This window comes from Ambystoma mexicanum, chromosome 10, assembly GCF_040938575.1.
Source record: "Ambystoma mexicanum isolate Mex_15411 chromosome 10, UKY_AmexF1_1, whole genome shotgun sequence".
NCBI lineage: Eukaryota > Metazoa > Chordata > Amphibia > Caudata > Ambystomatidae > Ambystoma > Ambystoma mexicanum.
The window spans coordinates 964,773,151-964,845,239 of record NC_090932.1 but is presented as its reverse complement, the minus strand read 5'-3'; the positions used below and the strand labels follow the sequence as shown (position 1 = coordinate 964,845,239).

The window sequence follows — 72,089 nt, the reverse complement described above, 5'->3', positions numbered from 1 at the left end:
AGGAAAAGGAGACAGACACGGGGCATGAGCGGGGGGTGGGGGGCAACAAGAGAGACACGGGGCATGAGAGGGTGGGGGGAACAGGAGACAGACACGGGGCATGAGTGGGTGGGGGGAACAGGAGACAGACACGGGGCATGAGCGGGGGGTGGGGGAAAGAGGAGGCAGATACGGGGCATGAGCGGGGGAACAGAAGACAGACATGAGCGGGGGAAACAGAAGACAGACATGGGGCATGAGCGGGGGGGTGGGGAGCAACAGGAGACAGACACGGGGCATGAGCGGGGATGGGGGGAGACAGACACGGAGCATGAGCAGGGGGTGGGGGGGAGGGAGAGAGACACACAGGGCTTGAGTGGGGGGTGGGGGGAGGGAGAGAGACACACGGGGCATGAGCGGGTGGGGGGAACAGGAGACATACACGGGGCACGAGCGGGGGGGCAACAGGAGAGAGACACGGGGCATGAGCGGGTGGTGGGAACAGGAGACAGACACGGGGCATGAGCGGGGGGTCGGTGGTACAGGAGACAGACACGGGGGAATGAGCGGGGGTGGGGGGCAACAGGAGAGAGACGCGGGGGGTGGGGGAACAGGAGACAGACACGGGGCATGAGCGGGAGGGTGGGGGGAACAACAGAGACAGACACGGGGCATGAGCGGGGGGTGGGGGGCAACAGGAGACAGACACGGGGCATGAGCGGGGGTGGGGGGCAACAGGAGACAGACACGGGGCATGAGCGGGTGGTGGGGGGAACAGGAGACAGACACGGGGCATTAGCAGGGTGTGGGGGAACAGGAGATAGACACGGGGCATGAGCGGGGCGTGGGGGGAACAACAGACACGGGGCATGAGCGGGGGGTGGGGAGAACAGGAGACAGACACAAGCCATGAGCGGGGGGTGGGGGGCAACTGGAGGCAGACACAGGGCATGAGCGGGGGGAGGAACAGGAGACAGACACGGGGCATAAGCAGGGGGTGGGGGGCAACAAGAGAGACACGGGCATGAGCGGGTGGGGGGAACAGGAGACAGACACGGGGCATGAGCGGGTGGGGGGAACAGGAGACAGATACGGGGCATGAGCGGGGGTGGGGGGAAGAGGAGACAGATACGGGGCATGAGCGGGGGGAACAGAAGACAGACACGGGGCATGAGCGGGGGCGTGGGGAGCAACAGGAGACAGACACGGGGCATGAGCGGGGAGGGGGAGACAGACACGGAGCATGAGCAGGGGGTGGGGAGGAGGGAGAGAGACACAAGGGGCATAAGCGGGGGTGGGGTGTAGGGAGAGAGACACATGGGGCATGAGCAGGGGATGGGGGGAGGGAGAGAGACACACAGGGCATGAGCGGGGGGTGGGGGGAGGGAGAGAGACACACGGGGCATGAGCGGGGGGTGGGGGGAGGGAGAGAGACACGCGGAGCAAGAGCGGGAATGCGGGGAGGGAGACACACGGGGCATAAGCGGGGGGTGGGGGTGTGGGCGGGAGAGACACACAGGGCATGAGCGGGGGTGGGGGGAGGGAGAGAGACACACGGGGCATGAGCGGGGGGTGGGGGGAGGGAGAGAGACACGCGGAGCAAGAGCGGGGGTGCGGGGAGGGAGACACACGGGGCATGAGCGGGGGGTGGGGGTGTGGGCGGGAGAGACACACAGGGCATGAGCGGGGGTGGGGGGAGGGAGAGAGACACACACGGCATGAGCGGGGGTTGGGGGAGAGACACACGGGGCATAAGCGGGGGTGGGGGGGAGGGGAGAGACACAGGGCATGAGCGGGTCGTGGGGGGGAGGGTAGAGACACGGGGAATGAGCGGGGGGGTGGAGGGGAAGGCAGAGACAGGGGGCATGAGCGGGCGGTGGGGGTGAGGGAGAGAGACACACGGGGCATGAGCGGGGGATGGCGGGAGGGAAAGAGACACATGGGGCATGAGCGGGGGTGGGGGTGAACAGGGGAGACACGGGGCATGAGCGGGGGTAGGGCAAGGTGGGGCCCACACCCCCGCTCATGCCCCTTGTCTCCGCTGCTCCAACAGTGCAGACACAGGGCATGAGTGGGGGGTGGGGGGAGGAAGAAGGGAGACACGGGGCATGAGCGGGGGTGGGGAGAACAGGAGACAGACACGGGGCATGAGCGGGGGGTGGGGGGAACAGGAGACAGATACGGGGCATGAGCGGGGGGTGGGGGGCAACAGGAGACAGACACGGGGCATGAGTGGGGGGTGGGGGGCAACAAGAGACAGATACGGGGCATGAGCGGGGAGTCAGGGGTACAGGAGACAGACACGGGGCATGGGTGGGGGGCAACAGGAGACAGACACGGGGCATGAACGGGGTTGGGGGGGAGAGAGAGAGAGACACACAGGGCATGAGCGGGGGTGGGGGGAGGGAGAGAGACACACGCGGCATGAGCGGGGGGTGGAGGAGAGACACACGGGGCATGTGCGGGGGGTGGGGGGGAGCGGAGAGACACGGGGCATGAGCGGGGGTGGGGGGGAGGGTAGAGACACGGGGAATGAGCGGGGGTGGGGGGGAGAGACACGGGGGGTCAGGGGGAGGGAGAGAGACACACGGGGCATGAGCGGGGGGTGGCTGGAGGGAGAGAGACACATGGGGCATGAGCGGGGGTGGGGGTGAACAGGGAGACACGGGGCATGAGCGGGGGTAGGGCAAGGTCGGGCCCACACCCCCGCTCATGCCCCTTGTCTGCCCTGCTCCAACAGTGCAGACACAGGGCATGAGTGGGGGGTAAGAAGGGAGACACGGGGCATGAGTGGAGGGGTGGGGAGAACACGAGACAGACACGGGGCATGAGCGGGGGGTGGGGGCAACAAGAGAGACACTGGGCATGAGCGGGTGGGGGGAAACAGGAGACAGACACGGGGCATGAGCGGGTGGGGTGAACAGGAGACAGACATGGGGCATGAGCGGGGGGTGGGGGGCAACAGGAGACAGACACGGGGCATGAGCGGGGGGTGGGGGGAGACAGACACGGAGCATGAGCAGGGGGTGGGGGGGAGGGAGAGAGACACACAGGGCATGAGTGGGGGGTGGGGGGAGGGAGAGAGACACACGGGGCATGAGCGGGGGTGGGGGGGAGGGAGAGAGACACGGGGCATGTGCGGGTGGGGGGAACAGGAGACAGACACAGGGCACGAGCGGGGGGGCAACAGGAGAGAGACACGGGGCAGGAGCGGGTGGGGGAACAGGAGACAGACACGGGGCATGAGCGGGGGGTCGGGGGTACAGGAGACAGACACGGGGGAATGAGCGGGGGGTGGGGGGCAACAGGAGAGAGAGACGCGGGGGGTGGGGGGAACAGGAGACAGACACGGGGCATGAACGGGGGGGTGGGGGGAACAACAGAGACAGACACGGGGCATGAGCGGGGGGTGGGGGCAACAGGAGACAGACACGGGGCATGAGCGGGGGTGGGGGGCAACAGGAGACAGACATGGGGCATGAGCGGGTTGTGGGGGGAACAGGAGACAGACACGGGGCATGAGCAGGGTGTGGGGGAACAGGAGACAGACACGGGGCATGAGCGGGCGTGGGGCAACAACAGACATGGGGCATGAGCGGGGGGTGGGGAGAACAGGAGACAGACACGAGGCATGACCGGGGGGTGGGGGGCAACTGGAGGCAGACACAGGGCATGAGCGGGGGGTGGGAGGAACAGGAGACAGACACGGGGCATGAGCAGGGGGTCGGGGGCAACAAGAGAGACACGGGCATGAGCGGGTGGGGGGAACAGGAGACAGACACGGGGCATGAGCGTGTGGGGGGAACAGGAGACAGACATGGGGCATGAGCGGGGGGTGGGGGGATGAGGAGAGAGATACGGGGCATGAGCGGGGGGAACAGAAGACAGACATGGGGCATGAGCGGGGGGAATAGAAGACAGACACGGGGCATGAGCGGGGGGTGGGGGAGACAGACACGGAGCATGAACAGGGGTGGGGAGGAGGGAGAGAGACACACAGGGCATGAGCGGGGGTGGGGGGGAGGGAGTGAGACACACGGGGCATGCCTGGGGGGTGGGGGGGAGGGAGAGAAACACACGGGGCATGAGCGGGGGATGGGGGGAGGGAGAGAGACATACAGGGCATAAGCGGTGGGTGGGGGGGAGGGAGAGAGACACACGGGGCATGAGCGGGGGGTGGGGGAGGGAGAGAGAGACACGGGGCATGAGCGGGGGGTGGGGGAGGGAGAGAGACACACGGGGCAAGAGCGGGGGTGGGGGGAGGGGGAGAGACACACAGGGCATCAGCGGGGGTGGGGGGATTTAGAAAGACACACGTGGCATGAGCAGGGGGTGGGGGAGAGACACACGGGGCATGAGCGGGGGTGGGGGGGAGGGGAGAGACACATGGCATGAGCGGGGGGTGGTGGGAGGGTAGAGACACGGGGCATGAGCGGGGGGTGGAGGGGAGGGGGAGACATGGGGCATAAGCGGGGGGTGGGGGGGAGGGAGAGAGACACACGGGGCATGAGCGGGGGTGGGGGTGAACAGGGGAGACACGGGGCATGAGCGGGGGTAGGGCAAGGTGGGGCCCACACCCCCGCTCATGCCCCTTGTCTGCCCTGCTCCAACAGTGCAGACACAGGGCATGAGTGGGGGGTGGGGGGGAAGAAGGGAGACGCGGGGCATAAGCGGGGGGGTGGGGAGAACAGGAGACAGACACGGGGCTTGAGCGGGTGGGGGGAACAGGAGACAGATACGGGGCATGAGCGGGGGTGGGGGAAAGAGGAGACAGATACGGGGCATGTGCGGGGGGAACAGAAGACAGACATGGGGCATGAGCGGGGGGAATAGAAGACAGACACGGGGCATGAGCGGGGGCGTGGGGAGCAACAGGAGACAGACACGGGGCATGAGCGGGGGGAGGGGGAGACAGACACGGAGCATGAGCAGGGGGTGGGGAGGAGGGAGAGAGACACAAGGGGCATAAGCGGGGGTGGGGGGTAGGGAGAGAGACACATGGGGCATGAGCGGGGGATGGGGGAGGGAGAGAGACACACAGGGCATGAGTGGGGGGTGGGGGGAGGGAGAGAGACACACGGGGCATGAGCGGGGGGTGGGGGGAGGGAGAGAGACACGCGGAGCAAGAGCGGGGTGCGGGGAGGGAGACACACGGGGCATGAGCGGGGGGTGGGGGTGTGGGCGGGAGAGACACACAGGGCATGAGCAGGGGTGGGGGGAGGGAGAGAGACACACGGGGCATGAGCGGGGGGTGGGGGGAGGGAGAGAGACACGCGGAGCAAGAGCGGGGGTGCGGGGAGGGAGACACACGGGGCATGAGCGGGGGTGGGGGGAGGGAGAAAGACACACGCGGCATGAGCGGGGGGTGGGGGAGAGACACACGGGGCATGAGCGGGGGTGGGGGGGAGGGGAGAGACACAGGGCATGAGCGGGTGGTGGGGGGAGGGTATAGACAGGGGGAATGAGCGGGGGGGTGGAGGGGATGGCAGAGACAGGGGGCATGAGCGGGGGGTGGGGGTGAGGGAGAGAGACACACGGGGCATGAGTGGGGGTGGCGGGAGGGAGAGAGACACATGGGGCATGAGCGGGGGTGGGGGTGAACAGGGGAGACACGGGGCATGAGCGGGGGTAGGGCAAGGTGGGGCCCACACCCCCGCTCATGCCCCTTGTCTGCGCTGCTCCAACAGTGCAGACACAGGGCATGAGTGGGGGGTGGGGGGGAAGAAGGGAGACACGGGGCATGAGCGGGGGGTGGGGAGAACAGGAGACAGACACGGGGCATGAGCGGGGGGTGGGGAACAGGAGACAGATACGGGGCATGAGCGGGGGTGGGGGAAAGAGGAGACAGATACGGGGCATGAGCGGGGGGAACAGAAGACAGACATGGGGCATGAGCGGGGGGAATAGAAGACAGACACGGGGCATGAGCGGGGGCGTGGGGAGCAACAGGAGACAGACACGGGGCATGAGCGGGGGGAGGGGGAGACAGACACGGAGCATGAGCAGGGGGTGGGGAGGAGGGAGAGAGACACAAGGGGCATAAGCGGGGGTGGGGGGTAGGGAGAGAGACACATGGGGCATGAGCGGGGGATGGGGGAGGGAGAGAGACACACAGGGCATGAGTGGGGGGTGGGGGGAGGGAGAGAGACACACGGGGAATGAGCGGGGGGTGGGGGGAGGGAGAGAGACACGCGGAGCAAGAGCGGGGGTGCGGGGAGGGAGACACACGGGGCATGAGCGGGGGGTGGGGGTGTGGGCGGGAGAGACACACAGGGCATGAGCGGGGGTGGGGGGAGGGAGAGAGACACACGGGGCATGAGCGGGGGGTGGGGGGAGGGAGAGAGACACGCGGAGCAAGAGCGGGGGTGCGGGGAGGGAGACACACGGGGCATGAGCGGGGGGTGGGGGTGTGGGCGGGAGAGACACACAGGGCATGAGCGGGGGTGGGGGGAGGGAGAAAGACACACGCGGCATGAGCGGGGGGTGGGGGAGAGACACACGGGGCATGAGCGGGGGTGGGGGGGAGTGGAGAGACACAGGGCATGAGCGGGTGGTGGGGGGAGGGTATAGACAGGGGGAATGAGCGGGGGGGTGGAGGGCAGAGACACGGGGCATGAGCGGGGGGTGGGGGTGTGGGCAGGAGAGACACACAGGGCATGAGCGGGGGTGGGGGGAGGGAGAGAGACACACGCGGCATGAGCGGGGGGTGGGGAGAGACACACGGGGCATAAGCGGGGTGGGGGGGAGGGGAGAGACACAGGGCATGAGCGGGTCGTGGGGGGGAGGGTAGAGACACGGGGAATGAGCGGGGGGTGGAGGGGAGGGCAGAGACAGGGGGCATGAGCGGGGGTGGGGGTGAGGGAGAGAGACACACGGGGCATGAGCGGGGGGTGGCGGGAGGGAGAGAGACACATGGGGCATGAGCGGGGGTGGGGGTGAACAGGGGAGACACGGGGCATGAGCGGGGGTAGGGCAAGGTGGGGCCCACACCCCCGCTCATGCCCCTTGTCTGCGCTGCTCCAACAGTGCAGACACAGGGCATGAGTGGGGGGTGGGGGGAAGAAGGGAGACACGGGGCATGAGCGGGGGGTGGGGAGAACAGGAGACAGACACGGGGCATGAGCGGGGGGTGGGGGGACCAGGAGACAGATACGGGGCATGAGCGGGGGGTGGGGGGCAACAGGAGACAGACACGGGGCATGAGCGGGGGGTGGGGGGCAACAAGAGACAGATACGGGGCATGAGCGGGGAGTCAGGGGTACAGGAGACAGACACGGGGCATGGGTGGGGGGCAACAGGAGACAGACACGGGGCATGAGCGGGGTTGGGGGGGAGAGAGAGAGACACACAGGGCATGAGCGGGGGTGGGGGGAGGGAGAGAGACACACGGGGCATGAGCGGGGGGTGGGGGGGAGGGGAGAGACACGGGGCATGAGCGGGGGTGGGGGGGAGTTTAGAGACACGGGGAATGAGCGGGGGTGGGGGGAGGGGAGAGACACGGGGGGTCAGGGGGAGGGAGAGAGACACACGGGGCATGAGCGGGGGGTGGCTGGAGGGAGAGAGACACATGGGGCATGAGCGGGGGTGGGGGTGAACAGGGAGACACGGGGCATGAGCAGGGGTAGGGCAAGGTCGGGCCCACACCCCCACTCATGCTCCTTGTCTGCCCTGCTCCAACAGTGCAGACACAGGGCATGAGTGGGGGGTGGGGGGTAAGAAGGGAGACACGGGGCATGAGTGGGGGGTGGGGAGAACACGAGACAGACACGGGGCATGAGCGGGGGGTGGGGGGCAACAAGAGAGACACGGGGCATGAGCGGGTGGGGGGAAACAGGAGACAGACACGGGGCATGAGCGGGTGGGGTGAACAGGAGACAGACATGGGGCATGAGCGGGGGGTGGGGGGCAACAGGAGACAGACACGGGGCATGAGCGGGGGGTGGGGGGAGACAGACACGGAGCATGAGCAGGGGGTGGGGGGGAGGGAGAGAGACACACAGGGCATGAGTGGGGGGTGGGGGGAGGGAGAGAGACACACGGGGCATGAGCGGGGGGTGGGGGAGGGAGAGAGACACGGGGCATGTGCGGGTGGGGGGAACAGGAGACAGACACGGGGCACGAGCGGGGGGGCAACAGGAGAGAAACACGGGGCAGGAGTGGGTGGGGGAACAGGAGACAGACACGGGGCATGAGCGGGGGGTCGGGGTACAGGAGACAGACACGGGGGAATGAGCGGGGGCTGGGGGGCAACAGGAGAGAGAGACGCGGGGGGTGGGGGGAACAGGAGACAGACACGGGGCATGAACGGGGGGGTGGGGGGAACAACAGAGACAGACACGGGGCATGAGCGGGGGGTGGGGGCAACAGGAGACAGACACGGGGCATGAGCGGGGGTGGGGGGGCATCAGGAGACAGACATGGGGCATGAGCGGGTGGTGGGGGGAACAGGAGACAGACACGGGGCATGAGCAGGGTGTGGGGGAACAGGAGACAGACACGGGGCATGAGCGGGGCGTGGGGCAACAACAGACATGGGGCATGAGCGGGGGATGGGGAGAACAGGAGACAGACACGAGGCATTACCGGGGGGTGGGGGGCAACTGGAGGCAGGCACAGGGCATGAGCGGGGGGTGGGAGGAACAGGAGACAGACACGGGGCATGAGCAGGGGGTGGGGGGCAACAAGAGAGACACAGGCATGAGCGGGTGGGGGAACAGGAGACAGACACGGGGCATGAGCGTGTGGGGGGAACAGGAGACAGACATGGGGCATGAGCGGGGGTGGGGGGAAGAGGAGACAGATACGGGGCATGAGCGGGGGGAACAGAAGACTGACATGGGGCATGAGCGGGGGGAATAGAAGACAGACACGGGGCATGAGCGGGGGGTGGGGGGAGACAGACACGGAGCATGAACGGGGGTGGGGAGGAGGGAGAGAGACACACAGGGCATGAGCGGGGGTGGGGGGGAGGGAGTGAGACACACGGGGCATGCCTGGGGGGTGGGGGGGAGGGAGAGAAACACACGGGGCATGAGCGGGGGATGGGGGGAGGGAGAGAGACATACAGGGCATGAGCGGTGGGTGGGGGGGAGGGAGAGAGACACACGGGGCATGAGCGGGGGGTGGGGGAGGGAGAGAGACACACGGGGCAAGAGCGGGGGTGGGGGGCGGGAGACACACGGGGCATGAGCGGGGGGTGGGGTGAGGGGGAGAGACACACAGGGCATTAGCGGGGGTGGGGGGATTTAGAGAGACACACGTGGCATGAGCAGGGGGTGGGGGAGAGACACACGGGGCATGAGCGGGGGTGGGGGGAAGGGAGAGACACATGGCATGAGCGGGGGGTGGGGGGAGGGTAGAGACACGGGGCATGAGTGGGGGGTGGAGGGGAGGGGGAGACACGGGGCATAAGCGGGGGGTGGGGGGGAGGGAGAGAGACACACGGGGCATGAGCGGGGGTGGGGGTGAACAGGGGAGACACGGGGCATGAGCGGGGGTAGGGCAAGGTGGGGCCCACACCCCCGCTCATGCCCCTTGTCTGCCCTGCTCCAACAGTGCAGACACAGGGCATGAGTGGGGGGTGGGGGGGGAAGAAGGGAGACGCGGGGCATAAGCGGGGGGGTGGGGAGAACAGGAGACAGACACGGGGCATGAGCGGGTGGGGGGAACAGGAGACAGATACGGGGCATGAGCGGGGGTGGGGGAAAGAGGAGACAGATACGGGGCCTGAGCGGGGGGAACAGAAGACAGACATGGGGCATGAGCGGGGGGAATAGAAGACAGACACGGGGCATGAGCGGGGGCGTGGGGAGCAACAGGAGACAGACACGGGGCATGAGCGGGGGGAGGGGGAGACAGACACGGAGCATGAGCAGGGGGTGGGGAGGAGGGAGAGAGACACAAGGGACATAAGCGGGGGTGGGGGGTAGGGAGAGAGACACATGGGGCATGAGCGGGGGATGGGGGAGAGAGAGTGACACACAGGGCATGAGTGGGGGGTGGGGGGAGGGAGAGAGACACACGGGGCATGAGCGGGGGGTGGGGGGAGGGAGAGAGACACGCGGAGCAAGAGCGGGGTGCGGGGAGGGAGACACACGGGGCATGAGCGGGGGGTGGGGGTGTGGGCGGGAGAGACACACAGGGCATGAGCGGGGGTGGGGGGAGGGAGAGAGACACACGGGGCATGAGCAGGGGGTGGGGGGAGGGAGAGAGACACGCGGAGCAAGAGCGGGGGTGCGGGGAGGGAGACACACGGGGCATGAGCGGGGGGTGGGGGCGTGGGCGGGAGAGACACACAGGGCATGAGCGGGGGTGGGGGGAGGGAGAAAGACACACGCGGCATGAGCGGGGGTGGGGGGGGGGAGAGACACAGGGCATGAGCGGGTGGTGGGGGGAGGGTATAGACAGGGGGAATGAGCGGGGGGGTGGAGGGGAGAGCAGAGACAGGGGGCATGAGCGGGGGGTGGGGGTGAGGGAGAGAGACACGCGGGGCATGAGTGGGGGGTGGCGGGAGGGAGAGAGACACATGGGGCATGAGCGGGGGTGGGGGTGAACAGGGGAGACACGGGGCATGAGCGGGGGTAGGGCAAGGTGGGGCCCACACCCCCGCTCATGCCTCTTGTCTGCGCTGCTCCAACAGTGCAGACACAGGGCATGAGTGGGGGGTGGGGGGGAAGAAGGGAGACACGGGGCATGAGCGGGGGGTGGGGAGAACAGGAGACAGACACGGGGCATGAGCGGGGGTGGGGAACAGGAGACAGATACGGGGCATGAGCAGGGGTGGGGGAAAGAGGAGACAGATACGGGGCATGAGCGGGGGGAACAGAAGACAGACATGGGGCATGAGCGGGGGGAATAGAAGACAGACAAGGGGCATGAGCGGGGGCGTGGGGAGCAACAGGAGACAGACACGGAGCATGAGCAGGGGGTGGGGAGGAGGGAGAGAGACACAAGGGGCATAAGCGGGGGTGGGGGGTAGGGAGAGAGACACATGGGGCATGAGCGGGGGATGGAGGAGGGAGAGAGACACACGGGGCATGAGCGGGGGGTGGGGGTGTGGGCGGGAGAGACACACAGGGCATGAGCGGGGGTGGGGGGAGGGAGAAAGACACACGCGGCATGAGCAGGGGGTGGGGGAGAGACACACGGGGCATGAGCGAGGGTGGGGGGGAGGGGAGAGACACAGGGCATGAGCGGGTGGTGGGGGAGGGTATAGACAGGGGGAATGAGCAGGGGGGTGGAGGGGAGGGCAGAGGGAGAGAGACACACGGGGCATGAGTGGGGGGTGGTGGGAGGGAGAGAGACACATGGGGCATGAGCGGGGGTGGGGGTGAACAGGGGAGACACGGGGCATGAGCGGGGGTAGGGCAAGGTGGGGCCCACACCCCCGCTCATGCCCCTTGTCTGCGCTGCTCCAACAGTGCAGACACAGGGCATGAGTGGGGGGTGGGGGGGAAGAAGGGAGACACGGGGCATGAGCGGGGGGTGTGGAGAACAGGAGACAGACACGGGGCATGAGCTGGGGGTGGGGGGAACAGGAGACAGATACGGGGCATGAGCGGGGGGTGGGGGGCAACAGGAGACAGACACGGGGCATGAGCGGGGGGTGGGGGCAACAAGAGACAGACACGGGGCATGAGCGGGGGTCAGGGGTACAGGAGACAGACACGGGGCATGGGTGGGGGGCAACAGGAGACAGACACGGGGCATGAGCGGGGGTGGGGGGAGAGAGAGAGACACACAGGGCATGAGCAGGGGTGGGGGGAGGGAGAGAGACACACGCGGCATGAGCGGGTGGAGGAGAGACACACGGGGCATGAGCGGGGGTGGGGGGGAGGGTAGAGACACGGGGAATGAGCGGGGGTGGGGGGAGGGGAGAGACACGGGGGGTTGGGGGGAGGGAGAGAGACACACAGGGCATGAGCGGGGGTGGGGGGAGGGAGAGAGACACACGCGGCATGAGCGGGGGGAGGGGAGAGACACAGGGCATGAGCGGGGGTGGGGGGGAGGGTAGAGACACGGGGAATGAACGGGGGTGGGGGGAGGGGAGAGACACGGGGGGTCGGGGGGAGGGAGAGAGACACACGGGGCATGAGCGGGGGGTGGCGGGAGGGAGAGAGACACATGGGGCATGAGCGGGGGTGGGGGTGAACAGGGAGACACGGGGCATGAGCGGGGGTAGGGCAAGGTGAGGCCCACACCCCCGCTCATGTCCCTTGTCTGCCCTGCTCCAACAGTGCAGACACAGGGCATGAGTGGGGGGTGGGGGGGAAGAAGGGAGACACGGGCATGAGTGGGGGGTGGGGAGAATACGAGACAGACACGGGGCATGAGCGGGGGGTGGGGGGCAACAAGAGAGACACGGGGCATGAGCGGGTGGGGGGAAACAGGAGACAGACACGGGGCATGAGCGGGTGGGGTGAACAGGAGACAGACATGGGGCATGAGCAGGGGGTGGGGGGCAACAGGAGACAGACACGGGGCATGAGCGGGGGGTGGGGGAGACAGACACGGAGCATGAGCAGGGGGTGGGGGGGAGGGAGAGAGACACACAGGGCATGAGTGGGGGGTGGGGGGAGGGAGAGAGACACACGGGGCATGAGCGGGGGGTGGGGGGGAGGGAGAGAGACACATGGGGCATGTGCGGGTGGGGGGAACAGGAGACAGACACGGGGCACAAGCGGGGGGGCAACAGGAGAGAGACACGGAGCAGGAGCGGGTGGGGGGAACAGGAGACAGACACGGGGCATGAGTGGGGGGTCGGGGGTACAGGAGACAGACACGGGGGAATGGGCGGGGGGTGGGGTGCAACAGGAGAGAGAGGCGCGGGGGGTGGGGGGAACAGGAGACAGACACGGGGCATGAACAGGGGGGTGGGGGGAACAACAGAGACAGACACGGGGCATGAGCGGGGGGTGGGGGCAACAGGAGACAGACACGGGGTATGAGCGGGGGTGGGGGGAACAGGAGACAGACACGGGGCATGAGCAGGGTGTGGGGGAACAGGAGACAGACACGGGGCATGAGCGGGGCGTGGGGCAACAACAGACATGGGGCATGAGCGGGGGGTGGGGAGAACAGGAGACAGACACGAGGCATGACCGGGGGGTGGGGGGCAACTGGAGGCAGACACAGGGCATGAGCGGGGGGTGGGAGGAACAGGAGACAGACACGGGGCATGAGCAGGGGGTGGGGGGGCAACAAGAGAGACACAGGCATGAGCGGGTGGGGGGAAGAGGAGACAGATACGGGGCATGAGCGGGGGGAACAGAAGACAGACATGGGGCATGAGCGGGGGGAATAGAAGACAGACACGGGGCATGAGCGGGGGGTGGGGAGCAACAGGAGACAGACACGGGGCATGAGCGGGGGGTGGGGGGAGACAGACACGGAGCATGAGCAGGGGTGGGGAGGAGGGACAGAGACACACAGGGCATGAGCGGGGGGTGAGGGGGAGGGAGTGAGACACACGGGGCATGAGTGGGGGTTGGGGGGGAGGCAGAGAGACACACGGGGCATGAGCGGGGGATGGGGGGAGGGAGAGAGACATACAGGGCATGAGCGGTGGGTGGGGGGAGGGAGAGAGACACACGGGGCATGAGCGGGGAGTGGGGGGAGGGAGAGAGACACACGGGGCAAGAGCGGGTTGGGGGGAGGGAGACACACTGGGCATGAGCGGGGGGTGGGGTGAGGGGGAGAGACACACAGGGCATTAGCGGGGGTGGGGGGATTTAGCGAGACACACGCGCATGAGCAGGGGGTGGGGGAGAGACACACGGGGCATGAGCGGGGGTGGGGGGGAGGGGAGAGACACATGGCATGAGCGGGGGGTGGGGGGAGGGTAGAGACACGGGGCATGAGCGGGGGGGTGGAGGGGAGGGGAGAGACACGGGGCATGAGCGGGGGGTGGGGGGGAGGGAGAGAGACGCACGGGGCATGAGCGGGGGTGGGGGTGAACAGGGGAGACACGGGGCATGAGCGGGGGTAGGGCAAGGTGGGGCCCACACCCCCGCTCATGCCCCTTGTCTGCCCTGCTCCAACAGTGCAGACACAGGGCATGAGTGGGGGTGGAGAGGAAGAAGGGAGACATGGGGCATAAGCGGGGGGGTGGGGAGAACAGGAGACAGACACGGGGCATGAGCGGGGGGTGGAGGGCAACAGGAGACAGACACGGGGCATGAGCAGGGGGTGGGGGGCAACAAGAGACAGACACGGGGCATGAGCGGGGGGTCGGGGGTACAGGAGACAGACACGGGGCATGGGTGGGGGTCAACAGGAGACAGACATGGGGCATGAGCGGGGGTGGGGGGAACAGGAGACAGACACGGGGCATGAGCGGGGGTTGGGGGAACCGAAGACAGACACGGGGCATGAGCGGGGGGTGGGGGGCAACAGGAGAGAGACACGGGGAATGAGCGGGGGGTGGGGGGTACAGGAGACAGACACGGGGCATGAGCGGGGGGTGGGGGGGCAACAGGAGAGAGACACGGGGCATGGTGGGGGTGGGGAGAACAGGAGGCAGACACGGGGCATGAGCGGGGGATGGGGGTACAGGAGACAGACACGGGGTATGAGCGGGGGGTGGGGGGCAACAGGAGAGAGACACGGGGCATGAGCAGGGGGTGGGGTGACAGGAGACAGACACGGGGCATGAGCGAGGGGTGGGGGGAACAACAGAGACATACACGGGGCATGAGCGGGGGGTGGGGGCAACAGGAGAGAGACACGGGGCATGAGCGGGGGTGGGGGCCAACAGGAGACAGACACCGGGCATGAGCGAGGGGTGTGGGGCAACAGGAGACAGACATGGGGCACGAGCGGGGGGTCGTACAGGAGACAGACACGGTGCATGGGTGGGGGCAACAGGAGACAGACACGGGGCATGAGCGGGGTGGGGGGAACAGGAGACAGACACGGGGCATGAGCGGGGGGTGGGGGAACAGAAGACAGACACAGGGCATGAGCGGAGGGTGGTGGGCAACAGGAGAGAGACACGGGGCATGAGCGGGGGCTGGGGGGTGCAGGAGACAGACATGGGGCATGAGCAGGGGGTGGGGGGCAACAGGAGAGAGACACGGGGCATGAGCGGGGGGTGGGGGTGGGGGCGTACAGGAGACAGACATGGGGCATGAGCGTGGGTGGGGGCAACAGGAGAGAGACACGGGGCATGAGCGGGGGTGGGGAGAACAGGAGACAGACACGTGGCATGACCGGGGGTGGGGGGTACAGGAGACAAACACGGGGTATGAGCGGGCGGTGGGGGGCAACAGGAGAGAGACACGGGGCATGAGCAGGGGGTGGGGTGACAGGAGACAGACACGGGGCATGAGCGGGGGTGGGGGGAACAACAGAGACATACAGGGGGCATGAGCAGGGCGTGGGGGGCAACAGGAGAGAGACACGGGGCATGAGCGGATGGGGCAACAGAAGAGAGACACGGGTCATGAGCGGGTGGGGGGAACAGGAGACAGACAAGGGCATGAGCGGGGTTGGGGGGTACAGGAGATAGACATGGGCATGAGCGGGGGGTGGGGGGGTACAGGAGACAGACACGGGTATGAGCGGGGGGAGGGGGAGAGGCACACGGGGCATGAGCGGGGGGTGGGGTGAGGGGGAAAGACACACAGGGCATTAGCGGGGGTGGGGGGATTTAGAGAGACACACGCGGCATGAGCAGGGGGTGGGGGAGAGACACACGGGGCATGAGCGGGGGTGGGGGTGAACAGGGGAGACACGGGGCATGAGCGGGGGTAGGGCAAGGTGGGGCCCACACCCCCGCTCATGCCCCTTGTATGCCCTGCTCCAACAGTGCAGACACAGGGCATGAGTGGGGGGTGGGGAGGGAAGAAGGGAGACACGGGGCATAAGCGGGGGGTGGGGAGAACAGGAGACAGACACGTGGCATGAGCGGGGGGTGGGGGGAACAGGAGACAGATACGGGGCATGAGCGGGGGGTGGGGGGCAACAGGAGACAGACACGGGGCATGAGCAGGGGGTGGGGGGCAACAAGAGACAGACACGGGGCATGAGCGGGGGGTCGGGGGTACAGGAGACAGACACGGGGCATGGGTGGGGGCAACAGGAGACAGACATGGGGCATGAGCGGGGGTGGGGGGAACAGGAGACAGACACGGGGCATGAGCGGGGGTTGGGGGAACAGAAGACAGACACGGGGCATGAGCTTGGGGTGGGGGGCAACAGGAGAGAGACACGGGGAATGAGCGGGGGGTGGGGGCTACAGGAGACAGACATGGGGCATGAGCAGGGGGTGGGGGGCAACAGGAGAGAGACACGGGGCATGAGCGGGGGTTGGGGGGGTACAGGAGACAGACACGGGGCATGAGCGGGGGGTGGGGGGGCAACAGGAGAGAGACACGGGGCATGGTGGGGGTGGGGAGAACAGGAGGCAGACACGAGGCATGAGCGGGGGATGGGGGGGTACAGGCGACAGACACGGGGTATGAGCAGGGGGTGGGGGGCAACAGGAGAGAGACACGGGACATGAGCAGGGGGTGGGGTGACAGGAGACAGACACGGGGCATGAGCGAGGGGTGGGGGAATAACAGAGACATACACGGGGCATGAGCGGGGGGTGGGGGGCAACAGGAGAGAGACACGGGGCATGAGCGGGGGTGGGGGCCAACAGGAGACAGACACCGGGCATGAGCGAGGGGTGTGGGGCAACAGGAGACAGACATGGGGCATGAGCGGGGGGTCGTACAGGAGACAGACACAGTGCATGGGTGGGGGCAACAGGAGACAGACACGGGGCATGAGCGGGGTGGGGGGGAACAGGAGACAGACACGGGGCATGAGCGGGGGGTGGGGGAACAGAAGACAGACACAGGGCATGAGCGGGGGGTGGTGGGCAACAGGAGATAGACACGGGGCATGAGCGGGGGCTGGGGGGTACAGGAGACAGACATGGGGCATGAGCAGGGGGTGGGGGGCAACAGGAGAGAGACATGGGCATGAGCGGGGGGTGGGGGTGGGGGCGTACAGGAGACAGACATGGGGCATGAGCAGGGGTGGGGGCAACAGGAGAGAGACACGGGGCATGAGCGGGGGTGGGGAGAACAGGAGACAGACACGAGCATGAGCGGGGGGTGGGGGGTACAGGAGACAAACACGGGGTATGAGCGGGGGGTGGGGGGCAACAGGAGAGAGACACGGGGCATGAGCAGGGAGTGGGGTGCCAGGAGACAGACACGGGGCATGAGCGGGGGGTGGGTGGAACAACAGAGACATACACGGGGCATGAGCGGGGCGTGGGGGGCAACAGGAGAGAGACACGGGGCATGAGCGGGTGGGGCAACAGGAGAGAGACACGGGTCATGAGCGGGTGGGGGGAACAGGAGACAGACACGGGCATGAGCGGGGTTGGGGGGTACAGGAGACAGACACGGGCATGAGCGGGGGGTGGGGGGAGGGGGAGAGACACACGGGGCATGAGCGGGGGTGGGGGAGGGGAGAGACACACGGGGCATGAGCAGGGGGTGGGGGGAAGGGAAGAGACACACTGGGCATGATCGGAGGTGGGGGGGAGGGGGCGAGACACACTGGGCATGAGTGGGGGTGGGGGGGAGGGGGCGAGACACACGGGGCATGAGCTGGGGGTGGGGTGGAGGGAGAGAGACACACGGGGCATGAGCGGGGGGTGGGGGGAGGGAGAGAGACACACGGGCATGAGCGGGCGGTGGGGGGAGGGAGAGACACATGGGGCATGAGCGGGGGGTGGGGGGGAGGAGAGAGACACACGGGGCATGAGCGGTGGGTGGGGGGAAGGGAAGAGACACACTGGGCATGAGCGGGGGTGGAGGGGAGGGAAGAGACACGCTGGGCATGAGCGGGGGTGGGGGAGGGAAGAGACACACGGGGCATGAGCGGGGGGTGGGGGGAAGGGAAGAGACACACTGGGCATGATCAGAGGTGGGGGGGAGGGGGCGAGACACACGGGGCATGAGCGGGGGTGGGGGGGAGGGAAGAGACACACGGGGCATGAGCTGGGGGTGGGGTGGAGGGAGAGAGACACACGGGGCATGAGTGGGGGGTGTTGGGGAATAGAGAGACACACGGGGCAGGAGCGGGTGGTTGGGGGGAGGGGGAGACAGACACGGGGCATGTGCGGGGGTGGGGGAAGGAGAGCGACACACGGGGCATGAGCGGGGGGTGGGGGGAAGGAGAGAGACACATGGGGTGTGAGCAGGGGGTGGGGGGGAGGGAAGAGACACAAGGGGCATGAGCGGGGGGTGGGGGGAGGGAGAGAGACACATGGGGCATGAGCGGGGGGTCGGGGGGAGGGAGAGAGACACACGGGCATGAGCGGGGGTGGGGGAGGGAGAGAGAGACACATAGGGCATGAGCGGGGGGTGGGGGGGAGGAGAGATACACACGGGGCATGAGCGGTGGGAGGGGGGAAGGGAAGAGACACACTGGGCATGAGCGGGGGGTGGGGGGAGGGAAGAGACACACGGGGCATGAGCGGGGGGTGGGGGGAGGGAGAGAGACACACGGGGCGTGAACGGGGTGTGGGGGGAGCGAGAGAGACACACGGGGCATGAGCGGGGGTGGGGGGAGGGAAGAGACACATGGGGCATGAACGGGGGGTGGGGGGGGTGAGAGAGACACACGGGGCATGAGCGGGGGGTGGGGGGGAGGGTGAGAGACACATGGGGCATGAGAGGGGGGTGGAGGGGAGGGAAGAGACACATGGGGCATGAGTGAGGGTGGGGGGAGGGAGAGAGACACACGGGGCATGAGCGGGGAGTGGGGGGAGGGAGAGAGACACACGGGGCATGAGCGGAGAGTGGGGGGAGGGAGAGAGACACACGGGGCATGAGTGGGGGGTGGGGGGGAGGGAAGAGACTCATGGGGCATGAGTGGGGGGTGGGGGGCAGGAGAGAGACACAGGGGGCATGAGCGGGGGGAGAAAGACACACGGGGCATGAGCGGGGGTGGGGGGGAGGGAGAGAGACACACGGGGCATGAGCGGGGGGTGGGTGGGAGGGTGAGAGACACACGGGGCATGAGCGGGGGGTGGGGGAAGGGAGAGAGACACACGGGGCATGAGCGGGGGGTGGGGGGGAGGGAGAGAGACACACGGGGCATGAGCGGGGGTGGGCGGAGGGAGAGAGACACACAGGGCATGAGCGGGGGGTGGAGGGGAGGGGGAAGAGACACACGGGGCATGAGCGGGGGGGAGGGAGAGAGACACACGGGGCATGAGTGGACATGAGTTTGTGTGCAGGTGGCAGATCCCGCTCCTCGGCCCTCCACTGGCCACCGTGTGCGATGGCATGAGTGGGGGGTTGGAGGAACAGGGGAGACACAGAGCATGAGCGGGGGTGGGGGGGATAGGAAGGACACACGGGGCATGAGCAGGGGTGGGGGGGACAGGAAGGACATACGGGCATGAGCGGGGGGTGGGGCAGACACGGGGCATGAGCGGTGGTGGGAGAAACAGGAGACAGGCACGCTCCTGCTGACCTGACAAAGCCTCTCATGCGGGAAAGAAAGATGGCGGGCGTCTCTGCAGCCAGACGCACTGCAGGCTTTCACCGCATCCAATGAGAGAGCACGTCAGATGTCCGCGGACATCACGCAAGCTGCTTGCCCAATCACCGTCCTGTCCGCGGAGCGAACAGGGAAGTGTGTCCGCGAAGCGAACACAGATATCACTAATTTTGTTTACCTACTTTTTGGACATTTTAAAAAAAACTACTGGAGAGATTTTCACCAAATTTGCAAAAGCACACTTTCGGGACCAAGCCGCTGCTCCTGGTCCAAATTTGGTGAAAATCCGTCCAGCGGTTTGGGCTGTAGGCATGAGCAAAAAATGTTTCCCATTCAGTCTATGGGAAAAAACAGAAATTTTGGGACCCCCCCTATAACTTTTCCCCCCCTGGACGAATCCTCACCAAACTTTGCAAAAAAATTCAGAGTGGGCCATATACTTTTTTTTGCAAAGTTTGGTGAGGATTTGTCCAGAGGGGGGCGAAGTTATAAGCCGCCCAAAAAGTGCTCTTCGTATGGGATCCCCAACTTAACCATAACTACACTGCCACTATTGTGGCAGTGTATATATATATATATATATATATTTGACAAAGAAGGGTGAGAGGGGCGCACTCTGGGTCCCAGCTAGATGCACCTTTCCACAGTCCAGTTGATGTTCTCCTCCTAGCGCGCTTTCTTGCCTTTTGCAATCATCAGGGAGGCAGTCTGTTCAGGTGTTTATTCAGGTGTTGATGGTTACTACCAGTGATGGCCTCAGGGGATTCTGGTTGCTGTAGTCATTCAAGTAGCCAGGAAACAACTCAACCTCCAATTACAAAGTGTAAAACCTCAGTTGGGGGGAGGGGGGAAAACCAACAGTGTGGCTCTCCTGAGTAGGGGCATGTGTCACCCCGGTGCCGCCACCTCTGGACTGTGGAAAGGTGCATCTAGCTGGGACCCAGAGTGCGCCCCTCGCACCCTTCTTTGTCAAATCTTTTAGGAGTCCTGGGCTCCAGAGACGGCGGCACTGGGGTGACACATGCCCCTACTCAGGAGAGCCACACTGTTGGTTTTCCCCCCTACCCCCAACTGGGGTTTTACACTTTGTAATTGGAGGTTGAGTTGTTTCCTTGAATGACTACAGCAACCAGAATCCCCTGAGGCCATCACTGGTAGTAACCATCAACACTTGAATAAACACCTGAACAGACTGCCTCCCTGATGATTGCAAGAGGCAAGAAAGCGCGCTAGGAGGAGAACATCAACTGGACTGTGGAAAGGTACATCTAGCTGGGACCCAGAGTGCGCCCCTCGCACCCTTCCTTGTCAAATCTTTTAGGAGTCCCGGGCTCCAGAGGCAGCGGCACCGGGGTGACACATGCCCCTACTCAGGAGAGCCACACTGTTGGTTTTCTCTTACACTTTGTAATTTGAGGTTGAGTTGTTTCCTGGCTACTTGAAGGACTACAGCAACCAGAATCCCCTGAGGCCATCACTGGTAGTAACCATCAACACCTGAATAAACACCTGAACAGACTGCCTCCCTGATGATTGCAAGAGGCAAGAAAGCGCGCTAGGAGGAGAACATCAACTGGACTGTGGAAAGGTACATCTAGCTGGGACCCAGAGTGCGCCCCTCGCACCCTTCTTTGTCAAATATATATATATATATGCCGAAAATATTCAGAGCGGGCCATATACTTTTTTTGCAAAGTTTGGTGAGGATTCCTTCAGGAGGAGCGAAGTTATAAACCACCCAAAAAGTGGTCTTCCTATTGGTTTAGCAACTTAACCATAACTACATGGCCGCTACCGCGGGCCGTGTGATATATGTGTGTTCAGAAACCGCGTAAAGATGTACACCATGGATTGCACTCCCTCAGAACAGCAGGACAAGGCGGAATTCCTCGAACTGCATGCAATAAAGACTGCCACGCTCGTCAATTTCCACAGCAATGTCATTTATTGTTGAATAACGTGGACAGGTATAAACACGCAATGATATGTAATTGCCCGTCCTATTACACACTTTTTTGCGTGCGTAAACAGAAAAGCCAAGGACAGCGTTTTCCCTTCTGGCATTCCAAAGTGGGCTTAAAAACCCTGCACAGAAATGTTGAATACACTGCCTCATTTGGTATTCCGCCTTTCTTACGCTAGTGCAGCAATCATTAGCATAATTGCTGCTTACAGTCTATCATTTCGTAAAAGTAGCAGCAACAACTGTACTTATCGCTCTATTTTGCACGCCTCATTTCCTTTTGTTTATTAGCTAATCATTGCCTTGCATATCAGGCAAGCGCAATGCCATGGGGTTCCCTGCGTTGTGCGCTCATTTTCATGTACCCAAACTGTTAATATTCCACTTGATATGTGATCAACAAAACAAAGAACATATTTACCTCACATTGGGCCTCATTACAACCCAGGCGGTAAGGGGTTAACGGCGGCGTAAACAGCGCCGACCCTTACCGCCTGAGTACGAGGTCCCTTAGCGCCATGGAGGTTTTAACACCTGCTTTTAGCAGGTGTTAAAATCCATGGCGCTAAGGGACCATGGAGTTAATTACGCCACCGTAATTTACGGTGGCGTAATTAACGCCTTCCCCACTCCCATTATGCCCTATGGGGCAAAATGGGAATGGGGAAGGGTAAATGGGAAAATGGGGATTTACCGCCCCGCCAAGGTTGGAATGGGGCGGTAAATCCGCCAACCACCATGGCGTAAACGTAGTTTACGCCATGGTGGTAAAGTCACGGCCCAGGCGGTAACTTACCGCCTGGGTCGTAATCAGGCCCATTGTCTTCCACTGCCCAAACACTGACTGAAAACACGTGTTGCTGGAAAGATTCTGCTATCAGGCAACAGATTTCCCAGATGCAAATGTCTTTGCTACAGTATTTTGGATGAAATTGGCCTTGATACGATGGTAACTGCGCAGGGTGGGGAGAGAGTGGCTAGACCAAGGGACTTCATTGGGAGATCGATGCAAATGCCTCAGGCATTAACTTAATTCAAACAGCATGGGAAACCTCGCCTTTCGTATCCCTGCGCCAGGCAATTAATGAACGGCAATTAATGAATACGACATTCTCAGTCAAACAAGGCCGGACAAGTCTAAGCGGCTGCCTGGGGCAACACCAGCAGAGTGAAACTATGGGTGCCGTTTTGGACCTAATGATATCAAACTGCTGCCCTTGTAAACATTTTACTCTTGCCCTGGACAGCATACATCCTTGCACTAGACCTGGAGCGTACTGCTAAACATGGCATGATTGAAGAAACGCTAGAAGAAATGTAGATTATTCCTTCCCATAAGGTTTGTAGTTCTTCAATAATCATATAAGCAACAAATATGAACATCAGAAATGCATTACATAATGTACGAATATTTAATCAAATAAAAGGGTAAAGATGGCAGCTGCGTGCCACAGCAGCTGCAGCCTTGGAGACAAGCCATTCTCCTTGAGGTTTGTGACGGCCAAGGAAGACGTCAAAAATCCACCCGTGCCGCGAGCAGCCAATGTTCTCCTTAATGGAAACCCCCACCTCTCCCAAAGTCTTGGAAGAGGTCACGGACCAGCCTGGGACAGGATCAACCTCAGTCACAGATCTCGGTGTACCCTGCCATCCTGTCATTGAAGAGAAAGAGACAGTGGTGGCCTTGAGACCAGGAGCGGACATGAGTCAGTAAGCAAGTGTGTAAGGGAAAACAAGCACTGTGCATGTGTGAGAGGCTAGGAAATGATGACTGAGCAGCAAAATAAGCAAGACCTTTCGTCCAAATTTGCAGCATCTCGTTGCTATTTGTATAACAATCAAGGTGCAGCTTGTGGTAAAAAAAAAAAGACAGAACAGAAGTATAACTGAAAAAATACACAGTAAATCTAAGTCTCATTGGCGATGTCCATTCTAGATCATGCTAACAGCATATATCTTAGACTCCCAGATTACCTGATGCAGAAACTATAAAGAGTTCAAAATGCAGCAGCAAGACTACTTCTCAAGATGAAAAGAACAGACTTTCCACTTCAAAACCTTGTTCACTGCACATTGTTCCTACCGCCAAAGGGCCAAACACTCCTTTAGAAGGAAGTTCCAGCACTACATTGCCACACAAACCCTGAGGTCCAACAAGGCTGCACAAGTCCTAGTCCCAAACATCAAGAAAACAAACAAGGAGGACCCTCCTTCTCCTTCCCGGCCACACAATTCTGAAACATCCTACCTAAACATCTCTCTCTAGTGGTGAGCTGCCCATGTCCAGGAAAAAGCTTGAGACTTGGCTTTTCAACCAATCAACTTGAATGTTATAAAGATGACAAGGACTGTCCATTAGATATGCCATAGGAAACCTCCTACTACAACTCCTCATTGAATAAACGGATAACAAACAAGTGCATGATCATTCAGAACCTTGTATTAGAGCTGCCCTTTTCATTCTGCCAGCGGGGAGCCCTCACACTTACCTCCTCAATGCTCAATAGCAACAGGTACAATCTGGTAATATCTAATCAATGCCAGGTAACTTCAATCAAATATCCACCAATTTGTGGAACAGGATTCGCAACCCTGATCCACACCTCAAACTGTAGCATAAATCCACAGATATTCTGTCAATTCCCTTCCTTGCATTCTTCCCTCAACTAACCCATCTCTCTCCCAAAAAAATCTTGCATTCCTTACACTTCACTCGCCAAGTCAGATGACCCAACAGGTCTAGTGCAATCAACAGACTCTAACCCACTCGTCCTCTCTCAAGAGCCACTCTCTCTCACTCTTTCTCAATCAATGTCTCATCATACGAGGCCAGCTCTTACAGCTAACCAGCACACATCTATACCCTTTTCATGGAACATAATGTTCATATCGGCACACAGGTAAAGGGTACTTCAGACTTACACCCATCAACATTACAGGTTTTCTGAACCTGATTTTCCAACTATCCTACTAGCCCCCCACCCGACTGTTTTGCAGAGCCATGCACAGTGAACCCACATTATTGGAGGAAGGGTTCTATATAAGACCACTTACCTTACCTTACCTTACCAATTGAAACAGAATGCAGAGATAGTTTGATGTTTCCATAAACACAAACCGATTTGTATTCCAAGATGGCAAAAAAGAAGACTACAAAATCTCTGAGTTGGGTTAAAGCAGAGGTGGCATCCTAGGGAGGGGATTTTGGAAATCATTTTTGTTGAGCGGGGCATAAGCCTCTGCATAAAAAAACAGATACATAGTTACATATTACACATGCGGGCCGCATTTGGGAAACTCATTTTAACCATTCTCATACTCTCTCTCTCTCTCTCTCTCTCTCTCTCTCTACCTCGCGCTCTCTTTTTTCTCTGTCTCTGTTTCTCACTCTATTGCTCTCTCCCTCTCGGTCTCTCTTTCTCCATCTGTCCATCTCTCTCCCCTGTCTCTTTATCGTTCTGCCCTCTCCTTTATTATTGCAAATCTGTCAGACCTGACAAGGTTAAAGTGTAGTCTTTTTGGAATCACATTGGAGCATCCCTCAACCCGGAAAAAAGTAATCCCTCCTCTTCCCAAAGAATAACAAGGTAAGGGAATATTCCCTCCCAGGCAGGAGCGACTTATTTGATTGCACCCCATGATGCATGCAGAGGTACACAGAGACTAGGAGCTGCAGAGGGTGAGAAAAATTGAAAGAGTGAGGTTCAGGTTGTATAACAATAACGCTTCCCTCTTCCACCATAAAAGGTATGCACATAAGAAGCTGAACCCAAAGACTTAGGGCCCATTAAGAGGTGGTAGCAATACTTAGAGATAGATGGGGATGCAGAATTTACTCATATATCAATAATCAAACTGACTCAGGAAGTTGGCAAAACTTGGTCTGTTTTATTTGCAATTATCTAAAACAGGGAGTTTCGAACATCAACGGACGTTTGCTCGAATTTTCTCAGTGCATATTATAAAAAACACAACATCTATAGTAAAAACGCGTCATCAGCGATGTCACACTACATGGCAAACTACAAAAAACCTACTTGGGGATGTGATATGCTTACAGGGAACCTCTAAGTGTATGTGCCATACTCATGGGGGAAGTGATTGGATCTTTACTGTCAGGTGGGCAACTTAGCCCATCCCAAGTGCAAGTCATCTTCAGTGTCATACTAATACTAAACACTTTATTGGTTATACAAACTATAGAGCTCTTTGATACATCGCCCTCTACCATTGGTTTGGCACCCTTGTACCCCTCTGAAATATTCCACACGCTAGCAGCATGCAAGCTACCACTCCAGGTTTGATTGATTGATTGATATTTTATTTCTATCGCGCTAGTACACAAGTGTTTCAGAGCGCGACAAGGCAAGGGAGGGGAACAGGGGAGAACAAAACAGCGATCTTACTAGGCCCAGTGACATTGAGAACGCGCAAGTGCATGGGAGAGGGGAGAGGGGAAAAGTGCATGGAAGGGGGAGAGGTGTAAAGTGCGAAGCAGAGGAGAAACAGATAAATAACAATAAATAAATAATAAAGGCAACAAAAAGTGGTAATGCAGCCAGCAATTTGCAAGTGCTAGGTTTAAGGCAGCAGACAGGGTAGGTCTGATAAGTGCAGGAAGAAAAAGAGGGGCTGTATGGGTACAGATACAGACCTCAGTGCAAGGGGTGGCCCGGAGGCAGTGCGGGAGGGTGGCAGGATGAGCAGGTACCTGGGCCCAAAGGACGGAGGGTGGCCAGGTGCATGGTGCCAAGAGAGAACAGATCAGCAGGGTAGAGGGGGAGCGAAGGCAGAAGAAAAGAGGAAGGTCTTGAGGTGCTTCCGGAACCGGAGATGGTTCTCCTCAAGTTTTAGAGTGGCAGGGAGGCTTTTCCAGAGGGAGGCCCCAGCCGAAGAAAGAGATCTACCCCCAGCTCGTTTCTTGGAAAAACGACTGACCCTGAGGGAGTTGGAGGTAGAGGAGCGAAGAGCTCGAGAGGGGAGGTATTTGCGGAGGGATAGCTGAAGGTATTTTGGACCCAGGCCCCAGAAAGCCTTGTGGACAATGCAGAGGGTTTTGAATTTAATCCTTGCATCCACTGGCAGCCAGTGGAGAGACTTCAGAGCTGGAGAGATGAGATCCCAGGGCCTGAGGCCAAGGACAAGTCTGGCAGTCCTGTTCTGGATTAGTTGCAGAGGGCAGAGAGTAGAGGCAGGTAGATTTAGAAAGAGGCTGTTACAATAGTCCAAGCTAGAGAGAACCAGAGCTTGGGATACCATGAGCTTCTGGGAGAAGGAGAGGAAAGGCAGAGTACATCTGAGGAGGTGCAGTCGGAAATTTGACTTTTTAGAGACCTCAGAGATGTGGGCGGAGAAGGAAAGGGAGGAGTCAAAGATGACCCTGAGGTTCTTAGCCTCGCAGGTGGGGGTAGGAGGAGGGCCAAGGGAGGCCGGCCAGAGAGTGAGGGGAAAGGATGGTGAAGGTGTGCCGATGAGGAGGATCTCCATCTTGCTGGCATTCAGGCAAAGATCATTGGCGGCACACCAATCTTGAATGGCAGTTAGGCAATGAGAGAGGGAGAGGAAGTGGCAGAGGGCAGCCTGAAAATGAATTGAGTGTCATCAGCGTAGCACTGGAAATTTGAGCAGAAAATGGCAAAGCAGTGGGCGAGAGTTGCCAGGTATTGGTTGAAAAGCCAGGGCGAGAGGTTATACCCCTGGGGAACACCACAGGTAGAGAGGAAGATAGATGACAGGAAGGACCCAAGTTGGACCTTGGAGGGTCGATCTGAGAGGAAAGAGATCAGCCAGGCCAGAGCCTGATCAGTGATACACAGGTTTTCACGGAGAAGGTTGAGCAGGATGGTATGGTTGAAAGTGTCGAAGGCAGAAGAGAGATCGATGAGGATGAGGACAGAGGGAATGTTAGAGTCAAGGTTGGAGAGCAGATCTTCACAGATGTTCAGGAGAGCAGTTTCCGTGCTTCTGGCAGCTCTGAAGCCAGTCTGGTGGTCATGGAGACAACCAACAGAATTGGAATGAACGTTAAACTGAGATATGGCAAACTTTTCCAGGAGTTTGCCAAGAAAGGGATTAATGGAAATTGGGCGATAGTTAGCTGGACAAGAAGTATCAGCTGTGGGTTTCTTGGGAAGAGGATGCACAAAGGAGTGCTTCAGAGGGGATGGGAAGGATCCAGAGGCAAAGGAGTGGTTGCAAAAATCAGCAAGGGCCGGAGCGAGGGTGTCAATGTGGTCCTTGATGGTTTTAGAGGAACAGGGATGAAGCTGTTTTGAAGAGGCTTTCACAGATCGGACTTGTCTAGCAACCTCGTCAGGGGTGAAAAGAGGAAAGGACGAGAAGGATGGTGGGAGGGTGGCTAAAGGAGGGTCAGCAAGCACATATGGAGAGGGTAGAGGAGGGCTGTGGGTGGAGAGGGTGGACAGGATGTCCTGGGTTTTTTAAATGAAGTGAGAGGCAAGGGCATTGCAAGGTGCAGGGGGTGGTCGGCGTGATCATACCTCCCCTCCCAATTAGCCCAACATCGATCATCACTCTTGCAGTCTGCCAGTCAATTAAGGCTTTCAACTTGTCCTTGCAGAAGCTCTCTGCACCTGAGAATAAAGGGAGTATCTTCTTGGCTTCGGTGTAGCTTGTAAGGGTATACATGGGGTTTTTATTACCATGCAACATGGAGGTGCAGCCATATGTAAGGATATGTGGGGTTTTATTGCCAACATACAATATATAGCATAGAAAAATAGCCAGGCCCTGTTTGAAAATGCAGACAATATTTCAGTAACACCCAGCAGGCAAAGTTGTCAGAATACATAAAAAAAATTTAAAAACACTGTGTGCTGCCAGGTTAAAATAAAGAAGTGCACCATTTATATTGGATGTTTCAAGTGTGAAAACTGCATTAGAATACATAACTGATTAACCTTGTACTAACATTACTAAAATACTAATTTCAACTTCTCTAACATTATAATGCAGTCTTCTGTGCACAATGAAATACAGTCCATGTTTTGGGTGCACTGTTTAAAATACATTTTTTCCATGAGGAAATGCACACTAGCATTCTCTTCATCTTGTGGAGAACATAAATATGTAAAATGCAGGAAGGGAAATGACACAGTTGCTTTAAAAATCAAGTCTTCATTGTCTTGAAAAATGAAGGCTGGCACAGGGCACATTCCTTTATTCTGATTGGTAGGGATTGTAGGCAGAAAAGCCACGTCAACAGGGGGCTGAATGAGAGTTTTACTAATGAAGGAAAAAGTGGAGTTGGCGGTTTGTGCTGGGACCAGAACACGGACAGTGCCATATCTGTTGAACTACAAGTGGGTCGAGCGCTGGTCACGAGCATTATCAGCTGGCTGCACCCTACACATATACGGAGGAATTTCGCACTGAGCCTGGGTCTGCGAAGACAGCGAGGTCGTGCAAGGACTTCAGATTTCACTGGCCTTGATAAGATTGGTGCCAAGTGGGGGAAAAAAAGTATGATGTACGTGTGTTGCTACAATCCATTGGCAGTGCAGGGAGGTTAGAAAAAATGGTATGTTTATTTTTCTCTCTATGTTCAAAGTGTGAGAACATAAATTCATGTTTGCAAAATATCTGCTTGTTTCTGTTCTATTGTTCTTTTATATCTTGCCGGTGATGCTGTAAATATCATGTGCTAAGAAGTTTCGCGGTTTGTAATTGTCCTGTAATACCAAGTACAGATTAAAAAAACGGACACTTTGGTGTCATTTATGCATCTGTGAATCATTTATATATGTGAAGTACAGAGGTGATGTTTATATCAGTGCAGTAGTGCATTTACCAATTTACCACTGTAGTTAAAATAGCAAACAAGAGAAAGTCAGTAGTAAATATCTACAAAGTAGGAAGGTGTGTGTGTGCAATGTAATGAGTGATTCCTTCCTTGCATGCTGAAGGGAAGGGGTGCCAGATTAGGCACATAGATTACTGGATGTACATAAGCCAGTAATACCAGCCACAAACAATAGGTGGCGCTATGAATAAAAATATTGGGTTTTCTGAGGTGTCATAAGTCTGGGGGCTCTCTACAGGTGACTAAAAGACATTCTAATAGAAATTAAAGGTTTATAATGGGGTTGCTGTATAAAAAAAAAACATTCTCACCACTATACCATAGGAACAAGATAATTCTAAAAATACCACAAAGAAAGATACCACTAAAATTACCGCCAATACAGGTTAACAATATATGGTCTCTAAAATAGAGTGATACCAAACCCACTCTAAATGTAAGGCCAATTTACTGCCAAATTACCACCAATATTTCTACGGTAAGAAAATACTGCCAAATCCCGAATTTACCCCAATAAGACAAAATCTCTTACAAGCTCGATCCAATGTCTATTTTGATCTGACCATGTGACTGGAGACCGCGTTTCTGATCTCTTTACTGAATTTAATACTGTTAAATGATTAACTTTTGACGCCTTCAGTGTTTTTCCATTCCATCTCAAACAGAAGTTTGCTTCTTTTTCATGTTCATGTAACTACTGGATGGACAACCAGGCTCACGGTGACCTCGACTTCTTGGTGCTGGGCCAGCCAAGCCTTTCTAGAATTTCTCCTCTGCCATCAGTGATTTTCCAACTGCGCCACACTGAAAAACCCTTTTCAATCACGGGGTTTCAAGCCCTGCTAAAGTGCATTGTGGAATATCCAGGTTCTATACATTCCTTTGTATATACGTTGGTGCATCGCCGCAAACTATTCACTATGTAGCCAGCAATAAGATCACTTTGTCTACTTCAGCATTTCTGTAGCATGAGCATCTTCATCCCAAGCCCGAAATGTTGCTCATCTTTGACCCCCCCTCTTCAAATCTTATAGAATGTCTATATTCTTTTACCTCGTGCATCTTTTCTCGGTGCGTCAGTTCTACTTCACATGATGTCACCAGTCTACACTTTCCCTCATTTTCACACTTCTTCCTGGAGTTTTTTTTCCAAAAGACCATCATATCTTCGTGAATGCATATAGTAAGGCACCTTTCAGTTGAGTGTTGGAGGGGGAGGTGGGTAGAGAGGGTGTATTGATAGTCTGAACTGGAGGTTCAGTGTACTGGAGTTTGGAATGAGGTGTGGTAGCTAATTTGGATGACTTGTGTGTGGGGGATTTGAGAGTCCTGTGTGGGTTGTTGTTAAGAGAGCAGAGATGATCGAATGGTAGGTTACTCTGTTTACTGGTTGTGGGAGGGCGCTGGTAGGTGCGAGCAGAGAGTCTAAATCTCCTGGTAGCCCATAGGATGGGACTCATGAGTGTGGGGGTGGGGTTTTGGGTACTTGCAATGAGGGGAGTCTGGCACGTGGAGCCTAGGCAAGGGGTGGTGAGATTAATGGTGGCAGAGATGGTGTCCTGAACTGACTGTGAAAGTGCGTTCTGTAACTCCTATGCCTTTGGTGATGCCTTTGGTGATGGTTTCTGAAGTGCTGGTAGTTTTGGTTACTGTGCGGGGGAGGTTGCTGTTTTGGGTAGGAATGGCATGGGGCAGGGGAGCGGGTGGTGTCTAAGGCAACCATTGCAGGCCAGGCCTGTGCCTAGATAGAAATAAGAACCTTTGGAGCAGGTGTTCGTACTGGGCAGACTGCTGACCTGTGGGGAGGACATGGCCAGCTGGGGTGGCAGGGGACGGTTAGTGTAATCACTGGTGTAATAAATGACAGTTCTAACTTGCCCTTGGCTAAGTCCTCCGTTTGTGTACTGGGGAAGGCTTGTTGGACTCTGGGAGCTGAACCAGTGAGCTTTTAGTACCCCCAAGTCCCTCTGGCACACCTAAGCCAACAGCCCGATGTATAAGTGTGCCGTTTACCATATTTGGCTGAACCAAAATTATCTGAATGTGATGGTATGTTACTCAAGAACATAATGTAATTCCTCTGCATAAATAGTTAGTATTGGTATTAATGAATAGGCATATTGAAAATCTTGGAATATATATATAGCATGGCGAATGCTCCGATTTGGTTCTTATCCTAATAAGGTTTTCAAAAGTAGATATTCATACGTGATTATTTCATTATAAGTTTGTATGTTTGTTTGTTTGTTTGTTTGTTTAAATATTTATAATACGCACCAGAACCAAGTGTATCAGGGCGCAAAAGGCATAAAGAGGGTTGTTCAGCTTCGGTTACATTACTGTAAAGTATCATACATTATATACACGTTAAGGCAGGAAGCATCAAGAGACAATTATATACAGTATGTACAGACAGGACAAGTAGTGTTATCTGAGTGTGGTAAAGTGTCAGATGATGTTTTCCTTAATCCAATGGATGAGGTTGGATGAGGTTGGATCTAAAGTGAGGATAGGGAAGGTCTTCTCTTAAGGTAGGTGGGAGCGAGTTCCAGTATTGGGCAGCTTTGACCGGGAAACTGCTTCCACCAGTCTTCATGCATTTAAATCTAGGCACTAGTAGCAGATTGGCGTTGGCTGTTCTCGAGGAACGGTTGGAAGATTGTCTCGAGAATCTGGCAATCAGGTATTGTGGGGCAGCATGGTGTAGGCTTTTATGTGTCAGGGAGGCAGTTTTGAGCAGAGAGCCAGTTGTTGGATCTTCTGAAGTCAGATATGTGGGCTTTCTTGGGGATACTTAGGGCTGCTCTCAGGGCATTGTTTTGTAGAATCTGGATCTTATTGGTAATGTTTTTGTTACTCCCTATATATAAGGTATTGCAGTAATCCATTTTGGATAAGACAAGGGCTCTTGCAAGGGTAATGCAGTTATTGGAGGTGAGCAAGGGCTTGGCCGCTCTGATTAGCTTGCAGGTGTAAGCCGTAGCTGAGGCCATGGAATTGACCTGTTTTTTTAAAGTTTAGAGTAGAATCTAGATAGAATCCGAGGATTTTGACTTTTTGGCTACCGTAAGTGTTGGAAGTGTCTGTTGTCTGCACAGGAGGCTGCATACAACGTTGCTGGATTTTATTAAAACGAATCCTGCTGAACATGAGTCGGCAAGAAGAAGGAAAGGATTTTCACCGGCACCCGTGGCGAAACACTGCTTAACTCTCCTCAGTCAGCGTGTGACGTGTGCTATCCCCCGCCCCTTTCTCTCCCAGAACTCCTACTAAGACACAGGTGCACGCGCACTCGCGCGCGCACCGGAAGTGTTGGAAGTGTCTGTTGTCTGCACAGGAGGCTGCATACAACGTTGCTGGATTTTATCAAAACGAATCCTGCTGAACACGAGTCGGCAATAAGAAGGAAAGGATTTTCACCAGCACCCGTGGCGAAACACTGCTTAAGTAAATATTTCTGTTACCAAGAGTAACTTATGTACTCTTTTCGGGCGTTCTACCAGTGCTTCTAACAGTGACTTCTAACAGTGAATTTGCCTCTGCCTGTTAAGTGTCAACCCAGCCATTCCATTATAGCTCTCCTCAGTCAGCGTGTGACGTGTGCTATCCCCCGCCCCTTTCTCTCCCAGAACTCCTACTAAGACACGGGTGCACGCACACTCGCGCGCGCACCGTAAGTTTTGGAAGTGTCTGTTGTCTGTTTAGGTTTTGGTAGAATGCCTTTTGGTGGAATGCCTAAGTAAGTCTTTATTTTAATAGAACTGTACATTGTACTGCACCCTAATCTTAATAGCTTGTCGCCAGTTGCTAAAAGTTGCCAATATTGTAAAACACAGTGCGCAACTTGGCGTCATCGTGGCCCTTTTGCCTTCCCCTTTGGCTTCCCCTCCCCCCCCCCCCCCCGCTGCTGGTGGCCTACCTCACTTCGAGTTTTTTATGAAAGTGCTTTTTATCTTACTGCCGACGCTGAAGTTGACGCAGTGTTGCGGTGAGTTAAAATTGGCTGTGAACACTCTACTGATTCTTTCTTAGGCTCATTGCAGCAGTGAGTAATCTTATGAATTTGCATGCGCAATAAGTATCTTGGGGATTAAGTTATGAATCAATCTTAATTCGTGTTTATATGTCATCAGGTGTCCATTTCCTTTGGTTGCCTGTATAATATTATATGTGTTTTAGATGTGTTTTAACCAGTTTTTAACCTGTTTTTATTAATCACCGCCCTGCTTATTAAGTGTTAGATATCTATGTGCTAAGTGGCCCGAGAGTTTAATATACAAGTCGGTTATATTTATTTCTTGCTGCCTCATTTCTACTTTAATCAGTCCTTAGCAATTAGTCATTTAAGACCTGTCCCATTTACGTAGCCACCTGTTTTCCGCGCTATGGCAGACCACGCACGTGAAATCGAAATGCATAAAACGTTCAGGACTAGACGAATATGCATTCCCAAGGTTATCACGCGTGTTCCAATTCAGGATAACCATGTTACTGCTTACTTTCCCAAAAATATTTTACCCCTAACTAATGAACAACAATTTGCTTTAGCTTCACAGTTGCTATCTCCTGTGTCTTCTAAGCATTTTTTAAATATCACTGATACATTATTAACAGAGCTATCCAGTGAGCTAGGTTGTGTCAGCCCTAAACTCCTAAATGATATTTTAGGTGGTTCGGTTCAAAAGCCCCTAACCAGGTTTCTGAAATGATAGAAGTTTCCTTCCCCAATGTAGGTGAAGACCTATCCCGAAAATATGCGGATTTGCCAATTGATGTGAACAAATTATCTCCAAAATCCACCCCTGATATACAGTCAGATGTTGTTCCTGTAGCGTCTCCTGCATCTCCTATTGCATTTACTATTGATCTATCGAATTCTAAACTTGAGGAAATGGAGCTTGAGTATCTGGGTCAAGATCTTGAATCATCGATTGGTGAGCCTATAGCTACTCCCTTATACTTTACGCCTCCATCTAAACCTATAGGCTTGCCTGTTTTGAATGAGCATATCCCCCCTATCCCTTGTTTACCTACAACCAAAAATTCCCAGTTTGCTGATCCTGTATTGAATACTCAATCATTATTTAAGTTTAAGTCGACTAGCAAGTCATTTAACTATGTCGATGATCCCTCAATAAAAAGTGTAATTACCCGACGTTGTCCAATGCTTGAGGATGGTGAGCTTGACTCAAGCATGTCTTCTGATGAAAAATTTGAAGCCCTGGAAAATTTACTCACTTCCTTACTGTCAAAGTGCACTATTTTGGAATTGAAAATTGACATTCAATCCCTGCTTATACATAAGAGTCTGGGAAGACAATGCGGCCTTCTTTCTATGTGTCATGATGCCTACCTCCAAGGAGCCAGGTCCGACCCAGCAACCCCAGAGGCAGGCATCATTCCTCCCAGGGAAGTGCCAGCGGGCCCAAGCTGGGGCCCTTTGGACACAGTCCTGGCGCCTTAGGTGCCAGGCTCATGTTGGACCCCTGTCCTGGCGCCTTAGGCGCCAGGCTCATAAAGCTAGACATGTGTTCAAGTGATTTAATGTGCACTTACCTGATGCAGACCATGCTGCTACATCCAGGCCCTCTTGAGGCCTGAATGGAACTACTTTACCTGTGGGACTACTTTCCACCTGGGTGTGGTCGGGGAAGGATACATACCTGATCGGTGGAAGGATACATACCTGGAACTTCTTCCAAAGCTATTTAAACCACGCCCGATCAGCAACTCACGCTTCGGGTTGTTCTGCTCCTCGCAGCTGGACGCTCACCGTGTCAGCTCCTGCATCTGGACTTCAGCCACACCTGTCAGCATCCTAGGTCACCTGCAAAGGGAGATAAGAGAGAATTGGAGGAGAAAGAAGACCTTACCTGCTAAAGCTGTATCACGAGATGGCGCGGGCAGGAGCCCCCACCAGCAGCCACCCACGCGCTCCAACTCCTGGAGGCAGCGCAGTGACCGCAACCACGACCGCGACCCCAACGGGCCATCCCTCCCAGGCTCGGAGGTGTAACCACCAGCCCTGCCAGGGCCCCTCCATCTGCCCACACTGCCCCCACATCAAGGACAAGCACCGGTGACCCATCTCGGCACGCACCGCGCCGACATTTCTTCCTGAAACAAAATGTCGGGCGCGATGCGGCATGAAGTCGAGGCTCGGCTTCCCCCGGTCGCCTAGCAACGAGTTCATTTAAACTCGAACTTCTGCCGGCAGGCGGAATAGCCGGCGGCCAGTCGAAGGCCAGTATAAGGCCCTGTTTTGCCCCTGTAGGGGCCACTCGAGTTCCAGAAGTGGCGCGGGCAGGAGCCCCCACCAGCAGCCACCCACGCACTCCAACTCCTGGAGGCAGCGCAGCGACAGCAACCACGACCGCGACCGCAACGGGTCATCCCTCCCAGGCTCGGAGGTGTAACCACCAGCCCTGCCAGGGCCCCTCCATCTGCCCACACTGCCCCCACATCAAGGACAAGCACCGGTGACCCATCTGGGCACGCACCGCACCGCGCCGACATTTCTTCCTGAAACAAAATGTCGGGCGCGATGCGGCATGAAGTCGAGGCTCGGCTTCTCCCGGTCGCCTAGCAACGAGTTCATTTAAACTCGAACTCCCGCCAGCAGGCGGAATAGCCGGCGGCCAGTCGAAGGCCAGTATAAGGCCCTGTTTTGCCCCTGTTTTAGCGCATGTGAGCGCAACACCCAATCTACATTCCTGACCAAAACATTCTGCTGTGTTGGAGCCCTCATACCCGGACGCATCTCCGACTGCACCAAGTAGGAGTAGGAGCTCTCCTCACTCACTACAGAAGCAGCAGGCGATAGGTTCCTTTCCGTATTCAAGGTAGGCCAGCTGACTCTCTCTGCTGCACTTTAGATCTCGGCAACACATCTGTTCTCCCCACCTAGATAATTGAACCTTAGCATTCTAACCTGACAGCATGCACCGATAAATTTGCGCTCTGGCACACTATTACCGTCTTCACTCATGGCACTTTTAGCTCATCAGCCTCAGGCACGTCTCGGAACCCAACTGCTGCCCTATGGCTTTTTTGGCCTAAGTGTCCTACCCGAACCCAGGCGCTGCCCAACCTAGCCTATGTTCTATTCTGGACTCAGACGCTGCCTCATTGCATCACGTGATGCACCTAGGGTCTACAACATACCACACCTTATCTATGTTGTGCCTTATGGTCGCCAATAGACCACACATGATTTGCGCTGTGCTGCTGATTTGTGTTGTGCCTTATGGTCGCCAATAGACCACACCTGATTTGCGCTGTGCCTCTGATTTGTGTTGTGCCTTATGGTCGCCAATAGACCACACCTGATTTGCGCTGTGCCTCTGATTTGTGTTGTGCCTTATGGTCGCCAATAGACCACACCTGATTTGCGCTGTGCCTCTGATTTGTGTTGTGCCTTATGGTCGCCAATAGACCACACCTGATTTGCGCTGTGCTGATGATTTGTGCTAGGCCCTACGGTCGTCAATAGGCGAAACCAGCTACCTCATGTATCCCAATGTGTTTTTGGGCTGCACTATGACTCTCGCATTTAGGTGATACACTGCCATAGCTAGATCATCCTTACCTGCCTAGTCTGCCTCTACCTGCACTTGCCTAGTATGCCATTACCTATACCTGTACTAGCTATGATAACATGCTGCACTCTATGCTGCACTCAGCCCGCCTATGATAGCTACATTTAGCCTGCCTACTGAAAGATATACTTATCAACTGTACTGCCGAATGTACTCTAGTCAACTGCCACCGTCCCAAACTTAGACCCCATCTACTATACCTGAGCTATCGGCCTTATCTGCACAGGCCCCAACCCTGATCAGGCCAGATTACATAACCTCACTCTAGTTCTATTTGCCACCCTCCACGGTGAAGTCACAAGATGCAAACCCTACAAGCCACACTAGCCCTTCTCACTCTAACTATACTCCTTGTCCACATACCTACACTCATTCCCACCACTGAACACCCCACCCTCCAACGCTCAGCTCACTCCCCGGCCATGACACAGACTCCACCTCAACCATCATTGAGTCGGAACTGCCTAACCGAAGAACCTCAACCACACAGAACCCTCGAATCTAAACCATGCAACACCATATCTAGAAATGCCAGACTCCGAGCCAGACTTGCAAAACTATACGAACCACGTGCCAGAACACTGACCACATCTAACCGTAGCAAACCCTTACCTAATAAGGGCATAGAAAAACCACACAGCCCACACCCAAAGACACAGAATGCATGTATGCACACTTCTGCCACAACCCATGAAAAGACATGCACTCCCCCATCCACCAGCCCAGCTCTAAAAGGTGCACTAGTTAATGCTAGGTCCTTGATTGCTCATGCCATTGAGATTGCTGATCTTATCCAGACCGAAAATTTTGACTTTCTGGCCATCACGGAATCCTGGCTACATGCCGCCGCAGGACCAGCCATTATGCTAGCAACCCCCAACGGCTACACCATCCTAAGGGCAGACAGAGCTGAAGCCCGCGGAGGGGGCATAGCCCTTATCATTAAATCCAACCTATCCATCAGGCTACTGCCCCCGAACTACACTAATTCATGTGAAAGCCTAACAGCTAAACTAGCCATTAACAACTTCCAAACCCTTACTATTCACCTGATTTATAGACCTCCAGGCCCTATTGGAACCTTTGAGGAGGACATCTCTACCATCCTATCGTACAACCTAAAACAATCATCACAAGTCATCCTGCTAGGGGATCTTAACCTAGGCTTCAACGACCAAAATGACCCACAGGCAACTAGAGTAGCCAACCTACTCTCTGAACTAGGCTTCTCACAAAAAGTACTTCACCCTACCCACAACAAGGGTAGAATACTCGATTGGATAGCAGACCACAACTGCAATGCCTCCATCCTATCGATCTCCCCACTAATTTGGACAGACCACTGCCTTATAACATTTGCTCTAGATACAATCAGACCTACGACCTCCCCAGTCCAGCCAGCACCATCCATCCCAACCAGAAACAAGAAAAACATCACCCCGGACAACCTACTCCCGCTCCTCCTCCCCACACTTAACTCACTACCTGACAATCTGGACCCTGAAACACTAGTGAACATGTACAACAAAGTCATGTCCTCCGCCTTGGACACTATTGCACCACTCACAGTGAGACGCTGCAAACCTAAAGCCCATCTCAACTCCTGGTACACCCCCCACCTAAAAACTCTTCGCCCCAAAAAAAGACAAAGCGAGGTCGCATGGAAATCACAACCATCTGAAGAAAATAAAAGCACCCTGAGAGATATATCCACCCTCTACAAACAGGAAATACTGGCGGCCAAACGGGAAACATACAACACTAGAATAGCCCAAGCTAACTCTAGCATGAAAGAACTCTTCATCATCCTAAAGGAAATAGAATCCCCCATCCCAGTGCCTGACAACTGTGTCAAAGATAAAACTTGGTGCACCAACATTCAACAAGCCCTAGCCAACAAAGTAACAACTCTCCAATCGAAAATTGCCACGAAAAAATCCTCGCTCAGTCTCGACACTAAGCCCAAAACAGCTATCACCCCTCCCAAAAATAACACCAACTACCCTCGCTTTAAGTTCTCTAAAGTATCGACTATTGAGACAGAAAAAATCATACTGTCACTCAAACCTTCCAATTGCCAGGGGGATCAATGTCCACCTCAACTGATAAAGGACGCAGCCAGAGATCTGGCTCCCTTTATCTCAAAACTTATTAACGCCTCTTTCTCTACAGGGACCATACCGAGCAACCTAAAAGAATCTTGGGTACTCCCATTGCTTAAAAAACAGACACTAGACCCTGCCATACCCACGAACTACCGCCCAATCACCACCGTACCATTCCTCTTAAAAATCATAGATAAAGTGGCGTACTCACAAATACAGAAACACCTTGAAAACAACAATTTACTAGGAGTACGACAGTCTGGCTTCCGTCCCCAACATGGAACCGAAACTGCCCTCTTAGACCTAAAAGCGCAAATTGATGAGCTAAGGGATCAAGGCAAACTAGCCTTACTCCTCCTCCTGGACTTATCAGCCGCATTTGACCTTGTTGACCACAAGGCCCTTTGCAGACACCTAGATATAGCTGCGCACTTTTCAGAAGAAGCCACAAATTGGATCCAATCCTTCCTCAATAACAGGACAATGAGAGTCTTCTCTACCACTGCGGCAGCAGACTCCATCCCCATCACATGTGGAGTGCCCCAGGGATCCTGTGTTTCGCCTACACTCTACAACATCTTCACTAAGCCCCTTTTCGATAATCTGGACCTTCTTGGCATCACCTACACTAACTATGCAGATGATACCCAGATTCTCCTACCACTTACCGGTGATTACGACAAGGATTTGGACTTGGTGAACAGAGTGTATCTCATCATCCAGGCATGGCTGGCCACACACGGTCTATGCCTGAATGATGACAAAACTGAAATCATCATCCTGGGCACACCCTCCACCCTCAAAAAACTGGGCCCCAACTACTCCTCCTTTAATATCGACAACAACCAAATCACAACCGCCCACGCGGTTAAAACCCTGGGTTTCTACCTGGATTCCACCCTTTCTTTCAACAAGCAGGTCAATGCGATGGCTTCAGCAACCGCCTACACCTGCAAATTGATAAGAGCAGGCAAACCCTTCCTATCAAACGATAGCTGCATCACACTTGCGAGAGCACTCGTGCTATCAAAACTGGACTACTGCAACTCACTCTACATTGGGGCTAACAAGGAAGTCATCAAAAGAATCCAAATCCTGCAGAACAACGCGCTCAGAGCAGCACTTCGCATTCCTAGGAGAGCCCACATCACTGCACTCAGACGAGCTAACAACTGGCTCTCTACGCAGGAGAAAATCCAACTAAAAGTTGCCTCTTTGGTCCACAAATGCCTTAACAACGCCGCACTGCAGTACCTATCTGCCAGATTCACCAAACTAAAACCAACAAGACTTACTAGATATGCTAACTCCAATAACCTTTCCATACCTAGAGTCAAACTGACGAAAGTCGGTGGCTGCAGCTTTCAGGTTAAGGCAGCTCAACTCTGGAATGCCCTACCATCCACCTTAAAGTCTGACCAACCCTACCCCACCTTCAGACACAACCTTATAACGTGGATCAAAAACGCAGACACTCCTTAGATCTCCTACTGCCTGGACCTACCCAAGCCTAGGAACTCCTGTTTAGGACTGTAAATACATGCTTTCGCATTCTTTACATGTTGTATATTTTTGTATATTTTTGCGTATATTTCTGTATATTTTGCATATATTCCTGCATTTTGTGTTGTATATTATTCTTGCTGCTCTACTTAACCATGTAATCCTGTAAAAAAGCTTTGAGCTGTCTTTATAAAATGCGCCCGGTTACCCGTGGGTCTGGTGCGCAATATAAATAATAAAAACAAACAAACAAACAAACGGAGACATCACACCGACGATCCTGAAAGGGAAGACATCATTTTTAAAAGCATTTCGCTTCGATCGCTGCAGCGCTGCATTTCACTCACCTTTCCTGGGCAGCTCCATCTTCAGCAGCGATCATTCGGATCCGCAGCCACTTCCCAGAGCCTAGAGAGAAAAAGACAAGAACACAAGGTGAGAGAAGGAAGGGAATAGGAAAAGCTCAGTTTCCTTCTAAGACTTACCTTTGGGTCATTCCCATTTCATTTCGGGTCCTGCCGCTTCCTGGCATTCCGGACCCCGGCCCCTATGGGGAAAAAAGACAAAGACATTGAATGAGCGAATGCAAAGACATTACCCGAACGCTCATCCAGAACTTACCTGTCATTTATTGGAACTGCACGTTTCACTTCGGGTCGGCGCCATATCTCCGGCATTCCGAACCCCGGCCCCTAAGGGGAAAAAGACATAAGCGTTAGCGCTTGCTGCAATAAGACAATGAACATTGTTATTAAGCTTGAACTTTTGAACTTGCAACAGAACTCTTACAGCGCCTTACCTGAATAGTCAAGCTTATTTGAACTTCCATCAAACCTCAATCCAGTGAAGTAACTGGGTTTCAACGTGCCCCTGCATCAGAAGCAGGATGGAGAACTCATCCTTCCAGACCCTAAGGTGAGACTTCACAGGAAATCGTGGAAGGGTATCGTGGAGGGTTGGAAGGGAGTGGGAGGCTTGAGCATTATTCCGTCAGTAGGTAATACTCCCTTTTCACGCACAGGGGAATATTCCTACGAGCCAGAGAAGCCAGAGTAGAGGGGCCCTACCTGTCCATCTTCAGAGTCCTGCGCTTCACCATTGAAGAAGCATCAGCACTCAAAGCCAGACCTGCGCCTCCGTGGGAATCAGGTGAGCGTGACAGAACACGAAGACTACCCACAATTTCCCACCCGGGCGCTATGGAGACTTCCGAGACAGATCAGCTAGCCCAGCTTTTGGGGGAATTACGGGCAGAAGTGCACTCAGCCCGCCAGGAGACTAACGCTCTCAAAAGAGAACTGATCCTATCCAAGGAAAGAACAGATGACCTGGCCAAAAGGTTATTGCAGGCCCAGGCAGGGCACACTCCTTTACCTAATTCCGGAGGTACTTCCACATCAATGGGTTTGAATAACCCGGTACAAATCAATCTACCTGGACACATGCCTTTGGCCCCGCCTGAACGTTTTGCGGGGGATCCCAAGAAATATGCCGTCTTTATGAACCAATGTCGTTTATACTTTCTATGCAGACCCGGGGCCTTCCCTAACGACCAGACCAAGGTAGCCTTTATACTATCTTACCTCAGTGGCAGTGCTGCCGATTGGTCTATTCCATTGGTAAATCAGGATGATCCCATTCTCCAGAATTTTCAGGGTTTCCAGGCCAGCATGGAAAGATTGTTTGCTCGACACTCTCAAGGACAGGCCCTTGATAACGAACTGCTATCCTTACGACAAGGTAATCAGGATCTCCTGTCCTACATTGCCACCTTTAATAGACTGGTTGTGGAAACTGGAGGGCCAGAAAACAAAAGGATCACATTGTTTCATCGAGGCCTGCGCAGAGAGCTTAAGGATGTTCTAGCTCAGATAGTAGATCCACCCCAGGTCTGCGCAGACTACATAGACTTGGTGGTTCAACTTGATCACAGACTTCAAAATAGAAAAGCAGATCGGTTCAAGTACGAAACCCGAGTACCGATCAAAACCCACGCCAACTTCAAGAGTACCGACGTATCCGAACCTATGCAAATCGGCGGTGTTAAAGGACCATTAACGCAGAAGGAACGAGAGAGAAGGCGGCAAATGCAACTTTGTCTGTATTGCGGGACTTCCGGTCACTTTCTTCGCAATTGTCCGGTTAAACCACCTAAGAAGGTGGTTGGAGCCACTGATAACGATTTATTGACACCTGATTCGGGAAACGACCTAGCCCGACAAGCGTAGGGGTCCGCTTGCCGAGCTTGAAAACAAATTCTTTGACCTCGCATTTTGTCATGCCAATGGTGCTCGTGGACCCAAAACAGCCTCAGCAGTTGCATGCTATTAAAGCATATATCGACAGTGGAGCTATTGGAAATTACATAGACCGTGAATTGGCTTCCAGGATTAAGCTCCCTCTCCACCCGAAAGTAACCCAAGATGTCATTACTACAGTAGATGGAACCGAAATAGCCTCAGGGCCTGTAACGCATTCCACTGTTGAAATGACACTGGTGGGTCAGGATGGACATTGGGAAGCAATCGTGTTTGATGTGATTAAGGCCCCACAATTTCAAGTAATTCTTGGAATTCCTTGGTTAGAAACACATAATCCGAGAATTGACTGGCGAGCAAAGAAGATAAGTTTTCCTGATTGTGAACCAACTTGTTATCCAAGAAATCCAGTTATGGGTCTAGTCTCAGCAACTTCCACCCCTGTACAGCTACTGTCAGAATACCAAGAATTCCAAGATGTTTTTCAGAAGGAACAGGCTAACACGTTACCTCCCCATCGGTCTTATGATTGCCAAATCGATCTGGTACCCAATGCTCAACTACCTTGTATTAGGATTTATGCTCTTATGGAACCTGAGAACCTGCATTTGCGTCAGTATTTAGATCAGTACCTAGCCAATGGTTTTATTCGCCCGTCCAAGTCTCCTGTCTCCTCAGCTCTGTTCTTCGTGCCGAAAAAAGAGGGCGACCTTAGAACATGTATAGACTATCGCGCCCTAAATCAAATAACGATTAAGAATTGTTATCCCCTGCCCCTGATCCCTGAGCTTATCGACCAGGTGAAAGACGCTTGTGTGTACACCAAGTTAGATCTTCGAGGAGCTTATCACCTGGTGCGTATAAAAGAAGGCGACGAATGGAAGACTGCATTCCGCACCAAATTTGGGCTCTTCGAATATCAGGTGATGCCCTTCGGTTTGTGCAATGCACCTGCCGCCTTTCAGTACTTTATGAATGATGTTCTTCGGGAACTTATCGATGTCTGTGTCATTGTTTATATTGACGACATCCTGGTGTACTCTTCTTCAGAATCCGATCACAGAAAATATGTTAGGGCAGTTCTTGAGAAATTGCGCCAGCACAGACTATTTGCAAAGCTCGAAAAATGCGTTTTTCATACCACAGAAGTTGAGTTTCTCGGATTCATCCTGACACCACAAGGAGTCCGAATGGACTCGCGAAAGGTGGACGCCATCCTCAAATGGCCATCTCCCAGCTCGGTGAAGGGTGTTCAGAGCATGCTCGGCTTCGCCAATTTCTATCGAAGATTCATCCCGGAATTTTCCCGAACAGTCCAACCCATCACAGCTCTCCTAAAGAAAAACAAACGCTTTGAATGGACTCTTGAGGCCGAACAAGCATTTCAGGACCTGAAAACCAAATTCACCTCTGCACCAGTATTGAAGCACCCGCACCCAGATCTCCCTTACATTGTGGAAACTGATGCATCCAGTTCGGCCATGGGAGCTGTCCTGTCGCAAAGAGACCCAGAAACTAACCAACTACACCCTGTGGCCTTTTGGTCCAGGAAATGTTCTCCTCCTGAAATCAACTACGCAATTACCGACAAAGAGTTACTGGCTATTAAATCTGCTTTCAAGGCGTGGCGTCACTACCTTCTCGGGGCAAGACACACCATCACTGTAATTACGGACCACAGAAATTTACAGTATTTAAAGACGGCCAAAGGTCAATCTTCACGACAACTCCGATGGGCTCTATTCTTTGCGGAATTTTATTTTGTAATTACCTATCGCCCTGGCTGCAAGAATGGTAAAGCGGACGCCTTATCCCGGATTGGCATGGAAGAACCCAATTCGAGTTTAGAACCTGTGCCAATCATACCTGAACAAAGAATCTTAGGCCTAACTTCATTGCAAACTATTGAGGACATCCAAATGCAAGTAAAACAACTTCTAGACTCTTCAGCCTTACTGGAATGGAGTCAAAAGGGTCCTCATTACACCGTTAAGGATGATTTACCCTACTTCCAGGAGCGGTTGTTTCTGCCAAGTAAAGAATTGCAAGAACTTGTTATTGCCCATCATCATGAATAATTAATGGGAGGACACCCTGGTATCGCTAAAACGGAGGAAAAAATCAAACGCCACTTCTGGTGGCCTTCTTGGAGAAAAGACATAAAGTCTTTTGTATTGTCTTGCGGAATTTGCGCCCAAAACAAGGGTCAAAAGAAAAGGCCAGCCGGCCTACTTCAACCCTTGGATATTCCACCGGCACCATGGCACACCTTGTCAATGGACTTTATAACTGACCTGCCTCCTTGTGCTGGTTACAACACTATTCTTGTAATTGTGGATCTATTCTCCAAAATGGCCCACTTTATCCCTTTAAAAGGTTTGCCTTCAGCTTCCACCTTGGCCAAGGAATTTCTGGAGAATATAGTTTGCATACATGATTTCCCTTCCATATTAGTCTCGGATCGTGGAAGTCAATTTATCTCCCATTTTTGGAAGAAGTGTTGCCAACTAGCACAAATAGATGTGCGGTTATCCACCAGCCACCACCCCCAGACCGACGGACAAACCGAGAGAACCAATCAGACTCTCGAGCAATATCTTCGGTGCATGTTACTCCAATCCGAGTTAAATTGGAAAGACATCCCTTGGATCGCAGAATATGCATACAACAATTCAGTGCATTCTGGAACCGGACAAACTCCTTTTTATACTTTGTATGGTCACCATCCTCGGACCTCTGACCTAGATCCACCTCTGACCCTGGAAATGCCTGCAGTAAATCATTTGCATTCCACAATAACCCGAGCCTTCAAAGAAGCTGCAACTCATTTACAGCAAGCCAAGAAAAAGTACAAAGAAAACGCTGATTTGCACCGAAGTAAAACTCCTCCTTACCAAGTAGGAGACCAGGTATGGCTAGCAACGAAACATTTACCCCTCAAGGGCCCGCGAACCTTCAATCCCAGATTCATAGGACCTTATCCCATCAAGGCTATAATCAATCGGGTGGCCTTTAAACTGGATTTACCGTCCAACATGCGTATTCATCCAGTTTTTCATGCATCACTTTTGAAGCCAGTACAACCAGGGACCCGACTGTCCAAGCCTCCAGACCAAGTTCAAATTGAAGGGGAATTAGAATTCGAAGTTAAAGACATTTTAGACTCCAAGGTGTTAAAGTCAAAACTCTTCTATCTTGTTGACTGGAAGGGATATGGACCTCAGGAGAGATCGTGGGAGCCTAGTAACCATGTTCACGCACCTCGATTAATACAAAGGTTCCACCGGAGATTTCCGAACAAGCCAAAAACCCCGGAGGGAACAACCTTGGGAGGGGCCTTGAGGGGGGGTACTGTCATGATGCCTACCTCCAAGGAGCCAGGTCCGACCCAGCAACCCCAGAGGCAGGCATCATTCCTCCCAGGGAAGTGCCAGCGGGCCCAAGCTGGGGCCCTTTGGACACAGTCCTGGCGCCTTAGGCACCAGGCTCATGTTGGACCCCTGTCCTGGCGCCTTAGGCACCAGGCTCATAAATCTAGACATGTGTTTAAGTGATTTAATGTGCACTTACCTGATGCAGACCATGCTGCTACATCCAGGCCCACTTTACCTGTGGGACTACTTTTGACCTGGGTGTGGTCGGGGAAGGATACATACCTGATCGGTGGAAGGATACATACCTGGAACTTCTTCCAAAGCTATTTAAACCATGCCCGATCAGCAACTCACGCTTCGCGTTGTTCTGCTCCTCGCAGCTGGACGCTCACCTTGTCAGCTCATGCATCTGGACTTCAGCCACGCCTGTCAGCATCCTGGGTCACCTGCAAAGGGAGATAAGAGAGAATTGGAAGAGAAAGAAGACCTTACCTGCTAAAGCTGTATCACAGAGACATCACACCGACGATCCTGAAAGGGAAGACATCATTTTTAAAAGCATTTTGCTTCAATTGCTGCAGCGCTGCATTTCACTCACCTTTCCTGGGCACCTCCATCTTCAGCAGCGATCATCCGGATCCGCAGCCACTTCCCAGAGCCTAGAGAGAAAAAGACAAGAACACAAGGTGAGAGAAGGAAGGGAATAGGGAAAGCTCAGTTTCCTTCTAAGACTTACCTGTTGGGTCATAACCATTTCATTTCGGGTCCTGCCGCTTCCTGGCATTCCGGACCCCGGCCCCTATGGGGAAAAAAGACAAAGACATTGAATGAGCGAATGCAAAGACATTACCCGAACGCTCATCCAGAACTTACCTGTCATTTATTGGAACTGCACGTTTCACTTCGGGTCGGCGCCATATCTCCGGCATTCCGAACCCCGGCCCCTAAGGGGAAAAAGACATAAGCGTTAGCACTTGCTGCAATAAGACAATGAACATTGTTATTAAGCTTGAACTTTTGAACTTGCAATAGAACTCTTACAGCACCTTACCTGAATAGTCAAGCTTATTTGAACTTCCATCAAACCTCAATCCAGTGAAGTAACTGGGTTTCAACGCGCCCCTGCATCAGAAGCAGGATGGAGAACTCATCCTTCTAGACCCTAAGGTGAGACTTCACGGGGAATCGTGGAAGGGTATTGTGGAGGGTTGGAAGGGAGTGGGAGGCTTGAGCATTATTCCGTCAGTAGGTAATACTCCCTTTTCACGCACAGGGGAATATTCCTACAAGCCAGAGAAGCCAGAGTAGAGGGGCCCTACCTGTCCATCTTCAGAGTCCTGCGCTTCACCATTGAAGAAGCATCAGCACTCGAAGCCAGACCTGCGCCTCCGTAGGAATCAGGTGAGCGTGACACTATGCCACAGCCAATGCCAACACCATACATGGCTCCTCCGGCTGCGAGCAAGGCCACACTAGGTGTATCATTGCCGCAGCGCAACCATAGGAAAATAAATCGTATATATCAGGCATTTATGTATCGGAATAAAACAATATATAAAGGGCAAAGGCGCAAAACCTATGCTACCTTTTTGTGCTCTTCCAAAATACCTGTTTTGCCAATTACCCCCAGTATCCCTATTCATGTTGACCCAATTGTTACCATAGCCAATCCCTTTCAGCTCAAGACTTTGCCTTCTAATTCTAATAAGGGGGGGTCCACCATGGTTCCTAAAAAATTGAAAGTCAAGAAAACTAATAATAAAAAATTGTTATTGCCCACTGCAGTTGTTCCAATTGAAGAACGTCAAACGACCCTACCTAAAGAGTGGCTCAAAAGTGCCATAGAAAAGAAAGAAAAACCTAGCTCTATATCTAAATCGGGCCAAGGTATTTCCATACATAGTCTTCCTATGGCTGCCCTTCAACTGACACAAGTTGCTGCGGTTCAATCGCGTGCTCCCTTAAACAGAGCAACAATATTAAAGTTATTTCATAAGATAGTTCCACTTCGAGTTATAACATCAAATGATATTTCCCTTGTGGACCAAATTGAGCTAATCGATCATTACACTTCTAATGTGTGCTTTAAAAATGATGCTACTCTCACCTATGTCCTTGGATTTGAAGAAAATCTGCTCAAACTTGGATATATTGCCCAAGCTGTTGTGATTCCGCCTACTAAACGACCTATCGATACTACGCAGATGGATGCAGCTCAAACAGCTAAGAAACAAAACTCTGCTCCTGTAACTACAATAAGAGAACCAAAATCTAGATCCGCTAGTCTGACCCAAAAGTTGGTATCTGGGAATCCGGCTGTTAAAGACTCTTTGGCCATTGAAGTGATCCCTGAAGGCTACTGGCAATGGTTGCCTCTATCCTTTAGGGATCACTTCTCTGGGACTCGGAAATGACCAATATTTCCTGAATTCTTATGTTCTTGGAACACCCGGGGTCATACTCATATGTTCGATGCTGATGGTTTCTTAAGCAACATCGACATATATAACATAGCCGCTCTCCAAGAGACTTGGATAACTGCTGACATCCAAATCGACAATCGTTCTACAGTTCATGAAGTGGCGACTAAAGGTCCGATGGGTCGCCCGAAAGGTGGGCTACTTATATCGGTTTTGAGCCCATGGACAATAGAAAAATTACCCCAGTCATCTTCAAATATCTTAATAGCCAAGATCACAAATGCAGACATTAGCATTATAATAATTAATGTTTATGATCTGCCTAAAATGTCACTCATCTCTAAAAATATTAAAGTGATTGATGCTGCATTAAATAAATATTCTCTCTTCTTTCCAATCTGGCTCCTTGGTGATTTTAATACTAAAATAGGTGAGATTGCACCAGTTGAGCAAATGGTGGATGGCCCACAGAATGAATTCAAACCCTATTATACAAGATAGCAACAGACAAGGTAAAAGTGGCACAAACTTTTACAATCTCACAATATAATACACTTGAATGGTACAACTCTGAGTGATCCTCATATGGCTCCCACGCGCATATGAGGCTTGTCTGCAGTCACAATTGATTACATATTTTCGAATGCGCTTGCTTTGCCATTCATTAAAGATATGGGAGTTGTGTGTCGCGAGGAGAGCAATCACCTGCCCCAATGTCTTCTGTTTGATGTCAAGCAGAAAGTTCATATATCTTCATTGTACGACAAAAATGGTCAGATATTTTTGAATGATGGCTTGAATCGCATATTAAAGAAAATGCATAATATAGATCAAGCAAATTCAATGGCTCAGGTATTGTTACCACCTTTTATCCAGTCTTACTCTCTTTGGCTGATCCCAGATGTCAAATTAATCGAGCACTTCTCGGACACTATGACCAATATTCAAAGATCCAGTATTGAGCAGCGTTCATACAAATCTGTCTTGGAGAGAGTTAATCTCTTGCGTCCTGCACATAAAGATAATGATAAAGTCATTCAAATGGAAAAAATAAAATTACGTAAAAACATCAAAGTGTTGATTCACTCCAAGAGAGAGGTGTCCGATGAGTTGCCGATAGCAGAACAAATTTGTGACCTAAAAAAATGCCATAATCGGTGGCTAAAATCTCATAAAAAAGATCTTGAGTTAAAACTTTGGCATAAGATAGTGAGACTTTCCCTATTAGGTGATGGCAATGCAATATGGCATCTTTTAGCTAAAAACAAAAAAAGGGATCTGACAATAAATTGCATTAACGAGGAATCTTGGGCCAACCATATACCTTCAACAATAGGCAGTAAAGAAACTGTCGCTATGGCCAGGCCCATCCCCGATTCTCCGTGGGAATGTAAAGCTTCCATATTAGACATCATAGCAATTATTGAAAACCTAAAATCATCTCGTGCAGGGGGCCCTGATGGTATATCCAATCTTGTATTAAAAAGGGATCCACCAACATGGGCTGCTGTTTTGCACATATTATTCGCCCATATTGGTACTCACGGAATCTTACCACCTTCTTGGAAAGTCAGTAATATCCTGACGGTGCACAATAAGGGTGCCTGGGATGTTCCATCTAATTTTAGAATGCTTGCCATGTTAGATTCAACATCTAAAGTCCTCACCAAAGTTTTACTACATGAACTGAATGCTTGGATCGATTCACAGAAGATTCTTCCTCCCAATCAGATTGGTTTTAGACCTAAATCCAGTACATTACATAACCTACTTATTCTAACATCAGCAATCGAACACTCTTGGGCGTGGCGGAATTTACCTGTATATTGCGCCTTTATTGACTTTTCCGCCGCATTCAATACTGTTTGTAGGAATTTACTATGGCGTAAATTGGTGGATTGGGGGATTCCAAGCGGCTTGCTCCATATGCTGATGCTTCTTCATGCAGACACATCAGTCAGTGTTCGCCTTAATGCCCTGGGGAAATTATCCAAATCCATGCCTACCAAATGTGGTGTTAAACAGGGTTGCATGATAGCTGCAACACTTTTTAACCTATATTTGGCCAATATGATCGCCTCTTTTAACATCTATGCTGCCAACCCGATCAAAATAAAAAATGTAGCTTTGGGATGGCTCGGCTATGTTGAGGACCTCCTACTCCTTGATTATACTCCTGCCGGCCTACAATTTATGTTGAATGCTTTAGCCAACTATGCATCTAACAATGGCCTAATAATCAATAATTCTGGTCTTCACACAGAAGTTGAGGCCAAAGCGTTTACATTGGTTCTTAAGCGATGTTTCATTGGAGAAAGTTTCCACGTATAAATATTTAGGTCTAATCATAGATGGTAAGCTTACATGGTTCCCTCATTGGGCGGAAGCAAAACTGAAATGTGAAGCTTCGGTCAATCTACTAAGTGCATTTATTGGTCGTAATAATGGCTACAGTGCATCGGCTGTTTTATCTATCTACAACTCGAAAAAATAATAGCCATGCTGTCATATGCAATAGCCATTTGGGGACACAAATTCCACAAAGCTCTTGTTAGATTTGAAGCCAAACTTCTGAGGTGACTATTGCGTCTTCTGAAATGCATTAGCATTGAATATCTGCACCTTGAATTTAATATAAAAGATCGAAAGATGCAATGACATTCATCGATGAAGTGACAACGATGATTGATACTCTACTCGAAAAAGAACACCCGCTGGACTTGATTATATGTGGTGACTTGAACGTCGTATGCATTCCAAACACAGCACCTGTTGGAAGTAAGAAATGGACCTTCGTAGGTTGTCGATGCTAAATGGCAACACTAGGGGCGATATTCCCGCCAAGCCAACGTGGAGACGGCTTGATCAAAACTCGGTCCTCGACTATATATTTGTTTCCGAAAATATCCACAAGAGAGTACTGCATCTTGAAGTTCTCAAAATGTCTCACAGTGACCACGACATGGTACAACTCACAATTAAAAATGACAACTCTTGCATTCAAGAGAATTGGTCGTGTGTGGTGAACACAGGCTCCAGTAGAATTCGCCTAAATCTTCTGGATAACGAAGTTTCAGTCATTAAATCTAACTTCGACATGAACACAGCGGGCCTGGAATACCAACATCTCCTGACCCAATACGAAGAACGCAAGCACACTCTGAAGCATGTCGAGCTACGGCCAAAACATAAATTTGATGTGTTGGTTCTCCAACGAAAAAGATCGATGAGGCAGGAATTAAGGAAACTAAAAGGCCAAAACAATGAAACCGTGAGAGAGAGCAAAAGGGCGATTAAGCAAAAATATAAAAACTGGCTTAAAACACATGCGGCCACTATGCTCCAAAACGACTCAGAGGACATGTTGACTAAGATGGAAGGAAAGAACTCAGTGGAATACTGGAAGCTGATAAACAACAGTCTGGCACCTCAACACGCCTTACAGGCAAACGCAGTCTCAGAAAAAGCATGGGCAGAGTTCTACACGGCCCTATTTGCCAATGACGCAGAAACTGTAGACTGTGAACTTAATGCCGTAAACCAATGGGAACTCGTGTTTGAGAGAGAAGACATCCTACTCACAATTAAAAACATGCGTGAATCCAGAGCCCCAGGGCCCGATGGTCTGACGAACTACACAATCAAGCGTAACCCGGGCCTATGGGCAGATTTCTGTGTCATTTTCTACTGCAGAATTGTTAAGAACCGCTCCACCCCTAAGTCATGGAAGAGCGCTGTGGTGGTCCCAATTTTTAAAAAAGGGGACCGAACTAACCCATACAACTACAGACCAATAGCGCTCTTTGACGTCCTGGGAAAGATCTACGCTATCCTCCTCCAACAAAAACTCCGAAAATGGGCTGAAGAATCCAAACACGTTGACCCAAGACAAACAGGGTTTGTAAGAGGGGTTGGTTGCAGCTTAAACCTGCTCCTGCTAAACTTAGTAAAGATGGAAGCAATTAGATCGAACTCAAAGATCTACTTGGCACTGATAGACCTATCCCACGTGTTTGACAGTATCAACAGGGAGTTGCTGTGGAAAAAATTGACCAAGTGGAACTGTCCTCCCAGTTTAGTGGACGCAATTCGTGAATTACACACGGACACCTCCATCAAGATACGACTAGACATGAAGGGCACGCTGTCCACCCCTATTAACACATAGAGGGGCATGAAACATGGCTGCCCCTTGGCAGCAATCATCTTCAACTTGTTCATCTCCGACGTAAACGAGGCATTCCACGGCGCAACCACGCTTCCGCCTAAAATCCACGGCTCTCCTTTTGATTGCCTAGTCTACGCAGACGACATCATTCTGGCAGATCAGACCCCAATAGGTCTTCAGCGCAAATTGAACCTCTTGGACGCCTACATTTCATCTAACAGGCTCCACATTAACAAACAAAAATGCAAAATTATAATATTGGAGAGAATATCTGGTCCCAGTGGAAAAAGCAAGAAGAAGAACTGGTACCTTGCAAAGGAACGAATTCAGGTCGTAAAAAACACCACATAACTAGGCATGAGGATCAGTGCAAGTAGGAACGACGCACCTTGGGCTGAAGTGGCAAAAAGCAAGTGTCGGCAGTTAGCGTGTCAAGCCTTGCTGATTAATAAAAAATTTGGCAAATTCTCACTAAAACTAACCATCATGTTCTTCCAGCAAAAAGTCGTCCCTGCCCTAATCTATGGCGGAGAAAACGCTTTTGGGTGCACGAGTGATCTGTGGAGCTCGCTTGAAAACATCTTCTGGATCCGAGTGTTACAGCTTCCGAAAGGTAGTTCAACTGTCGGCATACGGTACGAATTGGGCCTCATCTCAATTCACGCAAGAGTCTCATGGAACCTGTTGTGCTTGTTCCGAAAAACCATGATGAAGGCTCCAGCGGCCCAATTTCGTATCTTGCACAAACCTGACACGGAAACAGCAAATACCATCCTTTCTAAATGGAACTGTCTTTGTCAAGATGTGCTAAAAGAGTACGACATCACTCTCCTGATGCTAACAGAAAACCCAGACATGGCAAAGAGGAAGATCTGGAGACTAGACTGGATTAAGACCTGCGACTCAAGACTAAAATCAAAACTGATGAGAGAGGTCCCAAGAGAAGCAAAAGCTTGTGGCCGCCGCCACACTTCCCTATCCCGCTTACCAAACCAGCATGCCAGAGCCCTATAAATGCGCTTTAGACTAAACATATTCCCAACGAAAGAACGTCTAGGTGCTTGGGCGAAGCACGCCAAGCGTGATCTCAATTGCCGCTTCTGCAAAAACGCTAATGAAACCTTAAAACATCTGATCATGGCATGTCCGGAATTTCAGTACCAGAGAGGACTTAACTTTGGCCCAGTGATTAACGTCCATTGGTCACGGAGTGTTGAAGAGTGGTGGAAAGTCCTCTTTGAAGGGTCTAACAGAGCAGTACTGTTTGCTCTGCTAAACTTTCTCAGAGTGATAAAAATGCGGTTAGATGAAGCGAAAGTAAATTAACCAGGAAAGCTAAAGCTGAAAGTCTGTGGACCAAGGCTACGGTCAATGGAGTCGCAAGTGAAAATTGGACTTGTCAAATGGAAAAGGAGGGAGGGAGAGAGGGAAGATGATGATGTGTTATTTGTTTTTGTTTTCTTTTTAAAGGTTGAACAAACCAATAAAAATAAAAATAAAAAAAAATTAAAAAATATAAAAGGCATATGGAATGTACATTTATCTCAATGTGTATTGCTCCACCAACGCCTGACCATGATGTCAACTGATACTATAATCGTCCCATACATGCAGGCCTTTTTAAGTCTGGATGTTATTCCATCATTGGGTATAATTGGTACTTTGAAGCGTATCCATTGTCACTGGCTATATGAAGGAAGTAATTTGTATGTTACAGGTAACATCAAATTTTGGCTGAAGAGAAAACTTACTGAATTTGCTTTTTTACAAAATATCCTTAATTTAGAAACTTTGTCATCTGCCACTGAATATTGCCATTATAGATGGTCCCGCAAATCTATTCCTAAATACTTATTAGCATACCCGAATCCAAATATATTTAGGACCTATCTTCTCTTAAAATTTAACATATCAGTTGCACTTTCACCATCAAGTTGGATGAACAAGACAATTTACAATCACAAATATTGCAGACTATGTGGATATCTCTTAGAAGAAACTCTGGTCCACCTAATTGTTGAATGTGAAAGTCTGCACTATCTTCGTATGAAATATTTTAAGTCTTTTAAAAATGCTACTACGGTGATAGATATTCCATGTCTATGGGTGAAGTTTCTACAGGGTGATGATATTAATCTAATTTATTTTATTGTTAGATTTTATATGCATATCGTTGAGATTTTAAAATGTATTATATAATTGCACATCTGTAATATGAGGTAAACATTGCAAATGGCACGAAATTAAGATGTTTTAATTTTCTTAGGTATTAATGTGAATGAATTTTAAATGCTTGTTTTGTAATGGTATACAAAGCTGTTTCTATATGTATATTCAATAAACTTACTTACTTACTTGTTATTGTCTATTTTGAAATTCAAGTAGAGATGGCCTAGTTTGAGGAGGTTAGGAGGGGTGCCGAGAATGAGGAGTTCCGTTTTGTCATCATTCAGGCATAGACCATGAGATGCCATCCATGCCTGGACGATGAGGTACACTCCATTCACAAAGGCCAAATCCTTGTTGTAGTCTCCAGTCAACGGGATTAGGATCTGTGTATTATCTGCATAGTTAGTGTAGGTGATACCCAGGCCATCTAGTTCATCAAAAAGGGTCTTTGTAAAAATGTTGTACAGAGTAGGCGAGACGCAGGGGATGTGTATGGGGTCAGCGGCTGCTAACGGTGAGAAAACCTGCGTTGTTCTATTGTCAAGGAAGGATTGGATCCATCCTATGGCTTCTTGTGAGAAGTGAACGGCAGAGTCTAGATGGTTGGAAATAATCTTATGGTCGACCAGGTCGAACACCGCTGAGAGATCGAGTAGCAGTAGTAGTGCTGTCTTGCCATTGTCTCTCAGGGTGTCTATTTGTGCTTTAAGGTCGATAATCTCAGTTTCCGTTCCATGTTGTGGTCTAAAACCTGACTGACGGACTCCTAGGAGCTGGTTGCATTCCAGATATTGTTGGATTTAGTGGTATGCCACCTTATCTAGGATTTTAAGCAAGAACGAAACTGTGGTGATGGGGTGATAGTTTGTGGGTATTGCCGGGTCAAGTGTTTGTTTTTTAAAAGTGGGAGGGCCCATGGCTATTTAAGGTTGTTGGGATGGTGCCAGTGGAGAAGGAGGCATTTATAAGTTTGACTATGAAAGGGGAGAGGTGGCGTGCAGCATCTTTTATAATTTGTGCTGGGCAAGGTTCGCCGTGGCAGTTGGACGGTTTGAGGGTAAGGATAACTTTTTCAACTTCTAGGATGGATACTTTCTTGAAGTTCAAATGTAGTGTGGGTAGAGTAGGAGGAGTGGGAGGCAAGGTGGTCGGGGGCAGGGGTGCAGAGATTTTGTTGAGGTTAGGGGCAAGGAGGAGAGTTTCTTTTTCATTGTTAATCTTGGCCTGGAGGGTAGTTATCTTGTTGGGTAGGGCACTCTGAATTCTGGTGCGCCAACTTTTGTCCTTGAGACAGGTGTCAGGGGCTTGGATGGGCTTTCTATCTCTTTGAGGATAGTGAACAGTTCTTTGGTATTTGAGTTGGCTTGAGTAATACGTAGGTTGTAAGACTCTTGTTTGGCAAGGATAATTAATTTTTTGTAAAGTTAAGCTAGTTTGCTGAGGTTATTTTTATTGGTGATAGATGGCTCTAGTCTCCAGATTTGTTCACTTTTGCGTTTCTCTAGTCTGATTGCTTTCAGTTGAGGGGAGAACCAAGTATTCACATGTTTTTTCGGTTTGCTCTTTCTGATTTTCAGTGGTGCTATGGTGTCTAATGCAGATAGCATTAGTTTGTTGTACTCTTCTACCAAGCTAAATGGGTCTATATGGGTGGGAAGAGCATTCAAGGTGGGAAGAATCAGGGGAGTGAGTTTATCGGCTGTAATTTTTTTGTTTGTTTCTGGTATGAATGGCTGGAGCTATACTATCAGTATGTAGGAGAGCTGTAGCCTCTAGGGAGAAGGAGACCAGGTGGTGGTCGGACCAGGGCAACAGTGTTAAGGAAGTGATGGATGTCTGGCAATTGTGCTCTGCAATCCAATCAAGGGTCCTACCTTTAGTATTGGTAGCATCTGTTACCTTTTGGGTGAACTCTAATTTCTCAAGGGAGTCGTTAATCTGCGAGGCGTTCTGATCTGATGGGTCTTTGAAGCCAAGTTTGAGGTCTCCTAGCAGGAGACATAGTGAGGTGTTTTTAAGGTTATCAGATAGGATATTGGTAAGATCTTTTTTTGAAGGAGCCTAGTGGGCCTGGGGGTCTGTAGATAAGGTGAGTAGATAATGTTTTGGTGTCAGAGATTGTCAGCTTGGCCGCGAGGGATTTGCATGAATCTACATTTAGTGGAGAGGTGAGTCTCAGTGCTGGGCTAGTTTTAGCAATTATGGCAAGGCCTCTGCCTCGTGAAGTGGTGTGATGTATTCTTAGAAGGGGGTTAGACCTCTGGGATGGCTAGCAAGATCGCTGGTCCAGCTGCTGAATGCAGCCAGGATTCAGTGATAGCGAGGAAATCAATTTTTTCAGTAAGGAGAAGGTCAGCTATTTCTGTGGCATGGGCCACCATAGAGCGGGCATTTATTATAGCTCCTTTTATACTGGACTGTGTGGACTCCATGGGTGGTGCCTGGGTGTTGTGGTGGTTCCTTTGGTGGATTTTGTGGTCTCAAGTGAGTCGGCTATTGAGCTGGAGTGGGTGCTGAGTATTGGTGGCTTTGTGAAAGGGGGTTTTGGAGTGAGGCTGCTGGCCTCTTTGGTTTCTGGTAGTGTTATTGGAGAGAGGATAAGAGAATTTGGCTAGTGGTTCATACATTTTAGGAAGTCTGGTGTGGAGTTTAAGGTTTCTTTGGAGGAGACTACAAGGTCTTGTGAACAGTTCATTTTGACAAGGGGGTTTGTTATGGAAAGTTGTGTATGCATGCTTTGATGAAGGCAAAGTATGTGGCATGGTAAGGTCTAGTATCCTTAATAGGTATAGGATGGTCCTCAGTAAGACAGTGTAAGTCAATGGCATATGCATGATTTGTGTGTGGAATGGTTGGCTATTGGTCGGCTAGGAACAGTGTAGGCACAGGGGGCTAGGTTCAAAATATGCATACAAATCTAAATCCACGATGAGTGCAGATGCCTATATGCAATACTGTTACAATAGTCACAGTGGTCACAGTGCACAGATATCTAGTTTCGGAATAAACACAGATGTATAAATGTCTAGATTCAAAATAAGCACAGATGCCTAGATGCCTAAATGCTATTACAATGGTCATGGTGGTTGCAGTGAACAGATATCTAGATTCAGAATAAGCACAGATGCAGAAATATCTAGATTCAAAAATAAGCACAGATGCCTAGATGTAATACTATTACAATGGTCGCAGTGGTCACAAAGCTGGGATCAGCATGGGCAGAGGAGCTAGGTTCAGAGTATGCACCGCAATATAGATTCACAATGGGTACAGGTGCCTAGTTGCTATACTGTTGCAATGGTCACAGTGGTCACAGGCTAGGATCTGCATGGCTAGGTGCAATGCGTTTACAGTGGTTAGGTTGGACAGGGCAATTTAGGCACAGTTCAACAATGCAGTATGGACACAGAGCTGCAGGCTAGATGCGGAATAGGCTAAATTCGGAATGGGAACAGATCAGCAATTCAGCATGGGTACTAGGCTCAGTTTAACAATTCAGCATGGACACAAGGCTGCAGGCTGGGTGCAGAGTAGACTAGAAGCAGATTAGGGACAATTCAACAATGGAGCATGGACACAGGGCTGCAGGCTAGGTGAAGAATAGACTAGAGGCAGATTAGGCGCAATTCAACAATGGAGCATGGTCACAGGGCTGCAGGCTAGGTGCAGAGTAGACTAGAGGCAGATTAGGCGCAATTCAACAATGGAGCATGGACACAGGGCTGCAGGCTAGGTGCAGAGTGGACTCGAGGCAGATTAGGCGCAATTCAACAATGCTGCATGGACACAGGGCTGCAGGCTAGGTGCAGAGTAGACTAGAGGCAGATTAGGAACAATTCAACAATGGAGCATGGTCACAGGGCTGCAGGCTAGATGCGGAATAGGCTAAATTCGGAATGGGAACAGATCAGCAATTCAGCATGGGCACTAGGCTCAGTTTAACAATTCAGCATGGACACAAGGCTGCAGGCTGGGTGCAGAGTAGACTAGAAGTAGATTAGGGACAATTCAACAATGGAGCATGGACACAGGGCTGCAGGCTAGGTGAAGAATAGACTAGAGGCAGATTAGGCGCAATTCAACAATGGAGCATGGTCACAGGGCTGCAGGCTAGGTGCAGAGTAGACTAGAGGCAGATTAGGCGCAATTCAACAATGGAGCATGGACACAGGGCTGCAGGCTAGGTGCAGAGTGGACTCGAGGCAGATTAGGCGCAATTCAACAATGCTGCATGGACACAGGGCTGCAGGGTAGGTGCAGAGTAGACTCGAGGCAGATTAGGCACAATTCAACAATGGAGCATGGTCACAGGGCTGCAGGCTAGGTGCAGAGTAGACTAGAGGCAGATTAGGCACAATTCAACAATGGGGCATGGACACAGGGCTGCAGGCTAGGTGCAGAGTAGACCCGAGGCAGATTAGGCACAATTCAACAATGCTGCATGGACACAGGGCTGCAGGCTAGGTGCAGAGTAGACTAGAGGCAGATTAGGCACAATTCAACAATGGAGCATGGTCACAGGGCTGCAGGCTAGGTGCAGAGTAGACTAGAGGCAGATTAGGCACAATTCAACAATGGAGCATGGTCACAGGGCTGCAGGCTAGGTGCAGAGTAGACTAGAGGCAGATTAGGCACAATTCAACAATGGAGCATGGTCACAGGGCTGCAGGCTAGGTGCAGAGTAGACTCGAGGCAGATTAGGCAAAATTCAACAATGCTGCATGGACACAGGGCTGCAGGCTAAATGCGGTATAGGCTGAGTGCAGAATGGGCACAGAACTGCAGAACAGCATGGGCGCAGGGCCATAAACTAACATCTAGAAGGCCTGATTGCCAGCATCACGTTCAGTTGTTCTTTTCCCTGGGAAAGGAATGTCTTCATTCAGAGTTTGGCGGGACACTTGTGCAGGATTCACACATTTTTCATATTTCTACAATGAGGAAATTAGTTGTCTACCTTCCCTATAATGTTCTCATTCAGGCCTTGGATATGGTTTTGGGTTAGAAAAATACATTTCTCTTCCTAGGAATTTAATTTCTTTTTTAGCTGATTTATATTAGGCCCTGACACTTGGGTAATCACTGTCCATAGGAAATCATCAAAATGATGTGATGCTTCAAAATAGTGTTTTGCCATTGGTGCAGTTGTTAGATGGTCCAAACAACTACAATGTTCTATGATTCTTGTTTGGATTGTACGCTCTGGTTTACCATTAAGTAAGATATCTACATTGGTTGTTGTATGATAATAGGGTCACATCCAAGAAAGGAAATTTGCTGCAGGGCACAAAATGGTAAATAATGTGTATATTATTGTGGGCAGGTCACCTTTGCGTCGCATACTGAGCGGTCTTTGACCGAGGTGCCAGATGACTCATTGCGAATAATGCTGGTTTCAATTGATATTTCACGGGTCATTGTTCTAATTGGGTGATGAGATTCAGCTGCCTTCAGTCCTGAGGAAGACAGTGAGGAATTGCATGTACTACCTCATGTGATTGTTGAAACATGGTAACATTAAGTTAATCAATGTAGTACCTGGTTTTTGTGTCGATCTATTTCTGAATTCGATTGTACGGGAAAACCATTCGAAAACGTAGCGGTTTTCCACTTAGCAAAGTCTATGAAACTTACGATTATCTAAATGGTTTATGTTTTTGTAGTCTTAAGTAGACCTTTACCAACCCTTTTATGTGAACTTCTTGTGTGTCACTTGCTGTATTGTACCTATCAACTGTGTGGATGCAGGGATGGCTTTTATGATGAACGGACGCGCTTTTATGTGAGTGTTTGAGTTACGTCATTTAGTGTTAGGGTCAATTTTACTGCTGTGGTAAGTGGAATGCATGTCAGTATGCAAAGGATCAAATTAAATCAGTACTATCAGTACTATGTGGAAACATGAAAAAATCTATAATCTCTTAAATTGTAATACTAAATATACCATATATGTTTTACAATGTGTTCAGTATGGAAGGGGCACTGGAGCACTTAAACTAGTTTTGAGCATCTCTGGGAATTAAAAAATCAAGACCAAAAGTACCCACTGTCAAGAAATTGGACAAATGAGCACTCAGGAGACAACATTTAGTAGAGAAGATTTGTAGGAATACAACCAGTAACCACGGCCGCTAGACGTGTAGATTGACTACTTCATCTCTGATAACAAGAAGTGGCAATCATTAATGTAAAAACAGCTTTAGAACTGTGATGAATGAGGACACCACATTATGGGCATCATTGCAAATTTGATGGTATTTCAGTGGTAAATTTGCTGAAATACCACCAAACAGATTTACTGTTGCCGCCACTTGGTCCGATGGAATTATTGCCAGATTACAAGCGATGGTAGGCGCTGTTTGTCCCCATATATTGAAGTCCATAGGACTCCAGTGTGATCTCAGTGGAATTACCGCTGGTGGTAATGCCATTGATTTTGCTGATTTTTGGCCAGTAAATTGGTGGATTTTCCTCCAGCTTTTAGTTGGAGGAAAATCATCCACCTTACCGCCAAAGTTGTAGTAAGCCTGTAATGCAGTGGTAATGCAGTGGTAACAAAGTTACCACTGCATTACCACAGTTTTTTCCTGCACTGCCGTACTTGTAATGGGGCCCAATATATTGTCCTGCAATAATCTATCATCAAACTGGAAAATATGTGAGAGACTCAGAATAGAATCATATTAGGTGTTGAATGCGAAAATGCTGGAATTGTTTACTTTTTTGAGGGATTTGTCGGTTTGTTTCTCAGATTCAGAGATTAGAACCTATTTTGAAATCTTGAACATAATGCGGTAAATCTGCCCAATGACCATAATTTCCCTACATGCAACTGTGTCCTAGATATGATACTGCTGTCTTCCATATTTACACATATATATTTCCAAAAAACAAATCTTTCATTGTGATGATTTTTAATATGCTCACTGCCCTAATAATGCTTTCTGTCAATTCTAACACCTTTGATGACTTCTAGGCATGTTTATCAATTTCTATATGAGGAGTGATTTCTAATGTCATCATTTTTCTGATTTATCAGTGTGTCAAACACAGGTATAGTATACCAATACACCCCTCTCTCAAATAACTCTCCCCTTTTCCCTCTTCTATTTTATTGTTGTTATTATCTAATAACCTTCCAATTTTACACTGAATATGGTGGTTTAATGATCCAACTTTGTTATTGGTTATTTTTGTTCCATACACTTTTGAGTTAGCAAACGCTTATGTGGAGTACATTTGTAAATACAATGCTCTATTCTTTGTGTGTGAGATACACCTTGATAAAAATAATAACTTTTCATTAGTCATCAGGAAACTTGTGTTTTGTTTCCAAATGCATAAACAGCCTTTTTTATGCCGCACTTTTCACCGTTAAAATGGCAGCCCTTTGGACCTACTTTTCTAACTAGTATAATTGGTCCATTCATTAAGAATCTCTACAGTATGGTAAATTTGCTGCAAGGAAATGATACTTGCAATGAAACTGAAACTCTTATTTTGTAGTTTTCTAAATACTGCGTAAAAGCATACCCGATCCTGAGATCCTTTTTTGGGACTCCATATTTGATAATTACATTTACCAATGAAACTTGTTTTGTGGGCTCTACATGCCGACAGGTAACCTTTTTTTATTTCTTCTTCGTCTCGTGCCATACCGCAATCAAATTGTTCATGAGGTCTTGACAAAATGTTTCTATTTTTGTTTCCATACATTTTCTAATATATCACATACATACTGCTTATTTAAAATCAGAATGTGAAGATTGTATTTTGATATATTTGACACAGAGGTATCTTATTTAACCATCACATGTGTTCACAAATTTGTTATTTGTGTGTAATAGTTGCAATAGTTTTTTGGGTCATTTCCCTTTTAAATTATTTTCAGCAAAACAATATTAATTAAACAGTATTCGATGTTAATATGGGATTAAGTGCACTTCTCTATATTTTGGGTGGCCATCAGCGATTATTTGCAAATATTTGGAATGTAATTGGTATGTATGCATTTTTGCGTTCTACGATTGATACAAATCAATAATTTATTATTTGTACTCACAGGTGTATTGCTTCATTATGGAAGAACCCCGATGAAAGTCCAATTAACAGACCTGAAACACCTGTAGGCCCCAAAATGCTCTAAAATTGGCAGAACAGAAATGTATGAACTTTACAGCATAAAATAAAATAAAGAGGTGTTTTTTTATTATGATGCCCCGTTGTTATCCGGATGAATTTTGAATACATTTGTCTGTGATTGTTTTTATCAGATCAATGTAGAAATACAATTCTGACCATTTGGTTTGGGATCTATTTGAAAATTATTCTGTGATATTGTTAGGCTCTTATTTATATTAGGAATATAGGACGTGCTGCAAAGATTGGAGATTTCTGTCTACTTATAATAATGGAGTATTTATTCTGCTTGGATGCCCCTTTTCACTGTTTGTTAAACCCTTTCTTTCATTGGTCTAGTCATCTCTCCAATGCCGATTTTTCTACATGGCCTTTTTAACAGAAATGTTTTAACCAATGTATTCCTGTAATATAATTGGTTAACTTGGGAGAATGTTATCTTCCAATTTAACCCTACAGCTTTTTGAAAAGAAAACAATCTCAGTTTTTACTGCCATAATATTGCAGGGATTTTATTGCTAAACTTCAAAATGGTGGTGAAAAGTGTGGAATTATTTTGCGTCTTAATCTGTTATGCTAATTCATTCCCTGTTTCCTTGTTCGCACTGAGTTGTTGATTTTAGTAGCTCCACGGATTAGCAATTCATTCCTATTTCATGTATATAATATCCTCTGCAAACATGCACTCTTAAATCGAGAATTGCACATTTTCATGTGCATGATGAATTTACAGATTTAAAATGTCTGCCATGAGAATGAGGAGTCTATCCCTTTAGTCACTTCATAGAAACAATTTCCAAACACCCATAGGCTGTGGGATCTTTCACTCCTCATCTTTTGAGGATATCTCAGTCCAACTCCTCACTCCATCACCTCATACTACCCGCTTATTGTCTGCCCTATTGATACTCTTAACCTCTGCTTCTCTTCACTTGGCCTCTTCCTCAAAACACTGCCAGATGATGTCCCGACGATCAGAATGGGTATCAATGTGGCTAAGGCCCAACATCTCAAACTTGACTCCACTCTTTGCTGACAAATGACTTGTAAATCTATATAACGTTCCAGCCTACACCAAAAGCACGTTTTGAAATATCATATTCCTATCTTCCACCCTGGTCTTCCAAAATTGACCACTCCACCTCTTACCACTTTATCATTCACTTCACCATCTCTATTCCTCTGCCACTCTCCAACTTTCTTCATCATCTAGCACCAAACGCAATAACCTGCACCAAGCTCCCTCTACTCCAATTGTGAATGCTAATGAACTGAGCTTTTTCTAATTCAACTCTTCACGGTCTACCTCCTTCAAAAATCACTACCCTGCCCGCTACTTCAAACCCTCCCTCCTGCATACTCAGACACATCTCCCCAGTCATGCAGGCTGCTGGGGCAATAAAGAATTGCTGCTTATTCCCTCGGTGCAAAGAAGGAACTGCCACTCTTCTCACTGCCCACAAGCAGCACTCCCTACTGACCCTGGCCACAGCTCTTGATACAGCAAAAGCCTCCTATTCCACTAATCTTGTTTGCTCTCCATGCTCATACACTCTCAAATGAACCATTAACCGAGTGGTGTACTTGCCGACAGGGAGCACTAGAGATTTCCTTATGGTCCTTTACACCATGGGCCTCCGGTGCAGTTATTCTGGCTTGCTGCCTCTCTCACCTTCACTCCCAATCATCAAACATCTTCCTTCTATTCCTCCTCAACCTGACCTCTCTTTAAATCAAAGAATTAGATATAAAGCTTTGAGTATGTTACTGCTGATCCTTAACAAATGTAATATGTTTATTGTCACGTGTCACTGCATTTTAACAGCTATATAGGTATGCTAAAGTAAGGTAAAGTAAGGTAGAGTGTTATTACAAAGGACTTATCTGCTAATAATGCTGAGCTTGCAGTGCATGGCTCACAAATTAGCTTTAAAATACACTGATGTGACCCATCCTTCCAAATTTCATTGAGCAGAGCACCCATCAAACCCTACTATTTGGTTCAATATGCTGGCTAAATTCACTTGCATAGTGTAATGCATAATGTAGCACCACTTTGAAAAAAGATTTTGGACCACCTTTGGTTCCCAGGTCACCGCTGCCATGACACTGCCATGATCACAAGCAACCTCTGACATGTTTCTGCCTCATTGTGCGTCATCAGTGAGGTGTAGCTTGGGTCTCCAGGCCCAGTAGGCATGGGATGCACATTTGAGCATACCCGTCCCACTCAGGTGACTGTAGCAACAAAAAAAACATAAAGGTGATGGCTGCGAGATTTCGAAATAATCTTAACCTCTGGCAACTCTTTGGGAAATCCTGAAGACCATAATTCTTCATCATGCAAGCCATTAAAGAAAGAGGAAAGTCCATATTCAAATCAGGCTTGGTCCAACCCAAAGGGAGAAGTCCAGCCCAGACTGCCTGGTGAAATCCTTTCTACACAAGAGCATAAGCAATCCCAAATAGCCTTTTTCTGAAGCAAATCACACCCTTCATGATTGCCTTAAATTGAATGTACTGATATGTTTATGATTGTGCCAACAATATTGTTGCAAAGGGATTGGCCATATATATTCCAACCCTCAACAGGACTGCACCTACTATGACTAACACTAGTCCACCCCTCCTTTTTTATTGAGAACACTCTAACATGGCGGGATGTGTTGTCTTCCTTCACTTTGGTTCCGCTTACCACATTGCATCATTCACACCTTGAAGACTGCAATGTGTCGGGCCTGGATATCTTGCATGTCTCTCTGAACAAACTCTATATCAGGAATACACAGAGGCTCAGAAGAAGAAATAAGAAATCCCATGTGGTTCATTTAAGCGATAATATTTTTCAACTGCTTCATTCCATCTCTACCAGAGGAAGTGGTAAAGATCATGAAAGTTTGTTAGACTAATTAAGGTATTGGCTTGGTGTTTTCTCTTGGATCAACCATTTATTCTTCTCTTGGCTAACACAAAACAACAAACTGAACTTAAAATATGGAAGACAAGACAATGGGTCTCATTCAGAGTTTGGCGGTAATACAGTGGTCATTCTGCTGAATAACTCCCAAAATCAATTACCAGTACCTTCACTTGGCCCTGTGGGTTTGCCACAGGATTACAAGTGGTGGAAAAGCAGTGTTAGTTCCCATGGGGATTATGGTCGAATTCTGTAGATAGTCTGGCAATAAAGTGGAGGATTTACTGGAGATTTGGCACAGTGGTATAAATGGCTGTAATTTATTTATTTAAAATTTCTTTAAAGCGGTCACAGAGCCCGTGGGCATGGAGGCGCTGTTACAGGAATTGTTTTGGTTTATTTAGTTGCGTAATTGTTTTTTTTTGTTTGTCTTAGGTGCGTATTTATGCCGCGCTTAAACACCCAGAGGTTTCTAAGCGCGGACCCGGGGATCGAACCTGTGGTGCTTCGTGTCGTCCTGCTTTCAAGGCACGCACGTTGCTGCTGAGCTAACCTCCCGGGACGTAATTATGTTACCATCCAGAAAAGTCATGAGGACGGAGGGCCAGGTGTGGCCCTCATGACCCCCACTCGACTTGCAGCCTGAAGACAGAGAAATAATGAGGGATGTACATCACTCCTGGGCCCTTCATCACCATTGTCGATTTATCGCAGATGTAAGAAACGTTACTCGCTCAGACAGCCATTCAAACCATGCCTAACTGACAATATGGAGGAGATCGAGTTGTCATTGATCTAACAAGTCGACTGACTAGAAGTTTGAAGCTGATGTCGTCACTATTGACATCACAACGTCGATGCATTTAGACATGAACCACATAGGCAACCATGCACAAAGCTACACAAACACTCTTTGTTTATTGCAGATAGGCACAAAACAAATGTTTATGACTCATGGTAGTTAGAGGACTGATACACTTAAACCAGTAAATCTTAAGCTACACAGAAGCAGCAAGAGACCAAGAATACATACAATCAGCTTGCACATGCTTAACTGCGACTAACATGGACGGCCATAAGAACAAAGATGTAAGCCATAGGTGCACTGAAGTGAATGGGGAAGGCAAGAAAGACTTTGAATATATGGTGATGCCGACAGCCTGGTTCCACAGAGGGCAGACATACAGAGTTTCCAGCACAGACGCAGTGCACATCCTAGACAAGGATGAGCAGAGATGGACATTTTCCAGTTTACTGAGACAATGAGGCACCTGCAAGGAACATAGCTTAAAATCATCATGATTACAAGCAGCACAGCTCCATTTCGTGGTCCACACACATGTGACCTAGAAGACTGGGACAGTGCCTATTCATTCGAGGCAGATGGGAGAAAGCTGTTCCCATCGAACCAGAGTTGGAAAGATATAGTTGCTATACAGGTTCAAAGCTGGATGTACACTATCAGGGCTTAGGAGATCAGAGATGGCAGCATGATAGGAATATACAGCACCTTCGTGATCTTTCTCATTGCCTTGAGTAATTCCACTCAGCCTGGTAGACGTCCAAGGTCCCAAGGCTGGGAGGACATGTCCTGTCCAATCCTTAGCTACCTTTCATGTTAAGGCACACTATGTTTCAGTGGCCAATAATCTCCCTGTTAACCTGTAACTTTGTATTTATACATGTAGAGGCGGTCCTAGGAGGAGCCGCCAGATATGGCGATCCAATAACCAAACTAACCGCTATGCATTACATATATAGTTTTCCTAAACGGACCAATCCCCATCACTGAGAGGTTTTGGGAATGAACCTTGTTTTTGTGATGGTTAAAATGGTGTGACACACGCTTGGAGAACGAGGACCTGTGGACTTCTATGCCATTCTAGTGTGACCCCTGTCACCTTGTTTGATAATAAAGACAGGAAACATTGCTCTATGGTTGAGTCTTCCATTCTCTCAGCTGGGATTTTGTCGGGACCCAAGTACCCTCTTGCTGGTAATCGGAGTAGCTGCTAAGTGTGCCCTTGCTGCTCCTTTACAAGTGGTAGCAGAGGGATGTCACTAAGACCTTTCAGCCATTCCCATCCCGCCGCATGCCTGAACGGCTGTGCAGCGACCCGCACGGATCGGGCCCCAAGACCATGTGAGGGAATAATTGAAGAGGTTGTCAGGAGTCACCTTGGAGGAATTCCTACCCGCTCACCATGTGATACCAACATACCAGATAGCAGAGTGGCATATTCTGGCAGAGTCAGTGGCCCTCACTATAACTCTGGCGGTAGCCGTGCCCTTACTAAGGTGTAAGCTACCCTTTATGGCTGCAGAGGCTGGGAAATGGATTTACAAGATAGAAAGACTGACAGCAAGGACTACTTTTGCAGTGGGTGACATGAAAAGCCTTCTCTCAACCATTCTTGGGGAAGTGGCTAATGTCGTTTGGAAAAGAGCAGGATACCCCGGAAGTGACAGCACAGAACACGGAGCATGATGGTGCACCATTCAATAACTGCAGAGCAGACGTATGGCAAGTTCTAAGGGTACAGTACCCAGACACATCATCTGGCATAAGTGTGATTAAGGCACACAAAATGCGGGAGGACAAAGATCCACTCCAATACATTCAGGAGATTCAAGAGCATTGACATCTTGAGATGAGAGAACCGTGGGATAAAACAGTGGGTTCAGATACCCGATGTAACAGGGTGGAGGTGGATTTAATGGGGACAGCCCAGACCAATGGGGGTCCAGTAGAATACTGGCTAGGTGGAAAGGTAATGCACATTTCCTGAATGTGCAGAAGCAGGGGCAGAATGCAACATAATGGGGGAATACCTCATTAGCCAACATATCAGACAGAACAAACTGACTATTGTGCCCAAGATCACATGCACACACAGATATACGCACCACAACTGGCGCAGTCACAGAGAATACCAATGCAAAAATACCAACCATTGACACATGCACCACAAGTACAGGAACATATGCAACCACCTCAACCAATACAGCAAGCACCGATGTAGCAGAACATTGTAGCAACAACACACAGATTCCACGATGCAGGCTTCTGTACAAAAAGTGGGAGGATTGACTCAAGTGGCCGGACAATCATTTTACCAGGACAAGAATGTCATTATATCCACAATAGGACAGCCCACATACAAACCTGATGTGTTTGATCCTATCCATTACACCCAAACCTAATGAGGAGCCATGTATATGAGTGACAATAGGTGACAAGACTTTTTTTTTTCTCTGTGATACAGGGGTGACTTGATCCTAAATTAGGGAGGGGAGATACCCAATGTCAGGCATTGCCATGAATGTGCAGGGATTCTCTGCGGCTACAAATGGGGTTCCTTTTACTGACGGACTTCTGATTTCCATGGGAGAACCCGACCTAGCTATATCATTATTATATTCCCGACAGATACCAGTACCCATAATGGGCAGGGACATGATGAGCTAACTTAACATAACTATTTCAGTCACTGACCAGGGGATATTGTGCCTCACTCCAGGAATTCACTACATGAACGTGATGGACATTCAGGCATATTGCGGGCAGACTGTACAGAGAGGGGTGCCAACGAATCTTCAACTTTTCCAATATGGAGTAGAAGTGCTTATAGCATGGCTTCAAGGGATAAAAGGCAAATTGCTATGTATACCCAACAAGTTCTTGTTCAGGCCAGAGGCTCCCTTAGATGAGAAGGAAGGACAGGTGATACCAATAGAACTGAAGGCAGTTATAGTAAAGGACGTGAGAGTAGTATTGCATGGAACTGATGACACAGGATGAGCATGGAGGACAGTAATAGCAGTGGGAGAAGGGCACAGACTGACTGACTTGATAGATGAGGAGCTCTTTTAAGACCATTGTTCAGTTCACGAGACAGTGTTTTCCATGAGCATTACCCATTGGGCGAGGATTCATTACAAGGAGGTACCATAGAGAATGGCATTGCTGAAAAAGGCACCACCACCATTTCTCGAGGAAGACTTGGTGCAAGTACACAGTGTTCTATGGATTAGCAATCCATATGATGTGTGCCTGTTAAAGGCAGATGATGGCATTAATGAGATGATTGCTGCTTTAGTGAAGCACGGCATTGTAGTCCCTTTGGTGTCACAGTGTAACACTGCTGTGTACCCAGTGAAGAAGGCGATGGGGGATTGTGGCATTTTATCCAAAATGTACATCCTTTGACCCAAATTGTTGAGGTAGAATTTCCATTAGTTCTCAATCCAGCGATACTTTTATGTACCGTCCCATTGGAAGCTACACATTTCACGGCAATAGATTTGAAGAATACCTTCTTTTCTAAACACTCCATAAGGAGTCACATGACTTAACTTCCTTCCTATATAGAAACCGGAAGTGGAAACACACAAGGTTACGACAGGGGTGCTGTGAATCACCCTCTATCTTCAATAGGGTCCTCCAATGGACCTCAGAAACATACAAGTGGAGAATACCGTCATTCAGTACGTAGACAGCATTTTGATGTGCATGAAGTCTGAGAACAGTGTCGAAATGACTCAGTGCACTTGTTGAGAGTGCTCGAAAAGAAAGGTTCCAAGGTAGACAAGGCAAAACTACAAAATTGCCCAGAGGCGGTGTTGTACATCGGACAGTTGACATCACAAAAAAGGCCAAAGGGCAGCTCCAGAAAGGGCAGATGTGATCTTCAGAACACCGCTGCCACAGACAGTGAGACAAATGCAGCCATTCTTGGGCTTCTGTAATTATTGCAGAGCCTGGGTATTTGATTACAGCACATACACAAGACCTCTATTACGCGTTCTCCGTAAGGCACAGAAGGGGACGGTGCCCTATCACGGACAGACAAAATGACAGAAGCCTTTGAGGAGCTGAAGAAGGTGATATGCACAGCTCCAGTGTTAGGGATTCCCAATTACAATGACAAATTCTATTTGCTCTCACACTCCAAAGAAGTAGTGATGACTGCGGTGCTCAAACAAAAAACAACTTTAGGACACAAGCCAATGGCCTACTATAGTGGACGTGTAGGCCCAGTGATGAGAGGACATTACCCTTGCAAACAAGCCTTGGCCGCAGCTGCATTCACAGTAGAAACATTGATGAGTATCACAATGGGGTGCAGAACCATACTTTACGTAGAGCATACCCTCTTTGCGATCCTCTAACAGCCCAAAAGCACATTAACTACCCAGAGGGAATCTGGATACAAGGATATTATCTCGAATCCAGTAGAAGCAGAATTGTAAACCCAGCAACATTTATGACTGAACCAGTGAAGGAGGGAGACTATGTGCACGACTGACTGTACTATATATATGGAACAATAAGATGGCATTCCTAAGGTGGGGGGAGAATGTCCTTGAGGGGGGAGACATTTTTTTCATTGTTGGGTCATCAACTATAGACCAGACAATGGGAGAAAAACATACTGGGACAGCAGTGCTGAAAATTAAATCAGACAGCACGGCCAAAGTAGTAGCAAGCACAAGACATTTTTCACATTTTTCAGCGCAGGCTACAGAATTAGTGGCTCTCATAATGGCATTAGAAGCACGCAAATACAAGGAGGTTGCACTGTATACCGATTTGGCCTATGTGACATCTACTGTAGAGACTGGACTGTCACAATGGCAGAACAGGGGATTCCGACGTGCTGATTGCACACCAGTACAGCACATGCCCCTATTGGGTAGACTCATAGATGCGCTAAAACTCCCATGAGCCATAGTGGCCGTGAAGTGCCAAGCACATGCATAGAGAAAGGACTTAGTCTCCCATTGCAAGGAAGCCGCAGATGCAAAAGCGAAGCATGCAGCACATTTTGAAGTAATACATTTATTTGATACGCCATCTATGGTGACAGGAGAACACAGGCAAACTAGTAATTCCAGTAGCATTGTTGTAAATTGCACGCATGCAATTGCATCACCCCACTCATTTAAGTAGAGACTTGCCGCACACATTGGGGAAGAGTGGTTCTGTCCAAATATGGCAGAGCATATAGCCGCATTCATGGAAAATTGTACTGTCTGTAAAAGGTATAACAAGGGCCATACTTTGCACGTAGTGTGAAGAGAAATACCACACCCAATTGGGCCTTTGCAACATTTGCATGTTGATTATGTAGACATGATCCAGGTCTGCCAAGGGTGCCG

At 50.9% G+C, this 72,089-nt stretch overlaps 1 long non-coding RNA gene across 1 annotated transcript; it reads left to right on the top strand.

Annotated features, from left to right (window-relative positions):
• The first annotated feature begins 32,567 nt into the window (after positions 1–32,567).
• LOC138493260 (uncharacterized) lies at positions 32,568–63,086 on the top strand. Its single transcript, XR_011276335.1, has 2 exons — positions 32,568–32,723; positions 62,936–63,086. It is a non-coding gene; the product is annotated as an uncharacterized lncRNA (long non-coding RNA).
• The last annotated feature ends 9,003 nt before the right edge of the window (positions 63,087–72,089 follow it).